The following is a 70114-nucleotide window of genomic DNA, read 5'->3' on the forward strand; positions in this document are numbered from 1 at the left end:
TTCACCCTCTAAGCCTTCTCACTGGTCCTCCTGCCTGAGCATCTCTGCCTGAGCATCTCTGGGTTCCAGGCATTGTGCTTTTGTGGACAGTTAGGGCAGCAGTCGTATCTTTTCCTGACGAGCCTTGGAAATGCGAGCTCTGTTCTTCACGGCTAGCAAGCTGTCTGCTTCAAAGGCCCCTCCGACTGTGTTGCAGACTGCTCAGTCTGGGTGAAGGTGGTTGTTTTGATCTCACCTGTAGTATGTGGCTTTCAAAGGATAGAGGGTTTGTAGACAGCAACCTCCCACAGTCCCCCACAGAAATCAAGAAGGAAGGTCTGGCGGTGAGGCACTCTGCTAGTCTGAGGCGGGGGGGGGCAACGTTTCTGGGAAAATGTTTGTGATTCAGCAGTCTCAGCCCAAGGATGGAAAAAGACTTGAAGCAGCCTGAGTGAGGATCCGGGGAGCACCAGCCTGAGTGAGGATCCAGGGAGCACCAGCCTGAGGGAGGATACAGGGAGCACCAGCCTGAGTGAGGATCCGGGGAGCACCAGCCTAAGGGAGGATCCGGGGAGCATCAGCCTAAGGGAGGATCCAGGGAGCATCAGCCTAAGGGAGGATCCAGGGAGCACCAGCCTGAGTGAGGATCCGGGGAGCACCAGCCTGAGGGAGGATCCGGGGAGCACCAGCCTAAGGGAGGATCCGGGGAGCACCAGCCTGAGGGAGGATCCGGGGAGCACCAGCCTGAGGGAGGATCCAGGGAGTACCAGCCTGAGGGAGGATCCGGGGAGCACCAGCCTGAGTGAGGATCCAGGGAGCACCAGCCTAAGGGAGGATCCAGGGAGCATCAGCCTAAGGGAGGATCCAGGGAGCATCAGCCTAAGGGAGGATCCAGGGAGCACCAGCCTGAGTGAGGATCCAGGGAGCACCAGCCTGAGTGAGGATCCGGGGAGCACCAGCCTGAGGGAGGATCCGGGGAGCACCAGCCTAAGGGAGGATCCGGGGAGCACCAGCCTGAGGGAGGATCCGGGGAGCACCAGCCTGAGGGAGGATCCGGGGAGCACCAGCCTGAGGGAGGATCTGGGGAGCACCAAGCATATTTAGTGGACTGAGACTACCGAAATTCCGAGTAAGCCGGCTGCCCCTGGGCCATCCGTTGTCTTGTACTCATGCCTATTTCTCAGCTGCTGAAGAGGCTCCCACTTCCTGTGTGAAGAACGAGGGTGCAAGGGGGTGGCTGAGAGGTGTCATGACCCCCCACAGACGTGGTCTCCCAGCTTGAGATGGGGGGATACTGGAGGAGGCGGGGAAGCGCCTCCCTTCCAGATCTTTCTGAGATGAACTTTTTGCCCTTCCCTGATTCCCTTTGTCCGCCAAGGCCCCATCATCCCCTCCCCTACATTAAGGTTTTCTGTTTACAGGTGTGCTGCCCTGTGCCCCGGGGAGAGCCCATGAGGGCAGAGCCCGAGAGGCATCAGTGCAAAGTGCAAGGGTGGCCACGAGAATCTCCACATTCCTGCCAGGGCTGAGAGCTTCACAGAGACTCCATTTGGCTCTTTCTTGCAGCCAGCTAGGCCCTGGCTGTAGAGGGGCTGCTGATCTCTCTTAGGCTGCAGATCATCCCATCCAAATGTGAGCATTCGAACCATGACTCACTCCTGCCCGAGGTTTATGACTCTCCTGGGGTCCATTCCACAGCTCACTCCTCAGTCAAAGCCTGATTTGGGAGCAGCTGAGACCATGCCCAGGCCCCAGAAGGAAAGAAACCTACATCTCCCCAAGGGCCACCAGCCAGGGACAATGGATCCTCTGTCAGCCAGTAGCGAGTATTACAAAAACCTAAAGACATTATCCTGGCCCTGGTGAGACGTTTAGGAAATAAAACAGATTTTAAAAACACACATATACATGGAAAAAATGAAGTAGGAACACTGCTGGTGGTGAGGGACTCCAAGGTGACCTCACCCCCATCTGGCCCCGACAGAAAAGAGAGAATAATGTGTGGCCATTGTGAAAACCCCAGGGAATGGGCAGCCCTTTGGAGAGGTGCTTACCTCAATCAGGTTGAGGTCAAGCCCAGGAGACCCTCAAAAGGCAGTTGCAATGGCCCATCTTCATTGTCAACATGACAGCATTTAGAACCTCTGGTGAGGCACACTCTTACTGTGGAGATGTCTCCAGAAAGGTTTAACTGAGGCAGGAAGGGCCATCCTGAATATGGACAGCACTACTCCAAGGGCTGGGAGCCGGGCCTGGATAAAAAGGAGACAGCAATAAAGAAGACTTGTCTCTCTGCTTCATGGCGGTAGGCAGAGTGTGACTCTCTGCCTCATACTCCTGCTGCCGTGCCTTCGGTGCCGTCACAGACTGCACCCTGGAATTGTGAGCCTAGATGAGCCTTTCCTTCCTTAAACCGATTTCATCAGACATTTTGTCACAGCAAGGAGGGACGTTAATGAATACAATAACCTTATTTGGAAATAGCTTCTCTAAAGATGCAGTTAATTCGGGATCTCCAGACAATCCTTGAGCTAGGGAGCCCCAGTATCCAATGTGTGGGGATCCCTGGGGGGAAGAGATGGGGATTTAAAACACGGGGTCATGTGACAACAGAGCAGGAACTACAGTAACGCACCCACCAGTCAAGGGATGCCAGGACCCACTGGAGACTAGAAGATGCAGAAGCCACACACACCTAGACTTCAGACCTCTGGCCCAGAACTGCATGGGAGCATTCCTGACTATGCTGTTTCATGTCAAAGTAGCACGAGTCCTCAGCTGTCTCCAAGTTTGTCAGCTCCATGGTTGGCTATCCCCATGCTTGACGCCATTAGTCACCTGGAGAAGCTGAGCCCCCAGGGTTGACGTGGGGTGGGGATTGCAGAAGCCAGATTCAACAAGAACGTGGAAGGTTTTCTCATTGGCAAGAGGTTCTCTCGCCAGCCATGTCTTCTAGAAAACCACCAGAGCCTCATCCATGTTTCAGGCTGCAGACACAGACTTATGGAGAGGCTAAATATGGTGTCAGGAGGTGAGTGGGCCAGACCAGGTGATGCCCTAAAAGAGATAAACATGGGCGGAGTCCTGGGGAGACCTACTGAGAACATGGTCAGAGTCACCTCTGAGCAAGCACTGATCAGGCCGGACCTGGACAATAAGGAACCCTGCCCCAGGCAGAACAGGCTATGTTTGCAAAGGCCTTGTGCAGATCAGCTTGGCTAGCTCCAGGGACATTCTTGTTTATTTTTATTTTTTTGTGTGTGTGTTTTGAAACAGGGTCTCTATATGTGGTTCTGGAACTCAGTCTGTAGACCAGGTGGACTCAGACTCCTAGAGATCAGCCTGATTCTGCCTCCCCAGTGCTGAGACTGAAGTGTACATTACCACGTCCAGCCTTCCAGAGATTTTCTCCAGGCCACAACGACTGGATAACAGGAAGGCCTGGGGGCTCCAAATCTCTCAGGAATACCTTTGTAGAGGTGAACAGTGGCCCCGAGGAGTTTGGGCTTCCTGTAACAGCTCCCCCAGGCTGGGGAATCTTCCTGGGAGCTGTGTGACAATTGGTAAGCAATGTCTGACAAGCATGGACAGGGTAGTGGGGACAGGAATGCCATGTGTTAGTCATCTTTCATGGAGAACGTCTCATTCTCCCCAAGCCCCGAGTGTTTTCTACCTCCTAACCCTGTGGCATATGTATGTGATGGACGTTTAAAAGTATTTGCCGTTTGTCTGGTTGTCTATTCTGCTGGTGTCTTAGAGACCAGTGACCACACGGTAGGTGAGGAGAGAGGGGAGAGGGAGTAGAGGTGTGCAAACATGTGACTGCTACATGACCGGTCCTTGCAGGAAGGTCAAATGTCTCACAGATCCAAGCACCGGGATAAATCACTTTATATGCATGACACCAGGCACTGGGGTTGCCATGAATCTGCCTTTCCTTTGGAGGTGGGACTTGAGACAGGGTTTTATGTAGCCTACACTGGCCTCAAAGTTCCTATGTAGCCAGGACTGACCTTAAGCTCAACCTTAACTACTTTTCTATTGTGTGGTAAGACACCATGACCAAGACAACCTCTGGAAGAGAGAGTTCATCTGGGGTTTATGGTTCCAGAGGGTTGGAGTCCACAATGATGGAGCAGATGTGGCAGAGTTCAAGTGTCTGGGGCAGCATCTGAGAGTTCACATCTGAGCCGCAAGCAGGAAGTAGTGAATGCTCTAAGGATGGCAGGAGGCTTTTCAAACCTGGAAGCCCACCCCAGTGACACACTTCCTCCAGCAAGGCCACACCTCCTCCATCAAGGCCACACCTCCTCCAACAAGGCCACACCTCCTCCAACAAGGCCACACCTCCTCCAACAAGGCCACACCTCCTAACCCTTCCCAAACAGTTCTACCATCTGGGGACCAAACATTCAAACACATGAGTCTGTAGCGGGCCATCCTCATTCAAACCACTATTGTCTCCTCCTGCCTCCATCTCCTGGGTGCTGGTGTAACAGAAGTACGTCACTACATCCAGCTTTTTGTTTTTTTTTTTTTAGAAGGAGTCTAATGCCTAGGGTGGCCTAAAGCTAACCATTCAGCCCAAGGTGGCCTCAAACCTGGGGTGATGTTCCTGTCTTAGTCTTTTGAGCCAGCCAGTCCTTCCCTATACTCCAGGGAGGGGACTAAGTTCAGGTCCCTGTCCCTGAGCTCTGTCCTCAGTCCTACTTTTTCTCTTTTAGACCCATGAACTTTTCCCTGGAGACCTTGCTGGGCTCCTTCCAAAGAGGTCTCAGAGCTCCCACCTCCCAGAGCGTCCTATTAGTTTCTGTTGCTGTGACAAAACTCCTTGACAAAAAGTAACTTAGGGAAGAAAGGGTTTATTTCAGCTCACAGTCCCAGGTAGCAGTCTATCACGGCAGGGAAGTCAAGGGAGAGGGGACTGAAGCAGCTGTCCCATCACATCCACATTCAACCCTAGGAAGAAATTAATCCACACGTACCTATGCTCAGCCCGTCTTCTCCTTACTTTATCCTCAAACCCAGGGAATGGTGCTGCCCACAGTGGGCAGATCTTCCCACTTCGGTTAATGTCATCAATACAGTCCCCCAACAGAAGCGCCATTAGCCAACCTGATCTAGACAGTCCCTCCCTGAGACTCTTCCCAGGTGATGCTAGAATGGGCCAAGTTGACAATTAAAAAGAACCACTGGAACTCAACTGTCGGGATCAAGGTCAGAGAGTTCAAAACTGTCCTTAGTAAGTCTCAAGATCATTAAGGCTTGGCCACAGTAGGATGTTTGATCTTGGCCTTGGGGTCTTATCTAAATAACAACAGACTTGGCCTGAGGTGTGGTTACTCCTGACCCTCAAGGCCAGATAAGGAGGAATTGAGTCTAAGGTGTGGTTACCGGATGCTTGGAGAATTGAGGGAGAAAGTCTGTTCTGTGTGCAGGATACCATGTTCCCCCCTTTGGTTGGGACATTTAAGAACGGTGAAGAATAAACTTGGGGAGTTCAGTATTCACTGGATTGCCCTCCTGACTCTGTCTTGTGTCTTTCTGTCTCTTTCTTAGCGTCGTTACCCACTGTTTCTCAATCTACACTCACTCCCCCTCTTTCAGGTAGAATCAGGCAAGCCAACTGGATCCAATTGAAGCCACACAAGACAGGCCACAGCACTCAACCTCTTGTCGACTTGATACACAACCATACCATAGCATTTTAAGCCATAGCTTTCCACCTCTTGTCCTTCCTGTTTCGTGGTCTTTTCCCCCCCAGTATAAAATAGAGTCCAACTTTTAAAATCCCAACAATAACAATCGCAGTTCTTTGAAAGCCCCCAGTTTCTTTACTGTGAGCTCTTATAAACATAAGTAGGTTGTATTCTCCAACCGTATAATGGTACAGAGAAAACATCCTTATTCCAGAAGGGGAGTGCTGTGGTATAAATGAGAATGGCCCCCCACAGGCTTATAGATTTATATGTTTGGTCACCAGGGAGTGGTTGAAAAGATTAGGAGGTGTGGCCTTGTTGGAGGAAATGTGTCACTGGGAGTGGGCCCCCATCCCCACCCCTCCTCTCCTCTCCTCGCTCCCTGCAGATCTGGGTTTAGGAACTCTCGGCTACCACTCCAGAACCTCATTTACGCGTGTGACACAATGCTTCCTACCATGATAATAACAGACTAGACATCTGGGACTGTAAGCCAGCCCCAAGGAAGTGCTTTCTTTTATAAGAGCTGTCGTGGTCGCGGAGCCTCTTCACAGCCACGGAACAGTGACTAAAGCAATCGAACAGTGACTAAGACAGGAAGTGTTAGCGTTAGCGGTGAGCAGTCCCATTAAAGCAAAACGAAAATCCCAGCAAGGAAGCCCTGACCCCTGAAGCTCCATAGCCAGCTTCTTGGAATTGTTACAACCTTCTGGGCTGAAGAGGACTCGGATAGCCCCACCCCAGCTCTGACGCTGCACACCCAGCGACTCTTTTAGGTACCGGTCATTGCTACTCCACGCCTGCGGCTCTTCTTAGCAGACAGCTCATAATCCTGGCAGCTTCAGTGCCCTGGGGTCCCCATCAGAGCTGAAGCTCCACCTTCACAGCTTCTTGGGGGCCTCTTTTCGAGGACCCCAACCCTACCAGACAGTACCTGGCCTTGGCTGAGCCCCATAGATGCCCCCCATCTTCCATCTTTGCCATGTGGACAATGCTTATGATGCTGACAAGTTCTGCTGACAGCTTGAGGTTTATCCCCCATCCTCTTGAACCACAGTCACATCGCCTTCTGGGTGATGGCCCTGAGAAAATGTCTTCACGCTGTCCCAGTGAAGTACGGGGGGCACCTCCACTAATTACTGCTGCCTCTTCAACACTGCCCCAAATGCCATTCTGCCTTGAAATTTCCCCTGGCAAACAAATCTGTTGATCGTCTTCAAACCCCACTGAAGCTCTCATGACACATGAAAAATGCAGCTAGATTCTCGGCCAAAATGTCACCCAAATGCCTCCTCGCCTAATTCCCCCACAGAGTCCTTCCTTGTTCCTCTGAAACTTTATGAGCTGACCTTCCAGGATTGTCGGCGTTTTTCTGGGTATTCTCCTCCTTCAAGCTCCCATGTGAACACCCCATGAAGGTCTGTTCACAACATGCAGCTTTTCCAGCCCAGAGCTCCAAGCTCTCCCACTCCTTCCCCCTAAATCCTGAGGGCTTAAAACACAGGACCCTCCGTGTTTCTGTCACTGTTAAGCCCCTCCCCCAACAAAAGCAACTTAAGAGAGGAAAGGGTTGATTTTTAGCTCATGGCTTCATGTGACAGCCCATCATTGTAGAGAAGCCAAGGCGGGACTTAAAACAGGTAGTCACCTGACATCAATACACAAGAGCAGAGAGGAATGGATGAGTGTGTGCCCAGCTTGTTTTCCACGTTTCTACGCAGTCCAGGACTGAGACTCAGGGGATTGTGCCACCCGCAGTGGGCAGGTCTTTCCACCTCAACGTGCATAACCAAGACAGTCTCTCCTCTACACATGCCCATAGGCCAAGCCAATCTAGACAGTACATTGAGACTTTCCTCCCAAGTATTCTAGATGGTGTCAAGCTGATGAATGAAAACTAGCCATCACACAGCAGAACGGGAGGAGGTTAAGTCCCAGTCCCCTGGACAAGTGCCCGTAGCTAGTGGTACAAAGGCCCTCCTTCATGTCTCAGAATATGCAGAGTTTCAGCTTTCTTCTCAGAAGGGAAAGTTCCCCACAGATCCTGCCCGCCAGTGCACACATGTGGGATCGATTTCCTTGCCTGCTTGTTGGCCAGGGTTCCTCTGGTTTCTGTGAATTCTTTACTCCTCTCCAAGCGAAACAGTCACAGGGTGGTGTCCCAGGGGACTTCCTCCAAACTTGCCCCGGTGAAACCTGATGCTGTGAAAAGGCCAGAAGCTCTGTCTCCCTGGAAGTCTCCATCTCTCTCCCCTGCACAACATCCCAGAAAGGGACACAGAGTCCACGTGTTTCTGGATCCTTCCCTGCCGTCACCACCTTTCTGGGTGAGGAGGCCTGGGGTGAACAGCACCATTACCTTGTAGTGAGTTTCATTGGGTCAGGAGGCCCAGGAACATGTTCCCCACAGTATGGAGGTGCTTGCAGCCTTCAGATAGCAAGAGTTTCTTATCAGGTTCAGGATGCTGCCAACAAGAAGACACTCAACGTTACCAGCTGGCTGCTATTGCCTCCAGGGTGCATTTGCATGGTGTGTGGTTCATGCTGTGGAGATCCAATAGACAAGGGCTGGGATGCTTCTGTGGTCACCCGACGTGGGACACCTGGACTAAGGAGGTGTTCTCCTGGCCTGTGCACTCCCCAAGCAACCCTCACTGAAAACCCTTGGACTCTGGGAATGGCCACACTGGAGCACAGACTAGCAAGTAGTCTCTGGGGAAAGGACTTTCCCAGGGCCACTGTCTGCCTTGGACCCCTCCCCCTTCCTCTCCTTAACTTCCTCCTCTATTCCTCCATGGGCAGCCTGGTGTACCTTAAAGACAAGAACGAGTGGAGAGAGATTACATGGCATTCCTGCCATCATTACGGCAGAGGCGAGAGTGAAGTCACCAGACAAGCATCAGTCAGAGATAAAATGCATATCAAAACGGGTGGAGAGGGACAAGGAAGAGAGGAGGGACAAAAGGAGGGAGGGGGACTCTTCATTGCAGGCCCTTTGAGTGTGGCTCACAAGGGCCTAGACGTTCTGTAGAAACTTCCGGAGAAGGGCTTTGCAGTCTGTGCGTGTGGGGCAGCAGTGTGGCCAGCTGATCACGGGGATGAGGGAAGGAGGCCACCCAGCAGGTGGGAGCTGCCAGCCAGGCACTGAAAGGAAATCTGCCCCAGATCTTTCTCTGACACCAGTAGCTGGGAAGGCCCACGTGTTCCTGCTTCTGTCCACCCCAGTGCTAGGAGCATTCCCAAACCAGGGGCTGAGGCCCGAGGTGGCTCAGTGGGTAAGGCCCTTGCTGCCAAGCCTGACAGCCTGAGTTTGGTCCCTGGGGCCCACATGGCGGAAGGAGAGAACTGACTATACAAGTTGCCCTCTGAGCTCCATACCTATAGAAACTGGCACTAGTCAGTTTGTGCTGACTCCAGGCAAACCCCTTCCCAGTGGGATTACTGGCCCCTCACCCTTTGACCTTTGCCGTTCACCAGCTTTATTTATCTATCTATCTATCTATCTATCTATCTATCTATTATCTGTCTATCTATCTATCATCTCTCTATCTATCAATCTGTCTGTTGATCTATCTATCATCTATCATCTATCTATTTATCTGTCTGTCTGTCTATCTATCTATCATCTCTCTCTTCTATCTTTCTATTAATCTGTCTGTCTATCTATCTATCTTCTATCTATCATCTATCTATTTATCTGTCTGTCTATCTATCATCAATCTATCTATGTATCTATGTATGTATCTATCTACCTATCTATCTTCTATCTATCTATCTGTGTATCATCTATTTATTTTTAATCCCCTTCCTCTTTCCTGGTCCCTCTCCCAGCAACACCTGGTCACTGGAAAGTTTCTTGGTCTCTCCTGCAACAATAACTCCTCCAGAGGCCTTTTTCTGAGTGCTTGTCGTCTTCTGTGTCTAGTGCATGCTGGGAGATGGGGGTGGGGGGCTTGTGTCTTGCTGGCCCTGTTTCCCCAGCAGCCATTCTGCCAGTGTCTCGATGCTTTGACTTCCTACCTTTACAGGCTATTACGTAAGACCATTGTGGGTAACATGAATAGTTCTCCCAGTTGACATCCTTGGAAAGTGAGGGAGTGGCCCGAGGACACCCACAGGAGCTCTCTGGAGCTGCTTCTTCCCCTGCAAAAGGGGACGGGAGAAGAGGGTTCCCAGAGGTGATTCACTAGGGGTATAGAACACGGGTACAAAGACAACACCCAAGGGGGGGTGCACAGCTGGACAGCCTCCGAGAAATGTGTGTGTTCTTTTTTTTTTTTTACCATGAACCAAGATCCCAGGATGTTTCTTTCACATCGGCTTGTCCAGCTTCCCGTTTGCCTGCCGCCTGAAGATACGGAGTTGCTGTGGGCAAAGGAGGCCCCGTGAACACCTCCGGTTGCGTCCTTGGTCCCTCCACTACCCTAATCTTGTGAAGGAGGCCCCTGGGGCCTCCTGCTTTGGAAACTAAAATACCCTTGGTTCTGTCACCATCAGCATACATCTAACACTCTGCTGGCTGGGCCCAAGGGAGCCAGCAGTGGGGGGGGGGGCAGAGACACCAGACTGGCGGCCTCCAGGGAAGAAGCGATTGTGTGTCATGCTCACCCTCAGCAATACAACTCCTACGCAAAAGAAGAGCCTCTTCACACTCAGCTCCGGATGGGCGGGTGGGGGCTTGGCCTCTAGGCGGCAAAGGATTTGATCACATTTGTGACTCCTCTTATCCTGACTTCACCTGGTACCTCGGAAGTTCCCCCAAAAGCTAAGACCCGTCAACCTTGATTGTCAAATCCCACAGAAGTCCCTAACATCATGGCACGCTGTGTCCTGAGCCCACCTGCCTGTCCTCCATCTGCCAGCTCATGAGGTCACGCTTTGAGATGTGACAACTGCCTGCCCCATGCCCCCCCCCACCACTCCCCGCCCCCCCCCCCCGCCTGCATTGTCTGGCCTAACAGTCTGGGTCCTGGGGCCTACCAGGTAGGCCAATCATGTCAGACGTGGTGCCCACACTGGCCTCCTGTGACACTCAGTTGGGTGGTGAGGACTGCTTTTATCTCCCAGGAGGTTCAGCCATCCGTTGACTATTAATTTATTCCTTCATTCACTCAACAAATATTTACCCAGTCCTTGCCCTGAGTAAGGACAGAACAGAAATGAATTACGCACACACAATCTCAATGCTCTCCGTGGTGCCAGAGGGGAGATAAGAAAATCTGGGCTAGCAACTCATTGCGGGGCTAGCTGTTCCTTCCAGCGGCTGGGGCCTGCTCCCAACAAAACCCCGATTTCCCCACTGTCCTTTGTTCTCAGCCCGCTGTGGTGTGTGAGAGGTGGGCATGGGATAGACAGTGCTACATGGTTTGTTAGTAGATAAACTAAACAGGGACAGAGGAGGGCCGGCGGCCTCGCTGCGGCCTATCAAGGAGAGGGGAAGGTGACCTGATTTCGTTTTGGTACCTTTGTAGGGATGACCCCCTGAACCTAGTTAGGACAGGCGTTACCTGATGGGGGAAGTCCTATGTATATGTCAATAAAGCACTGTTGGCCAATAGGGAACCAAGATAGGTGGGACTAGGAATCCAAGAGGACTCTGGGTAGGAGAAACACAGGAGAAACACAGAGAGTCAAGATGTAACGCCATGGGGTAGGAAGCCCGGAAACTTCTCTGGTAAGAGAAATATTTAGATTAATAATTATGGAGTAAATACTTAAGTCAGAGCTAGCCAGTAAGAAACAAGCAAGGCCAACAACTTCATAGTTGATATAGCCTCCTGTGTGTTTATTTGGGATTGATGCCGCTCTGGAACCAGGCTGGCGGGAAGGCTTTCTCTTTACATTTACCAGTGCAAATTGCCAAGGAATTCTTCCGTCTGCCATTGGCCTGGGAAGATGTCCTAAGAGTGGAGATTCGTATCTGGGCAGATCCAGATAGAAGAGAGTAGAGCATGCGTGGTTGTTGATCAACCTGCTGGCCAGCTGGCCAGGGTTAGGTGACGACATGATGAGTGCCCAGCAGGCTCGAGTTTTTCCACTGAGCATGTCTTCCTTCCAACCTACCTTCACCTCTTGCACCCCATGCTTCTGAACTATACGTAGGCCTAAGTGATTTTACCCCTAAGTGGGAAAAAATAACACCAACTAGTTAGCTGGATGTGGCCCTTGGGAGGGACTAAGGCAGGAGGATTTTGAGTTTGAAGGGCTATATTGGGAGATCTTGACAAAAATAATAATAATATAAAAGAAAAAGAAAAGAAGAGATCAGTTGTCCAGATAGCTCAGCTTTGAGACACTAGTCTTTGTAAGGACAAGGAAAGATAATAAGAAAATAATTCTCTGAGATGTGCTCAGGGCTACTCTCAGCTTCGCAAAAAAATTGACTTCAAGTTCAAACTGTTCCCAAGCCACTGCGTGACCCTGGGCCAGATAGCTGCTGTTCCTCGAGCAGCGCGGCCATTAGATATTTATCCTGTACATTTGTTACTTCTGTGTACTGGCTACATTTCTCACGGCTTTGACACAGTGCTGGACCAAGACAACTTAAGGAAGGATGGTCTCATCTGGAGCCAGTGCTCTGCCTGACAGTCCATCATGGTGGGAAGCCACAGCTGCAGGGTCTCATTGCATCCAAATCCAAGAAGCAGAGAAGGATGAGCGCTGACTCTCAGCTCCATTTCTCCTTCTTTCTCAGCCTAGGACCGCAGCCTAGGGGATGGTGCCGCCCATGTGTCTTACCCTCCTCAGTTACCCCAGCTTAGAAACTACCTCAAAGATGTGTCTGGTGACTTGTCAGGCACTATCAGGTTGACAGTCGAGTGAGTCAGAGAGAAGTACCACAGCCAGGAGACTTGAACAGGAACCAGAGTCGGCAGCCGGTGACCCGGGATCGTGGGTGCCTGCCACAGGACTCCAAACCCTGAAATGACTGCACCAATGTTCCCGGCACATCTAGCTAGCACTGCTTCACCTCTGTTTTTTTATTTTTTTTCTTCCTGCTTTGATCCCAAGCAGAGGTGGGCAAGACTCTGCATCAAATAAAGTACTTGAGTGCTGCTGTGGCATTCGTTCTGGGGGCCCAGCCTGTGAGATGGCACCGCCCACGTTCTGGAGTTTCCTCCCTTCTCGGCTGTCCCGTTTAGAAACTGCTAGGGAAAAGACATGGGAAGCCACGCAAGTGACGCAGATCCACACAGCGCTTCTGGGAGAGGAAACTGTTACCTGAGAAGAGCTCCTTTGTGGGAGGAAGTCTGCGCCCCACGGAAAGATGGGGTTCTGGAAGGTCAGCAAGGAGCCAGACCTCCCAACAGTTGTGGGCAGGATGGTCTTCAAGCCAAGCTCAGGCAGACATCAGCACGTTCAACTCCTACCCTCTCTCTCCAGCACACAGAAACAAGAGGCAGAGGCACCGGGGTCATTTTACCCTCGCTCTTCAAAGGGAAATCTGTGTGGCTTTTCTGGCCCATCTTGAAAGATGCCTTCTGTCAGGCATGCTCTCGGAGTAAGATCCAAACTCCCTCCTGTGTCTTCCAAACCCAACAAAACCAGAGCCAGTTTTAGGCTCCCAACTCCCGACACTTTGCATGGCTCCTTCCGGTTCCTCGAAGACATTCTGCCCACACTACTACCCCGCCTCACCCTCAAAGCGCCCTCTGACTCAGTGGCCTCTGCACACACACACCCTGCTTCCCTCAGGACTATGTGCTCAGAAAGGCCTCCCCCACCTACAGCGGTCCTCGCGGACACCACAGCTTTCTCTCTACTGGCAGCTGCCCCTCCCGAAGGTCTCACACTGTCTGCTGCTTGCTTTCCAGTTTCTTCCCTTAGAAAAAGATCCCAACAGAGAGCTGCTTTGGTCTTGTTCATCATCTGAGCTGGGGGGGGGGGCTGGGCCACCATGGGTGTGTCCACCAGGAAAGCAGAAACAAGAGCTTTTTATAATGAACGAATATGCGAGGGTTTATAGAGACTGGCTGGCCAGTTCTGGAAGATGGCTAGGGGCATCTGTTCAAGGACTATCTCTGGACTCCTGTGGATTCCTTGGTCCACAGGGCAGGCCGCTAGGAGGAAGGTGGAGAAGCAGGGGACGCGGGAGCAACCTCAGTCGAGACCCAGGACAACAGAACTGTGATTATTGTCCCTGAGTGTGGGGCTGAAGAGCTGAAGTGGTCACAGCTGGCTGGCAGTCAGTTTACAGACGAGGGTGCCTGTGTTGGTGGGGTGCACATTGCTTTCAAACCACTGGAGTCAGACACACAATAGATTGGTTACAAAAAACGGCCACCACCTCCCCTTCCTTCTACGTCTTGCAAGAGTGTCCCTGGTGGCCCATTGAACTTTAAACACACCAGGAAGAGAATTCCGAGAAATGCAGTTGCGCCAGCCAAGGGAACACACTCCCCAGCCATCATGACAGGTCTGCAGCAGCCTGGACTGATGGAGTGAGGAGCAGCTCTGGGCTCCTCTGTGAGTACCAGAGACAGGTACATCAGCCTCTGGGTTGTCTAGTTTCTACCGCCGCGTCCCAGTCCGCCATCTGCAGGCCTGTGGGACTGTCCCCTCTATCGGGAGCCCTAGCCTCATCCACCTTAAAGATTCCAGCTTCACACAACACCTCCCTGGAGTCAGTTCACGTCAAGGCTGAGTCGAGCTGGTGTCTGCACACACTTCTCAACATCCCTCTCTGGGAGAAATATTATCCCACTTGGACACCCCCACGATCAAAATATGCACTTCTTATTTTCTCACAGGAAATTATCAATTTTAGGTTTTCCTTAAATTTTTTTTGCATTCATTTACTTAGGAGGGGCACGAATGGAGGGGTCAGAGGTCAAATTCCGAGCTTTGGGGATCAAACACAGGTCCTTGGACTTCTGTCACAGTGCCTTTATTCACTGAGCCATCCTACCTGCTCAGGGTTTTCTTCTGTTAATACTGTATCTCGGTAATCTTTCCCAGTAGAAATACACAGGTCCACTTTATTCCAGTGATGGCATGGGGTTCCACACGGACAGATCTTAGGTAACTAAAAGTTTCCATTTCCACCTAACAGATCCTTCTTACACATCCCTGGCTTGTGTCCCTACATCTTCCCTGCACGGCTCACTTCTGGTGCTCCACGGCACCCAATAGGAACATCCCCTCCTCCAGGAAGCCCACCCTATCCATTAAAAGTTAAGTTTTAATATGGTTTGACTCTTAGTCCCTCAAAGATCCATAAACCAAAACCTTAGTCTGCATTTTGTGGTGCTCTTGAAAGACGGTGGCATCTCCAGGAATGGGTCCAGTCGAAGTGAGGTCACTGAAGGTAAGCTCTTGTGTGGGGTACTGAGGTTCAGTCCTTCCTTCTGCTTTCCCAGTGATCTCCCTAGCAACTCCCTGTCACAATGCCCTGCTTCAACACAGGCCCTGAAACAACTGTGGCAAGTGACCATGTACTGACATCCCTGAAACCGTGAGTTGACTGTTGATTGTTCTCAGCCATTTTGTCACAGCAATAGGTGACTCACACAGTCTGTTCTCTCCCCTTTGACTTCCAGGCACACACTGCATCCTGGTTGTGTACCACTGTGATGCTGACAAATGTCTACTCATTCCAGATAGGGAGCCCCCAACAGACCAAATAAAGAGACCCCTAAGCCCAACTTGGAGAACCAATGGATTTTATTGGGGTTACCTACAGGAGTATGCATGAGGAGTAGAAATGACTCACAGACAGCTGCATGACTGAAGGTCACCCCAGCATGGGTGACAGCTCATGAAAACTGGGACCCTGGAACTTCCTGTACAACCTGTAGACACAGGGAGCCCAGCTGGTCTCAACTTCTTCCAGGCAGCTTGACCCATCTGAGCCTCCCCTAGGCATCTCAGCTTGTCCAAGAGTGCCTCCCTGCAGCCCCTGATGTTGTGTAAGCTTGGGGAAGAAAGAACCTGCTATTAGTCAGTTTCAGGAAGTTCCTGAAACTGTTCAGTTGTTTATTTCCTGTGTCCTAAGGAACTTCCCTACATGACGGCATGATTCACCCTTCCTTTGAACATCTTGGGCCTTAATGTGTTGCCTCCACTCTAAGAGATTGATGTGTCCGCCGTTCCTGTGTCCCAGCCCCGTTTACATTAGTCAACACACAGTAGGAACTCATGGCTTTGTGAGTTCCGTGAACACCTGATTTCGTGACTGGCTCTCAGGGGCTCCCAGTGTTGCCTCCCTCATTTTACTCATCTGTCCTCAGTTCCCAGACTTATCGCTACTGTCCCGATGACTCCAGCTTCACCAGTGTCACTCCTGGTAGCACTCTCCCCTTCTGGAAGCCCTTTCCCATCATTCACACTCAGCCCCACTCCCCGTCCCCGTCCCCCGCCCCCGCTCTGTCAAGAAAGCTTTTGCTGAAATACATCTCATCCATCCCCACTGCCGCCGCCTGTGTAGTCACTTCAGCATACTTTTCCAAGCTCCATTGCCCGCTAATTGTTTCCCATCTGTTGGCTTTGTGTCCCCGGGCAAGACTGTGTGTTCTTAGAGAGTGTAGCCGCCTCTGTGATACCACAGAATCCCACAATGCAGGGTTTATGGAAGCTGTTCCATAGTTCAATAGAGCAATTGGTTCCTCCATTGATTGGGTCAGATTCTAAAACTGATCACTACTGGATGTTGTCCCTGGGGCGGCAAAGAAGTGCAGAAAATTGACAGTCCTGTTGTCACAGCAACAGGTCTTTCCGAAACACCACACACTTTCAGTCCCCCACACCCTAGCCACCAAGGTCCTGGCTGACAGCCTTCCCTTCAGAAGATGTCCACATTATACATCTTTCATTCTTAACTCCTGGAGTCACCCACCCCAGGGGGAGAAGAAACAAGAGTACCCAGAGTGCATGGAACGAATTTCACTCTGAACCTGGAGTCTAGACATATTTTGATATGAGTCCCGCTCCATGGGCCTTTATTCCTCCAAAAGGCACGCAGTGGTCTCTCCACCCCACCCTGGTGATAGTGATGTCACAGCTGGTGTGGCTGAAAGGAAACATTGAACTGGGTTGAGAACTGGCCGTGAAAAGGGAAGAGAGAAAGATGGAGCCAGTGATATGTGTTTACTTCAGACAACCCAACCCAGAGGGGAACATTGATTTAGACTGCCGGCTGTGAATGAGTCAGCCAGCCCGAAGGAGGAGATGTACCAGTTGAAGACACAAAATCACCTCCTGGGTCCGCACATCTGTCTCATTAACACACAGTTCCCCGTGGCTTAGAGATGCTGCCTGCTGACAGGTAGCAGGCCCTGAGAGGATTCACTGCTCACCCCCAAGAGGAAGCACAGCTTGGGGGCAAGCCAAGCAGGGCTGATCTTCCACTCCTTCCCTGTCTGGTGGAGACAGACGATGCAAAAGCACACCAATACAAGATGGGCCCGCGTGTTCTATAAGCCCGTGTGTGACCACAGTGTTTGTGCACAGTGTTTGGCTGAAGTCTTATCTGGGGTGGGGGTGAAGAAGGGAAGCGCTTCCTCGCTGACGCCAGAGTTCTGTCTGATAAATGGAAACTTTGCAGAGGAGGATAGTGTGGAGGCAGGCATTCACGAGAGAGGATATCAGCTCTAAGATGGACAGAAACAGCAAGCAGGGTGTGGAGTGATTGGAAGTGACTAATTGAGGCAGTCTGAATCCATTTCTTCTCTAGGTATGAGGAAGACAAGCCTCACTCATCAGTAGAGACATGTGGGCAGAGTGATCTTTCTAGAAGGGAGTTGGCTTAGGAAAGGTCCCACAGTGGGACCAGCGCTAGAGTCATGGGGTCCAGCTAGATCAGTCATTGCTGCAATCTCCCAGGCTAAAGAGGACAGGATCAGGGCAGAGGCCATGTGGAGGGACTGGAGGGCAGACAGGAGCTTGGTCACTCAGTAGCTTTGAACTCTGGTCGTGGACGGCATGTCAGCTGTTGCCAGAACCAGAGAAGCAAGACTGTTAAGGGCATCGGGGGGCCACCCACTGCTTCAGATCAGGAACAGAGGACAAGTGTATGTATTCAAGAGAGAAGCCAGACACTCACGCTACACCTGCAGAACATTCCGGAAGCCCTGTGCAGCTGGAAGTTGGCAGCAGTGGGAAAGTAAAGGGTGGTGGTGGTGCTTATGAAGATGGTCCAGGGGCAGGTGACTCCTGAGACAAAAGCAGATGGGATAAAACATGGGGTTGGTCCCATGAACGACCCTGAAAAAAGAAGGAGAATCAGCAATGAGCCCTGGGAAAAACAGATGGTGATGTGTGGATCCCACTTTGGATAGGCGACCGACTAGAGGCAGCGATCTGCTGCCCCTGAACACAGAACACCATTTCTTGGTTCTAACACACTGGCTGATGGGTTCTAACCCTAGCCCTTTTACCTTCCTAAGTTATGTCAAGAGGTCGTCAGACTGACCTGGGGGTGTGATCATTATTTCTAAACCAGTTTAGGATTTAGGGCTGAAGATGTGATCCAAGACCCACCAATGAGAGTCAACTGTAAGACTTTCGTTAAAACCATTGGAAACACAAGTGTCTGCTTCCTGCTGGGGTTGTGATATTGAAGGGACACCAGTATGGAGCTTTCTAGATACCAATTTGTCACCTCTCAGGGAGGCTGGCCGGCAAAGGAAAAGCAACAGCAGAAGAAAGAGAGAGTACACACTGTCCAGCCTGCGGATCCTGCTGTGCCTAGGGATTTTATTTACTTGAGCCAACGGATCTTGCTTTTAAACTTAAGCCAGTTTGATTTGAGTCCTGTCGTTTGCAACCAAAGAAGTGCTGCCCCTCGCGTGGCTATGTAGCTAATGAGAGGCTTCTGGTGACAAAGGAGCATCAGGGAGAAGGCTAGCATCTAGTCCTGCACTTCCACACCACACAAATTACCAGAGCAGGTCAGCGGTTATAACAACAACAACAACAAAAAAAGAACCCAAAACTAGAAATTGACAAGTTGGCTGCGTCTCAGTACCTGTCCGTGTGAAAACACAACGATTTCCTTTATACTGCAAGGGGTGAGTTGAGTCATGCTGGTGAGGACGGGTTTGGCACAGCAACTTCATGCCCCTGCCAAGGGCGATGGTTATGATGGGAGCTGATTTATTTGAGGCCGCATGTGTTAACATCATCCCAGCAAGAGAAATGCAGACATGCTTTTCTGCTGCGTGCTGTTCCAAAGAGGCCCCTTGCTTGGCCATGAAGACGAAAAGCCAGGATGTTAAATATCATATGAGTCCTGAGGTTGACCAAATGTGGGTTCTGAAGAGGGTGAGTCCATTCCTCACAAAATGGACATAGTAAAGGGATGGCTTTGTATCAAGTGGATCCGGGTTGTGCAAAGAAGAAATTTCTAGAAAGACCCAGAAAAGGGATTCCAAGTGCTCAGGCAGCCTGGGCAATGAAGAAACCAGTGTGGGTGAAGAGCTGTGCTGGCTACAGACCGAGGACTTCCGTTCTCTCTGCTCTCATTACCCACTTGCTGTCTTGTCCTCACAGGGTTTTGTGGTACTCGGTGTAGTCCATCTCATCTTTCCATCTGCCCATCCATCCACCTACCTTTCCACCCATCCCAAGAACACTTATTGCACCAGAATGTAGGGGGCGCTAAATCTGGAAGGAAGCATTTCCCAAATAGAATGGGAAGAGCCCACCCTTGCAGAGAAAGCTCTTACACCGTGGAACCAGTTAGAAATGGCTTTGAATGCTGGCCCTCCATCCCAGAGGCTCTCTGCTGAGGGGCAGAAGGGAGGCCCTGCAAGCCCAATACCAGGAAAGATGGGACCATGGGGGGGGGGACGGTGATGAAATGAATGAACCTCCTGGGATAAATCAAATCAGCCCCCATTGTATTCTAATACAGCCACGTGATAGCGCAGACGGGCACTTTAAGAGAAAATGAGGAGAGAAAATACTTAAGATGGAGACTAGTTCATCCATTAGCTTATTTTTTTTTCCTGCCAACCAAGAGGGGACTGTCATTACTTAATATTAGTGATAGGCCAGCTGAGAGAACACCTGCTTTATGCAGACGGTTGAAGATGGCTGCTGTGGCCAGAGGGAGCTGTCTCGGGGCCTCCATCAGGCAGTGACATGATCAGATTTGCGCTCTGGAAAGGTCACAGTGGCTGCACGTTCAGAGGACGGATGAAAGAAAGGAGACCGGCTGTAATGGAGCTGGTGGAAAAGTACACACGATTAAAGCAGGGCACCTGAAGTGGAGAGGTAAATCCCTGGGGGGGGCAGAGTCTGGGGCTGGCCCCTGCCACCGGTAGGATTTGAGAAACGCGTATAGAATTGAATTGTGTAGGAGAGGAAGCTAATGAAGTCTGCATGAAACAAAACCAGCGTCTCTTGCCATTCTCTGCTTTGGAATGAACCCGAGAGCTGGAGGCAGAGCTGGGAAGCTTTCTGAGGTCAGAACCCCTTGAGATTGTGAGCAACAATTTAGGTGGATAGAATACAAAGCTGCTGTTTCCTGTGTCTGCCTGTCTGAGGAGATCTGTGCAAGCAAGCCACTCTGTGGGCGGAGGGATGTTTGCTGCTCATCTGGGCGAAGAGATTGACCACCTGCCTTTTAGAAGGTCAAAACTCCATGGTGTCCATGGGGACTCGCTAAACCCCTTTCCTATGAGGGAGCCTTACAGCCACATCTGGATTCCCAAACCATGAAACAAGAATCCCCATGTGCTTGGATGGTGTTCAGTTCCCACAACTGCGCCTTCCTCTTTGGGAGTGCAAACCCAACCAGTGCTTTCAGACGGCCTGGACTGCTGCAGGAACACATTCCCATCATGCTCACTGTGTGGAGGATTAAGGGCTTTCCCAGGCACATCTCCTTTAAATTTCTTCCCTAATGTTTGTGTGAGTCTCACAGTGCTGCAAACCCATCTTGTCCAGCCACTAGCCTGCTCTTGAGAATCTGCCTGCTCTTGCTGTCAGCCTGCCTTCACAATGAAAGTCCATGTTTATGGCCCCCTTCAGCACTGATTAGGTTGACATGTAGACAATAGAACACTTGTACCCAAAAGGGACTTTGTGGACCCTTTGGCAAAACATTAGAGAGTGGGTCTGAAGCCCAAGAAACAGGACACCAAGGCTCTGGAAGCTTAGGGAGGATTTCGGACTCCTACCCCAGGCCAAGAATGAGGCACAGTGAAAGCTTTTAAAATATAAAACCATCAACGTAGATTGCAGTCTCAGGGTAACACATATTTGGCCATGGGGGAATGCTTAAAAAAAATCTGAAGCTACTTGACAGAAAAATAAAACAGCTAAGAACGTTGGAATATAATGATTTCACACACACACACACACACACACACACACACACACACACACACACACGTTCTTGCTCCTCTGCAATGCCGAGCTGAACCGACAGCTCTTAACACCAGTTCCTGCCCAGAACCTGGCGCCTCCATGAGGCCAGGGCTTAGCTTCTGGGCTGCTTTCTGGCTCCTGTACCAGCACCTGTGTTCTTCTGTCTCCTTGTTGCTGAGCTCTGGAGTTGCTTGAGGTGCCTGTTTGGAGAATAAGAGACTTCTTGTTCTAGTACTCATATGTGCGAACACTGTTCATCTCTCAAAGAGATGCAAGCTTGGTTGGTTTCCTAAATGTCCTACAGTAAATATTTAAGATTCACCAGGAAGGGTCGTCACCATGGGCTGAAGTACAACGCCAGGAATTTCTCTGCTAAGCTTCCTGAATGCAGAAAATGAATAAATTACCATTCTATATATTATTTGTCCGAGATCTGACAGTTTACAAAGTGCTTGCATTTGATCTTCACAATAACCCGTGAGAGGTGGGCAGGGCACCGATTGCAAAAATTATTAAAACTGGATGTATACATATATTTAAAATACATACGCTAAAAGAAGGCTCTAAAGGCTTGAGAGATGCTGGGTGGGAGGTCAGACCATTTGGGAACTTAATTTCAGGTCTCCACTATTCGTGCATGTATTTGAAAACCATTTATTCAGTGCTTGTTACAAGCCAGAAGAGATGGCAGTGGGCACAAAGATGACTAAAACACAGCCGTCCAGCGTAGGAGCTTCTAGCCAGAAGTAAACAAGCCCCTGCTCTGCAAGGCGGTGTGTGTGTGTGTGTGTGTGTGTGTGTGTGTGTGTGTGTGTGTGTGCGCGCGCGCGCGCGCGCGTGCGTGTGGGGGGGTGCTCTGGAGAATGGAGGAAAGACTAGGTCCACAGCTCTAAGGCTCTAATCCAATGTTCTTGCTTGAGCCGGCTTGGTGGTTGTTTACTAACGCTGTGTGCACTGGGAGGAGGAGGCGGGGGGGGGGGGGATTTGCCACGTGACTGGGGTCAGCTCTCACTGGAGGGGTCGGCGGCTGCTGGTTGGCAAGGGAACTCTTCCTTCATTGCACAGATATTTCTCTCCTGGTCTACACAGGGCTCCTCTGTTTTCTCTTCACGAGATGAATCCGGGGCCTATGGCTTTGGAGCCACCGAGGGCAGGGCTCTACGGCCTCTAGCGTGGTCTGGGCTGTTTGTCATCGCCCGAACAGTCCCTGCTGATTGATGGCAGCTGTGGGCACCTGGGCCCACATCCTCCTCGCCATCAACGCGCACCTCTGCTCCCCTGGGCCTGGATTCTTCTTCCATGCCTTCATTGTGTTATGTACCCCAAAGATGCTTTTCACACAAATGCTTAAGTTGCACACCAACGCGTGAACATTTCCACACGAATGCTTACTTGCACCCAAACGCGCCCTTAAGAGGAAAGGCATCCAGAGCTCCCATGCCCAGCCTCTCTCGAACCACGGGCTCGGCTTGGGCCTGAGTCCCAGAGACATAAGCAACCCCCAAGTGGGACCAAGGTGTCCCCAATGCAGTCCCAAGGCTGTGGGCGATGCACCCCATGAGTCCCCGCTGCAGACACAGGTCTGTCACCCAGGCTTGCCGGCGACCCTGTCCTCGTAGGTCGCTCGGCTCTAGAGATGCGGCTGGAGCAGCCCTGGGTGGGGGTGGTGGGGGGCTCGGCGACAGTAGCAGTGAGTTGGATGCGGGGTTCCAGAGACCGGGAGGCGACCCGAACGCCCTGCTCGATGGAAGGCAGGCATAGCCACAACACCAAGTTCTTTTGGGGGCAGTGAGAGTGAGGGAGAGGGGCGGTCTCCAAGTTTGCAGAAAACGTACCCTGACAAGCACAACATTGCAGTGTCCCCCACAGAGTGTGGCACCCAAGACCCAAAGGTGAGGGAGTCGAAAACGCCCCCCGGACTGTCCTCAGCAAGGCCTGGAGCTCAAGCTTTGGTTCTTTTTTTTCCCGGTTCCTTTTTCTCGCCTGGTTGTTTTTTTTGATACTTTTTTTTTTCAGCTTAAAAAAAAAAAAAAAAAAGGAAGCAAAGCCATCTCAACAGCGCCAGCCGCCTGCAGTGGAGCGTGCCTGGCCTGCAGAGGCACTCCCACATTTCCTCCGCCCCCGCGCAGGCCAAGGCTCTACAGGAGCCACCTTCTCTGTTTGGCAGTCCTGCTAGAAGTTTACAATTGCCTGGACCCCAGCAGTGGTTCTCGGCTCCAGGGCCAAGTTTTCGAAGTCTGTCTTGGGCCAGGACGCCCGTCCCAGAGCCTGCTCACACTTAGGAAAAGGGAAACCGGGCACCCCGGGAAATACCCCAGAGAGGGCGGAGCGCTCCCACCCCTGGGGCAGGGCAACCAGGGAGATCCCTCTCCCGGAACGTTACAAACAAAGCTCATGAACATCGCAGGGGGGCACCCGCGAGGGACGGACAGGAAGAGGGCTGGGGAACGCCGGAGCCCGGGACCACAGCGCGGAAGCGGCCCTGGGGCAGGGTTGCAGCCTTATCCCGGGATGGAGGGTGCCGGCGAGGAGGAGTGAGGAGGCCGGGTGGGGGGCCAGGCCATGAGGTCCTAGTGGAGGCCTGCAGCCTGCTGGCCGTGGAGGACCAGGCCACCCGGGAAAGGAAGGGGTCGGGGTCGTTGGAAGGCTCAGTGGATTCGGAGGGAGCTGCAGACGCTCTCTTGTAGTTACTTCTGGGCTCAGGCCCTGTCTGTGTCTGGAGCAGGCCTTTTGTGAGGAGAGTTGACCAAAATTCGGAGTTAGAGCCACATGCCAGACACGCAGGCGCTAAGCCAGTGTTTCGAGGCCCAGAGCTTAGGGGAGGTCCTAAGAGAAGGAGTGGGTAGGGGTCTTTTCCACTCTCGCGCCTGATTGGCGGGCTAGACGCTTGTGGATCCACGTCTGTATTGGGGAGGGGTCTCCAGGACGTTCGATCGCGACGCAAGGATTGGGGGGATTCTAGTGCTTAGAGATCCGAGCCAGGGCTTGGGTAGGGGGAGACAGACAATTAGAAAGCCTAGGTGGTTATTTGGGGAGGGGTCTCTGCGCTTTGGCGGAGCGCAAAATTGCACTTTTTTTTTTTGGCCCGAGGCCTTTGTCTATGCAAGGGTGGACCAGCTAGGCCAGAGTGAGAGAAAGAAAATAAAAAAAAAAATCAAGGCTATAAGGGGGTGGGGGACCCTGAGAGGGGGGTCACAGAGGTGAGACATGGCCACCAGGCGTTTAACCGACGCTTTCTTGTTGTTGCGGAATAATTCCATCCAAAACCGGCAGCTGTTAGCCGAGCAAGTGAGTAGTCACACCACCTCCAGCCCTCTGCATTCACGTAGCATTGCTGCGGTGAGTCTCCTGGCGGCCTCTCCAGACACACACACCGTGTGCACTGCGGCTCTGCCTGTCTGTCTGTCTCTGTCTGTCTGTCTAAAAAGGAAAAAAAAGAAAGAAAGAAGAAAAAGAACAAGACGACGACGGTTAGCAGTGATACTTAGTGGTAGGGCTCCCAGGCCAGGGGTCACAGGGCACCTACAACCCCCAGGGGGACCACAGTATCAAGCCCTGCTCTCCCTAACTTCACCCTTCTCACTTCGTGGGCCTCCTAGTCCACCTCCCCCACCCTCCGTCGTCACAGCAGGACGGGCAGCTTCAATTTGCATATGTTTTAACCTCGAGGACTCAGAATCCAGGCCTTTCTCCAACCTTCTTTGTGTTTTGTTTTGTTTGGAGTTCTCCTGCCCTCCCCCCTCCCCCTTCTGCAATGGCCTCACTTTGGTTCTTTGGGTCAGGTGGTTAACCAAACCCTTGCAGTGAGAACTCTTCCCCCCACCCCTACCCAGGAAGGAGTTGTGGTTGTGTGTTTGGGGTGAGTGTGTGCGTTTGTGGGGTATGTGTTGTGAGGTGTGTGTTTATGGGGTGAGTGTGTTTGTGGGGTGTGTTTGTGGTGTGTGTGTTTGTGGGGTATGTGGTGTGTGTGTGGTGTGTGGTATGGTGTGGTGAGTGTGTGTGTTTGTGGTGTGTGGTGTGTGGTATGGTGTGTGTGTGTTTGTGGTGTGTGTTTGTGGTGTGGTGTGGTATGGTGTGTGTGTGGTGTGGTGTATGTGTGTTTGTGGTGTGTGTGGTGTGTGTGTGGTGTGGTGTGGTGGGTGTGGTGTGTGTTTGTGGTGTGGTGTGTGTGTGGTGTGGTATGGTGTGTGTGTGGTGTGGTGTATGTGTGTTTGTGGTGTGTGTGGTGTGGTGTATGTGTGTTTGTGGTGTGTGTGTGTGGTGTGGTGTGTGCGGTGTGGTGTGGTGTGTGTGTGTGGTGTGTGTGTGTGTGTGTGTGTGCATTTTCTTTTCCCACCATTTTTCTTCACATGGCCCCAGTCCTCGGTGTAGCCATGCACCCCACGAATAATTGCTTTGCCCTTTTCCCCTGGGCTCCTGTTGGTGCTCGGCGCTTCATTTTCCATTTCCCACACAGGAAATTAAGCTTTCCCCTCCATTAGAACTTTTTTAAAAAAAAGAACATGATGCGGATGTGAAAATTAACCCCCCAAAATAGCACAAGGCTCCTGATTCTATTGACCGGGAACTTCCCTTGGTCTAGCAGTAGTGGTTTTTTTTGTTGTTGTTGTTGTCGTTGTTCTTTTTCAAAGCAATGTTCCAGAAAGATAGCTGTATTTGGGTTTTGTTTTGTTTTGGGATGCAGGCTTTGCCTTCCTGAGCCTCAGTCTACTGCCCTCTGAGATAGGGGCAGGTCTGAATGGTCCAGCCAGACGAATATTGTTAGCTTTGTAATAACCTTAATTGGGAAGGGGAGGTTGGAATGGAGGCAGCCTCGGGACAGAGGGGAGTGAGCAGTCACCCCGAGACCTTAGGAGGTTGCTTTTGAAATACAGTTTGAAACCCTGCGCCTTTCCCACCTTTTAGATGTTGTATTGCCTTTTAATTTTTTCTTTTATCATTTATCGAAGTGCTAATGAAAAATTAAGCTCTGCGTCTTGATTGTCAACGTGTTACCAATACAATTTAAGTCACCGTGGAAATTATGCTTGGCCATATTACTTACAGAAAAGGGACTTGAAGCCCTGTGAGCTGTTTAAGGGTAAAAGGCTGTGTGGTTAAACAGCAGAGGTCATAAACTTGGTTACAAGGCCTAGAAAACTGGCCCCGAGGGTGTAGGGGTTTTTGTTTACTTTTTTTGTTTTTTGTTTTTTTTGGTTTTTCAAGACAGGGTTTCTTTATATTGTTTTGGAGGCTGTCCTGGAGCTCACTCTGTAGACCAGACTGGCCTCGAACTCACAGAGGTCCTCCTGCCTCTGCCTCCCAAGTGCTGGGATTAAAGGCGTGCATGCCGGGCTCTTTTGTTTACTTTTTTTTTTTTTGGTTTTTTGAGACAGGGTTTCTTTATATTGTTTTGGAGGCTGTCCTGGAGCTCACTCTGTAGACCAGACTGGCCTCGAACTCACAGAGGTCCTCCTGCCTCTGCCTCCCAAGTGCTGGGATTAAAGGCGTGCATGCCGGGCTCTTTTGTTTACTTTTTTTTTTTTTTTTTTTTTTTTTTTTTTTTTGGTTTTTTGAGACAGGGTTTCTCTGTAGCTTTGGAGGCTGTCCTGGAACTCACTTTGTAGACCAGGCTGGCCTTGAACTCACAGAGATCCGCCTGCCTCTGCCTCCCGAGTGCTGGGATTAATGTTTACATTTTTATTTAAAGGGTTTTTACACTTGTAAACCAAAAGACATAATATTACATAGAAAGAAATAGGAAAAAAAATGTCAGCATGGAAAGGGTTCATTCTAACACGGCTTTTGAAAAGGGTCTTCAGAAACAAACCTAGAATAGAGAGTGGAGATGGAATGAGTACAGCTGGCGGGTCTTCCGTTATGTTAATAAGAGTCTCCTGTTCTTTATGACTTAATTTTATGCTACCTCATGAGGAGGGGGAAAAAACCAGCCCAGCACTAAACCCGTGCTAAAGCTTTTACGGTCTCAATTTTAATTGATGTAAAAGATATTGTTTGATTTTTTTTTTAATTCTGTACATTCAGAGCACCCTGAACCTTTGGGTCACAGGAGAAAAAAAATTTAGCAATTAATTCAGAGTGTTTAAAAACATGATGTCTCAGGCAGCTTTTCAAAAACACGTTGCCCAGTCCAGCTGCTTTTTAAATGTTTTTCTGAATTAGACTATTTGAATATGTATCTGGTTGTATATCTAAATATGTGTGTAATAAGATAATTAAATTGCTTAGTTATATTATATGGTTTGGAAAAGCAGTTAATATAAAGAAATATGCAGATCTATTTAGCAAATTCAGACAGGTTTTTGAGAGTGATTTATAAATGCAGCACAATTTCATGTTGAAGTTAAGAACATTAAAAATATTTTCATATGTCATGCTATTGAAAATACTGAATGCTTTTATTAGCCTGTGCTTCGGCATTTTTCTTAGATGATTGAAAGGAGTCAAGTCCGTGGAAATGCCTGCGTGGTTAGTGCCGACTACTCCAAAAAACAGATCTTTGCAGTCCAACAAAAATACTTAGCCTAAGTTAGAATTTAAAAGGCAAAAACATATTTCTAATTTTCTGTTTTAATTGTGTTCATTTAAAAAATGCATGCTGTAAATCTGAGTTTAGAATGAACTGTTATATTTTCAGTTTGTTTATAAGTTTTTTCCACAAATTATTTCTGCACATAAAATAATAAAGAATGTCAAGATATTAACAGTAGCAATTACAATTTTTTATAACTTCTGGAAGTCAAGAAACTATTATAAATATTTTGAAGAAAAAGACATGCTTAAGACAATTTTTAAAAGCTACAGCATGGTTCATACAGTGCTTCTAGCACATAAAAATTTGGAAACCACATTTTGACTTGCAAATTTCAAATTCATGTGGTATCAAAATTATGAGTTCAGCTTTGAATGTGGACAAGATATTAGATGATAAAATTATCCAAATAATTATAATTAAATTTGCTAATTTTATTAAATATCTATGGACCTGTTTGGTATTGAAAGAGCACTTACTCTATATATTCTGCCCTCAAAAGAAGAGGAGGTGGCCGAGCTTTTTTAATTGTGAAGTCTGCCGCTGCACTTTTTAATTGTGAAGTCTGCCGAGCTTTTTTAATTGTGAAGTCTGCTGCTGCACTTTTTAATTGTGAAGTCTGCCGAGCTTTTTTAATTGTGAAGTCTGCCGATGCACTTGCATGCTGGGGACATTTTCAGCACGTTGCATTTTCTCAGTACATTTTTCAACTTGGAGAAATTACAAATAAAAACTTAAAAAGTATATATTTCTCTGAGTCAGATAAGACAAAAGAGACAAGTTGTAAATACATATTTAAACATTTAATTAAAAGGGAAGTAGCCAAACCTGAGAATTTAATTTTTAAAAATCATTACCTGGAATTTAAAATTTCTAATTAGAAGGGTAAACTGTAGACATTGATTTTTGTGTGTTTGTTGTCTCGTGTGTAATTAAAAGTAAATATCTAAAGTAATAGATTTTATTTAAAAATCTAACGCTGAGCTTCCACACCCTATTTTGAGGACAACACTAATCCAACAGAAATGGATTGCAAAGTGGCATGTGGATGTGCATATCTCATACAACTCAAAACAAACCACAAGGGAAGCCTTAACATTTAAAACAAGAAGCCCATACTTTTAAAATAGTGGTTTGGATAGAAAACTACAGGTTTGATGGTGATAGCAGAAGGCTATTTATGCATGTAGACTTACGGCTAGGTGCAGCTAAATGTGACGGCTAAATGTAACGGCTAACTGTGTCACAGATAAGGAAGGATTCAAGGAGAACTTGCAAGCCGCAAAACAAGCCAACAACAACAACAACAAAAAAAAAAATCCCAAGGACCAGACTGAACCTAAAGGCTTTTAACCCAGTGTCCCTATTTGTGGCACCGGCATGTTTCCTTGCTAGACTCTGCTGTGATGGGTAACAGCGTTCTGGCAGCTGTCATCTTTTACTTCTGAAATGTCTTCCTTTATCAATGCCAGCAGTTCGTCTGCACTCGAGGGTCTGTCCCCTGGTGTTGGCAGCATAGGATACTGATTGTTCCTGCATGTGGACCCCGCGGCTGCCTTATTCCCTGGAGGGTTTTTCTAGGCTCAGCTGTCCCGGGTCAGGCGCATAGTTAAAATTTTTTTTTTCCTGTGTATGAGGGCTGGTTTTTTCTGTATTCTTTTTAAAGTTCAGCACAACAGCTATACAAAATTCTACTCATTTATGTTTTTGTGTTCCTATTTATACAGTTAATTTTTAAAAACAGACTGGAGTTTGATTTTTGTGTTGAAGCCAAAGGCACATTTTCAGGTAATTTTCAGGAGCCGTGTCTGCCTTAGGTTTGGGGCATCCATCACGGTTTACCCTCGGCAGCATATGGTAAAGGAGAATGATAGATGGAAGTCTGGGAATTCAGTCTAAGCCCTGCTCTGCTGTGGATGTAATCTTTCTGGACATCTCTCGTCTCCTTGCTAAATTGAGGATTTTGAGTGAGGTGGTCTCTGGTGTGTCTCTGCAGCTCTGCCTTAATGCGTGTTTCCCCCGACAAAGCACACAACCTTACCTTTAAATTGAAAAGGAGAAACCCGTAGTCAACAGCAGCCGTGGCTGTCAGTTCAGTGCTACGGAGGAAAAATACATAGGAGTAGTTTCAATACTGTGCAAAAGTAACTTTTTTGACATCTTGTCTGCCAAGTACACGTTTTAAATCAGTGCCTCGTTTAGGCAATTGGCTTCAGGAACCTAGATTGATTTATAGAGTTTAATAATTAAAAAAAAATCTTGGAGTGACTGAAAGGGGGGAAGCTGAGTTAGTTAAGGTGCTGTGTTGCTCTTGTTTTCTTGGCTCTTGAGATGAATCTGAACCAGGGTGGGAGTGCTTGGTTAGTGTTGACTGCCTGATCTATACTCTGCTGGAAAAGCATGCACAATCTATAAATGGAAGCTAGAGTTAATTGCTCCTAGATTAGTTTGAAACTAGCACATTATTTTTAATAAAATGTGTGCTTTGTGGGGGGAGAGAACCTGAGGATGAACTGGTTATAGGAACCTGTGGTCCGTACTCAGGCTTGACTGTAGTATTAGTGAAGATTTATGAGCACTGTGTGCCTGGCAAGGCTGAGGCTTTTCCATGTGTGACCTTGTGTTGTCCTGGATGAAGTTGGGGCCCAGGGTTCAGATGGGCAGAGTGATGGGTAAGAGGAGTTAGGAACTGACCCTGTCACCCACCTCACCAATGTGGGATTGTGGGTAAAGTACTGGGACACAGTGGCCCTGGCTTCTTCCCAGTGGGTGTGGAAGGACTTAACTTGTTGAATTACATTTTTTTTCCTCTTGCAGTAGGCTAGCCTGTTTTTTTTTTTTTATTTCTTTTTACAGCCATCCACAGTCAATTTTTACTTGCTTATCGAAGGGCCTCCGTCTGCTGGAAAGTCCTAGTCTGTCTGTAGGCTCTACGTATGGAATCATTGTATATTTCTCTTTGGATGTGTTTGCTCTTCTGCATGTAAAGGCTCCATTTGAGCAGGGAGGCTGACTTGCCGGCGAGGGTGCTTTATTGGATGAAAGTGAAGCAAACTTGTATTTTGGCAGCAGCAGGAATAAAGTCAGCATCAGTCTAGCACAGACCTGTGCTGCCAGCTCGCTTTGCCCAGCCCTTCCAGACCCCTGAGCAAACACATGTGAGCTTCCACGTCTCCGTTTTATGTAGAAAGTTCTTTAGACTATGAATTCCAAATGCTACTTGCAATTTTTCAATGTTTGCCTGATTGCATGCCACAGGCAGGTCACAAGCCTTGGTTTTGACGATTTGAAGGTTTTAGAAGGTGGTGATGGGTAGTAAGGTATTTTCTTTGGACTGTATTATCGTCTTTCCTGATGGAGATTCTTATGTTTTTCACTTGGGTCTAAATGACTAAATTTCCTGGTAATTTCCTGGCACCAGTTTTGAAAACCCTGTTTTTTTAAGAAGTAGAATGAGGGTGGTCTTTGAAAAGGTGGTATTCTGAATTTAGTCCTGATGTGCAAATAATTCCAGGCGTGATTAATGACAACAGAGAGGCGTGAGGCTGGGCTGGGGAAAGGAAGGCTTGTACCTCAACCGCCCCACCCTCGTCGCCAGCAGATGCTGCGACTGTGACATTTTAAAGAGTAGTTTTGAGTATTTCTAAGTGTTGCTTTTAATCCTAGACTCTCACGATTGTAATTTCACCTCTCAGCGCCTCGTAATTGTAGGCATGAAAAGAAGAGGATGTGTGCGGCCAGCTAATAACTCAGCCGCACGGGCTCAGGTGGAAGGCGGCTTAGACGATGGCTTGCGGCGCCTCGTCCCTAGATGAAGCCCTAGGAGGACCCTCAAAGGGGCCTAGGCACCAGCCCTGCTGCGGGCTTCATGTCTTTTATCCGGGATATTGATAAAAGAGGTCCATGCTCTCTCTCTGGATCTGCAACGCTTTTTAAAAACATTTTGTTTTCTTTTTAAAGCAAAATGAGACGAAATGAGCTATTTCCATGCCATGGTCCCTTCGAGTCTCTCCCACAGCAGTGTCTGCGATACGCATCTTCTCTCCCTCGCACAGTGCTATAGTACTGAGGCTCTCGGCTTCAGGATGCTCTTCCCTTACATTTCTATGCAGACGAAATCTGTGATCACTTTGTAGATTTTGTTGCTGTTTTGCTGCTTTTTGTTTTGTTTTGTTTTTGCTTTTTTGTTTTTGTTGCTAGCACTGTATGATAATATTTTGGTATCAATAATCAAGTTTCATTTGTACTACTAATCTTTAAATAAGAAAATTATGTTTTTTAAATTTACTGCTAAACAAAAAAATCAACACAGTTGATGATTGAAATTCACCACTAATTATTTTCATGATCAATACTGTAGGAAAAAAAGGACCTTGTTGTTTAGATTATCTGTCATTAGTAACTGTCTCTTCAGACGATAGAGTTTCACGTTGATTTAAAAAAGAAGCTTTAATTTTCAACTGGAATTTAACCCTTGAGTGCCCATTGTCCCTTCCCCACACTGATTAAGTCCTTTTACTTTCTACTTTTTCTCCTTATTTGCAGTACCATGTAGCCGTGCCTGGCCAGCACGTGCTGGAGTGTCTCTCTCTTCCCACCGTGTCTCGTCACTGGGTGTGCCCACGGCTACCGTGGCTATGGGGTTGATTTGCACAGTCCTTAGAGAGAGTGGCTGCAATATTATTTGAGTGCAGCCATTAGTAGACAGTTTTGTGGATTGTTTACATTTTAATTTAGTTACATCTGCTGAGCTGATTGTCGTGTTAAAATATGCATTTGTATGACACAGCAACATTATATTTCAGCATTTATTTTATCTTCCCAAGGAAATTTAGAAGTGATACTGCAAGTAATAATTGATCTTTATTAAAAAGATTACCACTATACTTTTGTAAAACAAAACGAGTTATGTTTTTCTTGTCTGCAATTTGTTTTAACTTTTACAAGTATTTATAGATTCCTACCGTCTTTAACAAAAGAAGTACAGTAAATAAAAATAAAGCAGTAAATAAAAAATAAATACAGTGTTGGTATAGCCTTTTTCTAAGAAGAGGAGTCCAGGGCAACCTGGACTTCAAGTGTTGGGTTTTGTAGTCACTTGAGTAGGCTGATGCTGTCCCCTCACCTGACGGTCTTGTGTGTCTGTCTGCCCATGCCTTTCCGCTTTTCCTGCCTGGACGGCCCGACGGCAACGCCACAACCACAGGAGCTGGACGAGGTACTGTGCTTTGGGTGTTTTTGTTTTGGGTGATTTTGGTTTATCAAATACTGTTTCCTGCAGCCTTTGGCCACACACACGACACGAGTCCTGGCGCGCGTGTGGAGTTGGCTTGAAAAACTGTATGGCGTGCACTGCTTTATGCTTTGCCTGTGTTCACGCCCTGTGAGATGAACGGTGACTTAGAAGGATGCTGAGGAGCCATGGCTACTGTCTGGGAATGTTCTCAGTTTGGAAGCAGCCACAGGGGAGAGTTCCTTGACTGGGAAACAAGCAACCTACATGCAGGATGATGACCTGGGCTCCTGCTTTCTGAGAAAAGGTGACACGGTGGTTGAGGTGGAGCAGAGGAGACAGGCCGTCTAAAGGAAGCCTCAGACAGATAGATGGAGCCATGGGTGCTGCTGCCACCCAGCCAGTCCCTGGGGATGAAGTGAGGGCACTGTGTGTGTGGCCTCTGCTGCAGGGACCTCTGCTGCCCTTCACAACAGCGTTCGCTTGGCCTCTTTGTTTCTTGTTAGCATCTCATCAGGAAGGTGAAGAGAGTGTGGGTCCATAACACTTGATTTCGGTAGCCCTGCTAACGGCCGGAAGACGGGAGGAACGTTGCTGCTGACTGCGTTCATGGCTTTCTGTTTCAGTGATGAAGGGGCAGTGAGAGCTTTTCTGAGGGCAGGCTGGTTTGTTGTAATACGTAAGTCTGTACAGAAAGGCAGGTCGGGTCAGGATCACTTCTGCAGGTGCTAGCTCCTGGATTATGCTCTAGTTAATCATTGGAAGAGCCTAAACTCACAGTGAGTGGTGCTGACATACTACGCCACCTAAGCTTCCCTGTTTGGGAGCCAGTTAAGCAAAAGGCAGAACTCTTTAGTCCTCGTGACCATGAGAATCCCATCTCTGAAGGCTAGAGGGAATGAGCTTCCTGACCTGTGGTCACCTGGGAAGGACTCAGGGTACGGATGGTGATAGATGCCTGTTCTTAAGAAGAATAACCCACGTTTGTGGATTATGAAAAGATACGTGGGAATCTTTTCATAACAGTGTTCCTTCTGAGATTGGGAGGAAGAATGGGGTGAAAAGAAAGCGTTGATTTTGAGCACCAACTGTATTGTCCATGTGCATTTAACCACTGGCATGTGCCACTTCTGTCACAAGAAACATTATTAAACCACACTCCCAGCCTGAAGCCCAATGACTAGGTAGCCAAGGTTAGACCTTCCCAATAGCTGAGGTTAGACCTTTCCCATCCTGTCCAGGGTCCTCACTGCCAGCACCCAGCCTGGGCCGAGGAAGATGGAAGGAAGGTCTCTGCTCCTGCACGTTGAAGCTAGTGGGTGGGTCTCATGGGGACACCAGATGGAGACGGCTTTGCTGATGAAGCTCCTGCTAGGTTAAGCCTTGACACACGGACCCTGGTGGTGGGCACACGTAGGACATAAGGACACGCTCTCTCTCTGCCCAGGTCTCAGCTGAGGAAAGGGGTGTGGCTGTAGGAGGGCTAGTAAGTGGTTCCAGTACCTCAGGCCAGCACTCATGAGGAGCTTGCTGTAGTCTCTCCTGTCAGGGCAGCTTCTAGAGACTAGCCATGTGTGAGAGGGACTTGCAGGCCCTTGTGTGTTTCTGTGGGGGTTTTGACCATCACGTAGCCTAGGCTCGTCTCCAGCTTTTGGCAGTCCTGCTTCCTCGGTGGCCCAGGTACTGGGGTCACAGGCGCATACCGCCACATTTGGTCTCTGTTTGCATCTGGTGCTTAGCACCTGTGAGCAGGGCCTGGCGGAAGTGCGGTGTGCTGAGCCGTCTGCGTTTGTGCCCCTGGCTCTGCACGCTTCACTTGCCTTCCTTCTCACGAAGTGTAGCTTCCAGAATTATGTGTGCGACACACTTTATTTACTTCGTCCATTCAGCCCACCCATTTGCTGTTGACTCGTTCAGCTAATTATGATCGCGTGTTCCTCACCGTGAAGTGCCAGGTGCTGAACCAGGAGCTGGGCATGTTGTTGGGAAAGGTGTCCAGAGGCTCGCTTTACCAAGGGAGGCCGAGCTTCAAGGTAGTGTCTCCTGGGAGTAGTAAACATCTGCCACTTGGGCATCCTGGCCTGAAGCCATGGATCTGAGAGCTCCTAACCCTACATGTAGCCCTGCAAGCATACATGTTAGCCACTGTCCTCCTCTTCATTCTGCTCAGGGAATATGCAGAAGAGTTTTGGCCAAGAAGGGGGCCATTTTCCATCTACAGTGTTGGCCAGGACAGTATCTGTTCTCTTCTCTGTCTTTTGTGCCCAGGCTTTGCATTTTCTGCCTTGGACAGATAATTTTCCAGAAGATAGGAACTATTCAAAATTATAAGGTATCCCAAACTGCCTAGGCCTATGAGCTAGATAGACCTTGTGGCCTTGAGCAGATGTCCAGGCCCAAGGGTTTCGATGTCCACTGAAGGTAGCAGCCCTAGGGATGGATCGTCTCTTCAGTTGCAAGAAACCAAGCATTCTTGGTGCCCTGATGAAGGGCAGGAGTTGCTGGTTGTCTTTGTTTTTAGCTTGTGTATAATGAGGGAGGAGAGTCGGTGAATTAGCAAGGTTATCAAGACAGCATATAAGACTCGCAAGGCTGTGCTGTCTGCTGCGGTGCCGTTCAGAGAGCGTTTTCAGTGATTTCATGAACAGAGAGTATTACTTTTAATCTCATATTAAGGTAATTCAATTGAGCCATACGGTGGTGGCACACACCTTTATTCCCAGCGCTGGGGAGGCAGAGGCCGGCGGATCTCTGTGAGTTCGAGGCCAGCCTGGTCTACAAGGTGAGTTCCAGAACAGCCTGAGCTATTACACAGAGAAACCCTTGTCTGGAGAAACAAAACAAAAAGATAATTTGGCTGTGACTTGTAAATTCTTCCATGCACTTGCTTCCTCACTCCTCCTTGAGCCTGAGGATTTCTTAGGCCTTGTTGTCTGGCCTTGTGCCTTGGCTGCACGAAACAGAGTCCCATTGCAAGGGCTGCCAGGCTGTGGCTTGCAGTGTCCCTTCTGGCCTCTTGAATGCTGAGTGCTCATGTAGTCGGCCGCTGTGAGAGCTGCTCTTGTTCTACTGTTGAACTTGGCATAGATCTCTGTACTGCTCCTTGATCTCACTGCATTAGTCTGTGCGTGCAATGGGTGTTATGAGCATGTGAGGCTGTGATTTGGAGTAGCAGGGTTTATAAGACAGGGTGCATGTGTGTTTCCTCCGTGGGTCAGGGATTTGTCTTTGATTCCTGGTGTCCATGTGTAAAGTGGAGGCAGGTGACAGACACCACAGGAAGCCTGGGCACTGTAGTAGCCAAGGGTCAAAGATGAAAGAGTTCATTCCTAAATTAATTCTTGACTGGGCAGCTTATGTAACATTTTTTCTTACTTAAAAATATATAAAAATATTTTATTTTTTTTAACTTCAGAAATACAAGTTTATTTAAGAAAAGCCTTAACTCACATCAGGTTTTGGGAGTAGGGAGAATTGAAATTAGGCAAGGGTAGATGGAGAGCAGCGTGGCTGGTGAGGTCTGTGGGAAGAACAGCAGCCTGGGGACCAGCGTGTGCTCAGCTCGGCACAGCACACCAGCATGCTGGTAAGGGGAGGCAGGCTCAGGAAATTGAAAGGGTGATTATTTATTTTGCCCGTAAGATACATTTTCATGTTCCTGTTTGTTCCCATTTCAAGTAGTTGACGTTATCTTCAATTGTTTTCCTTTCTCAAAACACATGTTCCTTTTCAGTAGTACACACTGTGATACACATTACAAACCTGTACCGATAAGAGACATGGAATGTTTCTTCTCAGTAGGACAGGGTTTCTGTCACCATGAGCTATGGCCATAGACACTATCGGGGACAAATAATTGGCCGCAAGCGAGCCCGCAGTCCTGGTGCCGCGTGGGAGAGCTGCAGTGGCTGGCGCCTGTCCCTCCTGAGTGCTCCTGTTTGCCGGCTTCTCTAGGACTCATGGGACGGCATTCTGACGTTAGTCTTGGTGAACATGGGTTGGGGACATCTCTCTTGCAAAAGAAAGCTGCTTAGAGCAGTGCAGTCTGCTTCAGCTGGGTGTGCAGATGTGGTTTGCGGCCTTACATAAAATGATGCAAGGGAGAGTCCAGGAGAATTTAAAGACATCATCCTTCTGCATCATCCAGTTTAGCATGCATCTGCCTGATTTGTTCACAAGGCAATTCTTTCTCTGTTGAAACACGTATGGGGATGATGCAGGTTATTAGTCTGGCTCAATAGCTTAGGCACTGTGGCAATTTAAAGTTGGGCTTTATGTGGTACCCTGGATTTGAGTTCAGGGTTCACCCCTTTGTAGCAGTGAATCTGTCAGGATCTGCTAAAGAATAACAGGCCAGAGCTGAGGGGTCAGCAAGAGGCCTGGTGACTGTGGAGTGGGAATGTTTGCACAGTGGTCAGCAAGACAAGTCTCGTCAGACTGGCACTTGAGTGCTGGGACCTTCTTCAGTCCCTGTGTAGACGCTGCAGGGAGACGCGAAGTCCCAGATCTCCTTTGCTGTCTTGGTTTAGCAGCCCATTGCCCTGGTCGGTTTCCTTAGTGAGCTGCAGTTACATAGCATGGGTTCTTGAGAGTGAGCTCATGGGGAGGGTGGTGATTCTGGAATCAGCCGGCCCAGGTTTTAATCTGTCACGTTACCAGTAGCATGGTGCCTGAAGGCAGGCTTTTTAACTTTTCTGAGTTTCAGTTCTGTATTTATGATTGAAATAATGTTTCTCACCTCACCTAGTTTTTGTGGGGATTAAAATAATAAATACAAAGACTACCATTAGCGAAGTTTAAGGTGGTCAAGAACTGCCAGGGGCTGCAGTCAGCAGTGTGCTGCATGAAGGACACGCCATTAGCTCAGGCCAAGCCGTTAGCTCAGGCGCGGATGTTACTCCGGCCCACAGCGGTGCCGTGAACAAAGGGGGATGTGATCGAGGCCTTGGGTTCATTTCCGTCATCATGGCCCTCGCTGGATGCTGAGTCAGGTGGAGCCCAGGCTGCCGGAAGTATGTGGGGTGCTGAGAGTCTGAGTGTGAGCTCATTCTTGGGGATTATGGGCCTGTTCCATAAAGAGATTTTAAGGGTGTGTGAGTGTGTGAGAGAGAGACAGACAGAGAGAGAGAGAGAGAGAGTTTTCCCTTAATCTGTGAGAATTTTAGATTTGCTTCTTGTTGTTAGGTAAGCAAAGTTGAATTTGTTAGATGCGTGAAAAATAAATACACAGGTTTGCAAGGAAGGAAGGCGAGAGATGTTACTCATCCAGTCTGCAGTAACGTCGGGAAGTTCACACTGTGCTGTCTGTGAGGGCGTCTGTTGACCACTGTCTTGGCTACCATTTGGGTCCTTTAGTCAGCATTTAAAACTCTGTGCTTTGGAGGACCTCTCGATCCTTTCAGATCCATCCATTACCTCCAGGCGAAATAAATAAATAACCAGTCAGTCTGTGATTTCCCTCTCACTTTCTGGAATTTCAAATTTAAAAACAAAAACTATCTGTCATTTCAAAGTAAGGGAAGTACTGCCGTGGACACGCAGCCGGAGCAGAGAGACAGCTGGTGTGCAGAGGGTGGCGTTGAGACTGGAGGATGACTGTGGCCCTGGGGCAGCCTAGTTAACCCTTCTGAGCAGTTCTTAGACACGTGTGTTAGCATGCAGTTCCTGGGCTTGTGCATAAGGAAACGGGCCCAGCATGATCTCAACAGCAGACGCTTGAGTTCCCTTTCCAGCCCAGCACCCTCACAGCCCACTTCACCCTGGACATTTTCCTTGCTTCTCAGTAGCCACATCAAGTCAAAGGCTTGCCCACAGGGGTACCCAAGGATGTTAAGGAAAGATAGGAGTCGGGTTCAGACCCGAGTGTGTCAGGCAAGCGTGTCACACAGGCACGCCGTTTCCCCTGCAGGTCTGCTCAGGGACAGTAGGGGGTCCACGTCCATCCAGACTGACCTCTAATCATCTCTCAATGTCCATTATTCCCCATAGCTTGCTGATGACCGCATGGCACTGGTGTCAGGCATCAGCTTAGATCCAGAAGCAGCAATCGGTGTGACAAAGCGGTCACCTCCAAAATGGGTGGATGGTGTAGATGAAGTAAGTTAAACCATAGTTTCTAAGTGTTTTGTTTTGCTTTGTTTTTTTTTTTTAAGTTTGGATAACAGCATGGCTTAAAATATCTGCTGTATGAGTCAATTTGGTTCCAGTTAAAGTTTATCCTCACACTTTGAATTTATTCATTTATATACCACATAATAAAGTAAGAGTGTGTCTGTCTGTCTAGATGATTTGGACTTAGCTTAGCAGCAACTTCGTGAATTAAAGAAATGAAAAACTATGGAATAAGGAAGAGTGTGTGCTTGTTTGTTTTAGATTTGTTTATTTATTGGCTTTGTTTTTTTGGGCAGAGCTTCTCTGTATAACAGCCCGGGTGTCCTAGAAGGCACTCAGTAGACCATGTTGGCCTTGAACGCAGAGATCTACTGGCTTCTGCCTCCCAAGTCCTGGGATTAAAGTCATGTGACACCACCACCTGGCATAGTTTATTTCATGTGTATTAATGTTTTGCCTGTGTGTATGTCAGTGTACCAGGCATGTGCCTGTGCAGATCATAAAGGGGCATTGGATCGATCCCCTGACCTGGAGTAGAACAGATAATTGTAAGCCACCTTGTGGGTGCTGGGAACTAAAACCCAGTCTTCCTTCTCCCATGGCAACGAGTGCTCTCGCCACCGTGGTCTCTCCAGCTTGTTTTTTTTTGTAACTTGAATTTAAAAAGTTACTAGTGTGTCAGTAAGCAGCCAGACTCAACTAAACGCAGAGCCTGGTGTAGCTAATCTTCTTAAATGCAGAAGGATACCTGCCAGGCATGAGTGGGAATTTCGTGACTTCGCTTGTTTAGGTACAGTACGATGTTGGCCGCATTAAACAGAAGATGAAGGAGTTAGCCAGCCTTCATGACAAGCATTTGAACAGACCCACCTTGGATGACAGCAGTGAGGAAGAACACGCCATCGAGATAACCACACAAGAGATCACACAGGTGAGGACACCAGCCTGGCCTTGCAACAGCCACCTCCAGTGCCACAGAGCCCCTATTCTAACCCCAGCAGACGATGTCCTGGAGCCTGAAGCCATCATGGGGATTTGGAAAAGCTCAAGGTCTTTGAGTTGCCAGCATGTGTGTGTGTGGTTTTTTTGGATGCACAGGCACTGTTCTTCAGTTGTTGGTAGACCGTAGATTCAGCAGAGCAATGCATTTGATCATTTGATATTAAGACGTGTAATTGCTGTCACACACCAGAACTTGGATTTTATGTAAGACACAGTTCTGTAAGAAGACATCTTGGGAATTTTATTGGAAACACTGTTTAACCTTTCGGTGGTGTAACTGTTTGTGTGTTCAAGTCTCCTTCTTACTTTGACAATAGACGTCCAAATGTATGAAGCCTGTTCTGTAGCTGAGTCACTGTTAAATGTTTTTCCCTCAGTCCCTGACTCAGCTCTCCCATCTGTGAAGTGGGCATGCAAACCACACTGATACCTGCCTTGTGCTTCTCCTGTAGGAAGTCAGGCATATACAGTGAGCAGCAGAGTGTGAAGTGGGCAGATTAGGACACACCGTAGACGTTGTACAAACAGAGGGTGAAGTCTAGTTAGGCCTGTGTGTGTGTACATAAATCCTTTAGCCACCCCCCCCAGTACACACAAGCGCATGCGCACGCGCACACACACACACTCACACCTGCCCTGCCCGACCCTTCCGTTCCAGCCTGCAGAGCAGGGCGTCTCCTGGCAGAGGCCTTGGCTACGAGAGGCATCTTGATGTAAGCCAGGGGTCCTCTCAGCTCTTCCATAGGTGCCAGCGTGCCGTGCAGGCCCTGCCCAGCCGGGCGCGAAGGGCCTGTTCCGAGCAGGAAGAGCGGCTACTGCGGAACGTGGTGGCCTCCCTGGCACAGGCCCTGCAGGAGCTGTCCACCAGCTTCCGGCATGCACAGTCCAGCTACCTGAAACGTGAGTGCTGCCGGCCCTGCTTGAGGGACTCTCGAGTGAGAAACACTGTTTTCTGTCACCCTTGGGGCCTCTCCAGCCAGCTCTTGCCTATCACTGCTTACAGCTAGTGGGGAGACCTTGCTGAGGAGGGAAGGTCTGGCCCCTGGTGCGGTGGTGTAGACGGTTCTGTCCAGTGAAGAGCAGCCCGCCCTGGCTGTCCACAGACTCTGAAGGTCACAGCACGTTTAGAAAAGAAGGCTTTTGCGATGGGATGTTGAGCTTTGGAGTTCTGATGACACACGTGTTAGGAGCCAGGTCCTCCACACAGTGACATCTGCATGGCCCTTGGGGCTTGAGCCTAGGATGCAGATACTCTTGCGTCAGCTCCCCCTGCTACTGGGTTTTTCAGTATTGTCACTGCAGTGGATAAAACCCCACTTACTCCTGAGACCCTGCTCCCCCGAAGCTGCATATCTGTCAGTTCGTTCCCCGAGAGTCTGACCCGAGTGCTTACAGGAGATGCCCCAGGAGAGAAGACTGGTCTGTGTTAGCGTGTCTTCAGAGGAGTTAGAATAACTGTTCGTGTTGCTTAGAGACTCTCAGGTGGCTGTGTCCTGTCTGTCGTGGTGTCCGGTGAACTGGGCGTTTAGAGAGTGGCTGCCCCTAGTGTCCCGTGTACTTGCATGCATTTGCAGTGCATTTCCACAAGCCCCCCCCCCACCTCTGGAGGTGGGCTTCTTCAGACCTGTCTAGGGGGCTTCTCCTGCTGTTGGGTTTTACTCTAGATTGCCTTCTTAATGGTGGGACAGTAGCCACGCACATTCAAGTAGAGTGGGCTCCTGTCTGGTAGGCATGAAGAACCGAGAGGAAAGATCTCAGCATTTCTTCGACACATCAGTGCCACTGATGGATGATGGGGACGCTGCCGCTCTGTACGGTCAGGTATGTGGTGAGACCCGCATCCGCCCCTTCTTGTCCTCTGTCCCTCGCTCCACTGCAGTTGAGGGGGGTGGGGCTGTTGTCTCCTGTCTGTTGCATAGCCCTTGCCACAGGCAGAGTAGCCATGCTGTGCCTCCCGCCCAGCGGTCACAGGGAGGCCCGCGGGGTGTTTCCCCGAACCTGAGATGCACAAAGCCCTCCCTCCCGCTCACCCCTTGTCAACTGCTGTATTGCACACCATGCTGTTTGGGGGTTGGAACCTTTGCTTCCTGTCAAGGAAGTCAGTTACCTGTTGCCAAGTGCTTCATAAAGATATTTCCAGAATTTGTTTTCCCTAAGCGTTGTCTGAAGTGGCCTGCCGCAGCTTTCCTGACAGGGAGACTCTTGTTTGGACAGGGTTTCACGGATGACCAGCTGGTACTGGTCGAGCAGAGCACGCTGATGGTGGAGGAGAGGGAGCGTGAGATCCGTCAGATTGTGCAGTCCATTTCTGACCTCAGCGAAATCTTCAGGGACTTGGGAGCCATGATTGTGGAGCAGGTGTGTGTCCGGGGGGTCTTTCCCATCCTTCCCTGTGGCCCTTCCCTCCTGTCCTTCAGTTGGGAAAGCTTAAACTTGCGTTGTTTGCAGGTACTGTGGGCTGTTGTCATTCCCTGTGAAAATGCTGGTTGTCTTTTTAATCTGGAAGAAAAAGGAATAGAAATGCTGGTGTTTTCTGCTCTGCCCCCAAGATGTTCATGTGCAGGCCTTCTTTGGAGGCCTGGTGGAGTCTGACCAAGCCTGGCCTAATTCTGCCATTGTACAAGATTCCCTTCTGACAGTGGCAGATTGTTGCGTAATGACTGTTGAAACCACCAGCTTTTAAGTAGAATTAAATCGTTGTTCATTGTTACAATCTGATTAGGGCATTTTATTATCTTGCCAGCAGGGATTTGTTTGGGTCCTGGTCCCCTGAAACCACCTGCAGAGTAGAGCATTGAGGCACCATCAGAGCCGGCTGGTTAACTGCTGTGTCTCCCAGTGAATTGCCGACTCTTCTCCATGCTTCTTGTATGAACCAAGAGACTGTTTAGTAACCTGTCCTTGAGACCCAAGTTGGCATTTCAGACAGTGATTGGAGCAACCTGGCCGTGGTGGTAGAACCTAGCTGATAGTCTCCATCTACCAGATCCTAGTATTTAAGCAACCAGAAGTGGAAAGCCCTTTGCTTCCCAGAGCCCATCTCTATGAGACGGGTTTCTAAGCCCTAGCACATCTGAAGATGGCGTATCTGTGGACGCCAAATCAAAAGCAGAGCCATTGTGGTTCTTGCTGCAGCTGACACAGCACCCTATGCAGAGTGCCCTGACACTGCTCTGGGGGGAGTCCCTAGTTCTCAGGGTTTGCACTTGAGTCTCGCTAGCTGTAACTGTTGACTGTCTGTACTGTCTCTTATTGCTCAGGGTACAGTTCTTGACAGAATTGACTATAATGTTGAACAGTCCTGTGTCAAGACCGAAGATGGCTTGAAACAGCTTCACAAGGTACCCATGATCTCTGTGCTGGGTCTTCAGGGACTGCTGTCAAATCTTGGGGATTCCTAGGAGGTTCTCTTCTGTAACACGCCCTCAACCCAAGACACAAAGGGGGTAGAGATGGGAGCCTCGCGGGGCTTTCTGTCATGCAAGCCTCACCAAGAGGTCAGACAAGGCTGGGGTGGACCTGTGGGTCTGGGGCTTTCTTTTCCTGATTTCCATCTTTCTGAGCTCTGTTAGAGAAGTTGGGTGATTGCGCTCTCTTGGTATGGGCTGGGAGGCCATCTCTTGTTGCTGCTAACTTAGGGTGCTGGTGGAGGGCAGTCAACAAGGTTAAAAATCTAACTGTCCCTTCCTGCGTCACCTCTAGAGAAGTTTGTAGGAGTGAAGTGAGTTGTACTCTTGCTGATGAGAGACCTCTTTCATGGGGTTTGCATGTTTGTTAAATTTCTTTTTAAGAAGTCGGTGGAAATCATTTTAAAAATCTTATAATCAGTTAGGAGAATTGGGCTCATGAACACCCACCAGGTCGTGTGTATGGTTGGGCACATGCCTCCTGTGAAGGGGGGTGCAGCCTGCTCTTCTTAACAGATGAAATCAGTGCTGTCTGTTTCCTTGCCACTGATACCCATTGGTACTTCTGGGCGTGTGATGAGCACTTTCCCAAGTCCTGTTCTTCTGAAGGCAGACATCCCTCCATCTCATCATCGTGGTATCAGGATGCTGGGTCTGACCAGAAGCCCTTGGCCATCCATGTGCTGCTGCTTCACAGGCTAGGAACAAGTCTTGCTTAGTAGGTGTTTAGAGTAACAGAGGAGTCTTACAAGCCCAAGCTCCTAAGCTTCTCGCTGTCACGGGTTTGAGGTGCCGCTGAATTACCTGTCAGCCCTGGAGTTTCCTAGGTTACAACTAGGAAATGTGCTTTGAGTTGTGATGCAGACATGGGGAGGGAGTGGGTCTCGCACAGCTGTGCTTTTCTTTTGGTCTGGAGTTCTTGGGGGAGTTTCCCAGTGTGTGGTCTGTGTTGGCTCTGAGGAATGGCGCTGTCCTCAGCCCACACCATGGAAAGGCAACTGAGCCTTGGGAGTTGCTCCCGTTGGCCAACTCTCAAGGTGGTCAGTCTCCTGCCCGTTTCTGGGTGAGGAGGGGCTTCCCTGGGTGGTGGGTGTGTCCCCTAAGGATGCTAAGCCACCAGCCTCAGCAGCCTCTGAGCAGTGCTCCTTCTTTGGGGTCTGCGTCGGTCACCAGCCATGGGAAGGATGTGAGTGTTCTGTACCACACACATTGACGGGCAGGGGCTCCCCAGTGCCTCTGGGTGCTGCATGTAGGGGGAGGTGGTGCAGATGGGGCTTTGGAGCTCTTCTGTGTGCTGTCAGACCCGGGGTAAGGGTGTGCTTGTTCCTCAGGTGGCTCTTAAGCCAACGTAGATGAGTACATTGAGCATTTCTTCCTCAGACAATGAGGTGTTCTGTTTCCAGGTTCAGAGGAAATAGAGACAGGGCTTTGCTTTCGAGTCACCCTTTTCTATACAGGGAAGAAAGTCAATGTATATTCGTCCTGGGCGTGGGGACCTTCCTGAGAAGCCAGAGTAGGAAGTCGCAGGCCGAGGTGACCTTGGTGTTTCTTGGCCTCTGTCCTCACAGTACATGTGAGTCAGGGTCTTGGTGGTTCACACTAAGGGAGGGTCTAACTGAGTCTTGTCCTGCAGAACCAAGGCTGGCGTGAGGGCTGTGGGGAAATGACGCCTTCCCTCCTCTTTTGTAGGCAGAGCAGTACCAAAAGAAGAACCGGAAGATGCTTGTGATCTTGACACTGGTTGTCATCATCGTAGTGCTCACTGTGGTCCTCATCGGCGTAAAGTCTCGCTAGTGACTCCACATTCTGGAGAGTGCTACTGCATGGACTCCTGGGTATGAGGGCTTGAGTGGTACCACACCACTGTACTGCCTACAGAGCGTAGCCCAACAATGGGCAGTGGACCTCCTGTGGACGGCCCCTCTGGTGGACTGGAATGCAGGCTCAGCCCTGGGTTTCTGTCTGTCCAGAGTTTAAGGACTTGAAGCTGTTGCTGAGGAGACTGGCCTTTGAGCAGCTGTCATGTAAACATGTTTTCTAGGAAGTGAAAGGAGTGAAGGTTTACAGGCATTGCGGAGGCACCGGTGTGATGTGCATGTACTCATTTTTAGCACTCATGTCTGAGCAGCATGTTAAATAGTTTTTAGGAAATTTTTTTCAATCATCTGGTCTTTAAGAAGTTTGGTACCAAAAAATTTATGAGTAGAGGCGCAAAATGCCTCTTCATCTTCCCAGCTGAAAACAAACCAAGAAGTCCTTCAAGAATTTATAATCCGTTCCCCATTAACTTAATTTAGCTTTTCCATCACTGTTAACGATCAGAGTAACAAAGTGTGAAAAATAAGAAACCATCATTGATGTTAATTAACACATTTAGACGGGCCAGTTAAAGCAGCTTCATGCGTTTAAATCAATTGTAAGTAGTGTATCCCTCATTCAGAGTTTTGCACTGCATTTTCTACTGTAAACCAAGGGGGTTACTAAGCAAAGCCTCCTGAATCAGAAAGTTGGTCTTTGAACCTCATTACAGGAAAGCTTGACAGTGTCAAAAACTAGACTGAACCGGTGTGTCCCCAGCCATCCTTACTTGGCCCATTACTTACATTCTGCCTACGTAATGACTGTCCAAACCTGACTCCACTTAATGAACTGTAAATTTACACAGAGGCCATTTTAAATGGGCCGCCCCATTTAGGATTAGTGAATCTCAAATTATTAACCAAACATCACTCCATTTCAAAGTAAAATATCCTACCCATGATTTGATTTATCGACTCCTCCGTTGCCACTTAGCAATGCCCAGAAAGCAGGTATATTCCCGAGGACAGTGAGAGCCTCGACCAGGGAAGCCCTGTGTGTGCTCTGTGTATGTATACTCGAGCGTGCTGTGTGTAGATGTGCGTGCTCTGTGTGTGAGCGCGCATATCAGGTCGCCAAAGTAAGGCTCTGTTTACTACTTGATAACTATGGTGCTGGGATACTCTGCAGAAGTAGAGCGATACGGATGGCGATGGGGCTTTGAAGACAAGGGCGTGAGTGTCTCATTTGCCCTGTCCTCACTGACACTGCTGTAACTTTAGTGTGCTTTGTGTGATCATGATGGCTTTTTAAAATTGTTTATGCTTCTCTCCAATTATTTAAGAGTATGGCCCTGTTAAATGTGTTCCATTTTTATTTGTATATATGCAAATGTATGTATATATAGATTTCACTGAAGGGGTAACTCAAAACTCCAACTCCTGCAGATATACCCCAAGCTCAGCCTCCCTACCCAGGCTGTGGGATATTGGGGTCCAAAGGTTTACCAGATGCTTTGGTGACATTAGTGGGGACAATTGGGAAGGGGAGTCAGCACCCACCCCATTGCTTCAGAATCGGGAAACAGGATCCCACAGGCCTCCCCTCGTGACTTCTGAGGTTCGACAAGCTGCCCCTGGGTGGACTGTCAAGTTAAGGGACCTGCTTTAAGCAATCTGTGAAGGCCATGCCTCGTGATTGTGAGAGCCTCAAAGAAAAGTGACCTTTTAAGAAAGGATCACCATTTATTTATATTTATTTCCCTGAATAGGATTTTTTTGGGGGGGGGAGATTAGTTTTCCCCCAACCCCTCTGGGTATCCTAACAGATCTGGTTAGGAATTGTCCCAAGGGCCAGTGAGAAGAGGGACTGTTTCCTGTCTGAAGACAGTGTAGTTCTGGTCTGGGCCCAGCCACCCTGATGGTCACCCTGAGGGGGCACGGACAGGCCTGGGCTCCTCAGCTGGGTCCAGAGCCTTGTGCACCAGCTCATTGGAGACCCACTGCTCTTTTCCACTGTGCCTGCCCTGGGGAAAAGACTAGAAGCGTGTGAGGATACAAGAGAAGTTGGTGCCAGCGTCCTGGCAGGGACCTCAGGGTGATTGATTTTGGAAGAGGATTCTTCTGTCTGCTGACACGCACGTCTGTGGGCTCCTCCTGCCCTTCAGTCTGACCGTGGAGGTGACAATCACACTTCTCCCTGTGCCTGGGAAGTGCCCTGCGGAGGAAGCACAATTCCTGGACGCCACCTTCTTCCGCTGTCCTGGTGACGCCTGTAGAGTCGGATGGAAAGAGAGAGAAGCGTCGGTCCTTCGGGGCCTCTGATCTTGCCTAAGAGTAGCTGAGAACTGTTGTCTGTCTGTCTGTCTGTCTGTCTGTCTGTCTGTCTGTTGGGGGCGGAGCTTGGGTGCTGGCTGGGCCCTGTGAAGCAGTGTGTGTCTAATTTAGCGGATGTACCGCTTTCCCTGCTAATTGAGAGAGCATTATTTATTTGTTTTGACACAAGTGCTTGCAGGGTTTCATCCCAGCTAATGGCTTCTTAAAGGTAATAAAACCCGCCAACCTAATTGGCCAGATAAGACCTTTTTCCTTGTGCGCTTAAATAAAGCAATTAGTGAAGCGCTTCTATCCAAAATGACTTTTTTTTTGTCCTAACTAATTTACTGTTACTGGAAACTTTTTGTACAATAAAGCAATCTCACAGATTGAAAAGCATCCCGCATTCCTAGTATTAATTTTAATTATGGGGGTCATATTTTGTTCAAATGTGTTTCTGTTAGCAGAGGGTCTGGCCACGTCAGGGATCTTTGGGGCCATGGCTATTTATTTTGTGCCTGAGGCCTCTGCCTCAGTGTCTGAAAGTCAATTTGTCTATCTAATGGAGGCCCACAAAGGGACCAATCAATTTGCTACCCAGTATACAAAAGGAGAAGCCACATAAAGGCCGACGCTTATTTTTCTTTATGAAAACACACTTTATGTGAGCAGGTCCAGCCATCTTCACAGTGTGCCCAAAGTGGTTTGCGTGTGCCAGCCCCAGGACTTAGCATTGGCGAATGCCTTCCTCCAGTGTGGTCTGACAAGCTTGAGGGACAGTCTTTGCTGGGAATGTCTAGGTCTTCCTCCATGGGGAGAACACAGAGTGTCGTGTTCATTTGCATGCATACCTGGGAGAGAGGAGAGGTGACCTTAGACACATGGTGGAGGGCCAGAGTCGGTGGCTATCGATGCTGGTGAGTCCTGGCAGTTTGGGGGTCAGTCATGAGTGCTCCCCAGGGAGCCTGTTGAGCCACAGATGGTGTCCTGAGCTCTACCCTATGGTCCCTTCCTTCTCATCAACCAGAAGTCACTCACTCTCAAAGGACAGCCATCTTCCATAAGAGTGTTGAGTCCAGGGGTAGTGGCATGTAAGCCCTACATTCTGATGTGGGAAGGCCGGTAAATGGACCGACTGATAGACAGATGTAAGGTGAGGTATGGTTTTTTTGAGACAGGGCCTATGTAGCACAGGTGGCCCTTGAACTTGGACCCTGTCTTTGCCTCCCAGGTTCTGGGGTTCCAGGCAGACAAGTGCTTCCGTGCAGGGCTGTGGGTGGCTTCAGGATTGGAAGCCCCCCCCCACCTTTACCATGGAGTCCCTGGGGATCTGGATGCAGACCGGTCGCACAAAAGTGTGCACACACACTGGGCTGGAGAGATGGTTCAGAGGTTAAGAGCACTGACTGCTCTTCCAGAGGTCCTGAGTTCAGTTCCCAGCACCCACAAGGTGGTTCTCAACTGTCTGTAATGAGATCTGGTACCTCTTCTGGAGTGTGTGTATATATATATATATATATATATATATATATATATATATATATATATATATTCAGGCACAATAAATAATTTTTTTAAAAAAGTGTGCACACACAACTGGGCACTGCCGTTAACTGGACTGCTCTGAGACTTGGGCACTAGGTGGGCAGTTGGGTCTTAATCTTGACTGTCCAAGGTCTAGCCGTGTGTGAACTCACTCTGCTAATTGTAGCGAACTTCCTGTGTGAAGTGAGAGCAGACGTCATCTGTCTGCCGTTGTGGAGTCATAGCCGGCCTACCCATCTACCCAAAGATGCAGTGAACGCCATGGCAGAGCCTGCCTACTGGGAGCATCCTTGCTTTGATGGTCATGGTCCCTTCTGTCTCAGCCATACAGGGACCGTGTGGAGAAACCAGTTCATGGGGGACCGCCACGAGGTGGATTAGGGGACAGCAGCCTCTGGTTACACAGTAGGATTTAGCTTTCTTCGAAGGAAGGCAGCTCTGGCCCATCTGAGGTGCATTCGGGAGCCTGACTCTGCTTGGTGCCTCCAAGTGCGGCTCTCCATTGTGTACTGTGTTGATAGGCCCTTTGAAACCTCTGGGTTTTCTCTGAATTCTCCCGGCCGCCCACACAGCACCTTTAGCCTTGTGTCTGATGTTTTTGTTTAGTTGTTTTGAAACTGAAGGGAAGCAGACCCTGCAAGCTGATGGGGGTCAGAGCCGGCTAATGAAGGCACCGGTGAACATGAAGACAGCTTGTGTAGAAGTGCTTCCTATCGGGCTCAGAATCAGACTGGGGACCCCAGCCCCACACCACCCTCAGACAGGCTAAACTCCGACAGGCTGGGTTTTTTTTTTTTTTTTAACCACATCAAGGGGGACATTCCACAGAACCAAATGGCAGAGACTCGTGCACAATTATCTGGCCAATTGAGGCAAAAGAAAATAATCATTTGTCCAATTGTGCAAATGAGCTCCCTGGACCGTCCTGAACGCTGAGATAATTGTGTGGCCCTCCACTTTCATTCCGTAATCTGCCAAAAATGGACCATTTAAACAAAGCTCCATTTGATGGCGCACATTCAAATCAGGCTTCGTTAAAGCAGACCACTGGGTTTAGCATTTTCTGTTTGTCAACTATAATTTTATAATTGCTTGAAGCTAACCATCCAAATTCCACCATTAGTAATCACTGTTTCTCATTTACAGATGAGGTAGAGGCCATGGGCCCTGTTTGCATCATTTGGTCTCATTTTCCCAGGAAGTGCTGAGGGAATCAAATGCTTATTTGTTTTTTTTTTTTTTAACTTAGTGTTCTGACCCAGGGCATCAGACCTCTGTTTTTATCTGCTGTGGGGGACGAAGAACACCTCCCCCTTTTCCAGATGGGGAAACTGAGACCCATACCTAGATGTGGCATGGTCACAAGGCGGTATACTTCAGCACTGAAACTGTCAGCTTCCTAATGTCTAGACCAGCACGCCTTTCGCGTATTCCATTTTAATTGTTCATTTCTTTCCATAAAATTAAATGACCTTCTTCAAGAAAGATTTAATGGTCAAGATGTGATTTGGTAAAAAGCTTCCTCCAGGGTTTTTTTTTTTTCTTATTACAAAGATGATGCCAGGCTGCAGCTAGGAGAGATTTGCAGACAGTGGTGAGCCATTATCCCCAGTTCAGCTCTGTGTAATTGGTGCGAAGAGATTGCGGCTGATGAATCAGCCTGCTGCCGAACACAAGAACAACTGTGTGGTGACGCGCATAGTGCACCCACACGTGAGCTTGCAGTTGTTTACAAAAGGTATATATGTGTGCAGAAAATGCTCACGGAGATGAATAATGTCATTTTAAAGTTGTAAATAATGGTCTCAGCAAACCAGATTTTACAGTTGCCCGAGATTGTGGTACTTCATTTCAACAAATATGCAATGGCTAGAAATTGATTTTTTTAAAAAATCCAATTAAGCCTCAAGGTTGGTTATCCATTTAAGAGGTCGGATGAGTTAAACAGTGACAGTACCTTTGGTTCATGCTAATAATTAGATTTACACAGAACTCCAGCCCTCATGCCTGCCTTATGGAGGTGCATGTTTTCTGTTTGCACCCCAGTCCATTGTTGAGACAAACCAGCATAGCCGGGACACAGACTTTCTGAGTCCCCAGCTGGTTACCGACCAAATCACGCCTTCCCCTACGATTTCCAGAAGCCACCCCGAGGAGTGTGGGTCACCAGCACCTGACTTCCTCCTTTTCTACAACCCTGAGAGTCCTGGGAAATGGAAGTGGCCACTCATTTGGAGATTCGGTGCCATCCAGTTTCATGTGCTGCTGCGTTTAATGTAACAGATAAATCCTGGCTTAAAAGTGGTGCCTTATAGCACATTTGCTGAGCGTACCTGACACGGGGAGAAAACGGCTTCAAAATGCCCTTTTAGGGTGCTCTCGGGTAATGTTTTAAGTGTTACTATATTATGGAGATGTTGGAAAAGCCACGAGTCTGAGTAGAATGTCTTTTTCTGTGCTTGGGCTGGGGTGTCACCCAAGTTTTATAAATGGCCAAGACCCAGCATTTCACCCTGCACTATAATGTAAGACATTTCAGCAAGCTCCATCCATAACCAAACCAGCCTGAATTAAGAGACCTTCTAGAACTTTCCATCCATACTTATGAACCAGCCTGAAATAAGGGACCTTCCAAAACTTTCCACTTGTAACTATGAAACATTCTGAAACGAGGGACCTTCCAGAATGTTGCATGCATAACCATGAACCAGCCTTATATAAAGGCCCTTCCAGAATGTTCATTCCATAGCTATGATCCAGCCTTAAATAAAGACCCAGAATTTTCCATCCATAACTTTGAACCAGCCTGAAATAAGGGACCTTCCAGATTCAGTGAGAAGGAAATATTGAATTTGCTTCTCATTGCTCACTGCTCCAGACAACAAAAAAGAATTTCAGGTTGGCCCTTCGCCTCCCCCACCCCTCCCTCACACCACTCAATTTGCCCAAATCCTCAGCAGCAGATTTATGATTCTTTTTGAAAGGTCTGCGTCGGATAGCACAGATAGAGCATAATAAACACAGGGGTGTTTGGGAAGTAAATGTGGCGCAGGTTGAAATGACTCATTTCAATACACTGGAGAAATCCGCCTTCCAACAGGATCCTGCCGGGGAAGGTTTTTCCTCAGGAAAAGATTTGATCAGAATAAACATTCACCCCCATTTTGCTTTTCTGTAAGTCTCCATGTTCGCAGGTTGCGTTTGCTTAAGGGAACGTGGGACTGTGGTTGCTCTTAATCATCTCCCTCTTCCTGCAGCCTCCTCAGTCCCAAGGCTCTAGGTCTTCAATATGCCCTCGAAAACTTTTGCAACTACAAAAATAATTGTGCTGGTGTTCAGAGGTAAATAGGAATTTAGTTCCTGAGACATGAGGGTTATTGCTGCCTCGAGCTTGGAGGCTAATTCAGGGACGAGCTCAGCCCCTCATCTTCTCCGGAAGTCCCAAGACCTGGTGTCCAAAGGACCCGGGTTCAGCTTGTTAATAAATGGTTCTGCTGGTACATTTTTATTAACAGTTCTCCCTTATCCTGCTGATGGCAGAGAGGGAAGACAGTCGGAGAGATGAGATTGTACAACGTGTGCTTTTCAAGCGCAGGGCAAAAGATTGTGTGGCACCTTTTGTGTGAGATGCATGGAGAGATAGTAGCTATATTTTTCTCAAAGCAGAGGCAGGCGAGATAAACCAGAAACTAATAGAAATGGCTACCTGTGGGGGTAAAGAGGTGATTTGTGAGGGATGAATAGAAGCAGGGACAGCAGCGACCCCTTTTTGAGCATTCCTTTTTCCAGCTAGGATTTCTGAGCTGTGTAAATGTTTCGTGCATTCAGAAAAGAATATAACAAGAAGCAAGAGAGCAAGCCTCCACCTGAACACAGACATGAGCCTAAGTGCCCATCACAGATAAACCACACAGAAATGGACTCCTGACATGGCAGTGGCATGCTGCAAGAATAAAAGGAATACAGAAATGGCAGGGGTGTGGCCAGGCACGGAGCCTGGTGCTGTCTATGGTGGCCAAAGCAAATGAGCATCTATGGGAGGGTAGGGGCGTGGCAGGAGGAAGCCTGCAGAGGGATCAGGATGAAAGTCTACAAGTCCATGATGTCCTATGTTGGCCCATCTCAGCCCCCCCCCAAAAGGAGGCCAGAAGCAAGGACCCCGTGGCAAGCAGCCATGTGGGATCCAGTGTGCTCTCATTTAACCAACCAGTCCTAATGCCACCCCGGGAGCCACAGCATCCTGGAGAAGTGGCTGGCTAGGATTTGGGCAAGAAGAAACAGAGTGAGCTAATCATCTTACAATTCCAGAACAAAGAAACAACAAATGAACCGGTAAGAATGTGTGAGGAGGACGTATGAACCAGTGAAATGGGGCCGCTAATGGCCTGAGCCCCCGTGTTGAAGGCAGGCAGTGCTCTTTAGGACATGAAGGCAGGGCGCTGGGGCCCGAGGGCCTTGTGCCTGATACAATTCCCTACCTTGTTCCTTTTGGAGGCAGAAATTCTGCATTTTCATTCTGCATTGGGTCTGCATGATGCAGCCAGTCCTAGGGAGCGAGAAGGAGGCCACTGCTCAGAAATAGCTGGAAATAACAGCCCACAGGTTGAAGCCACAGGACCATCATTTGCACCTAGTATGGGACTAGCGTTGGATCACCACTCATACTAAAGACCCCGAGCACCAGGACATCCTAGCAGCCCCAAAGTGTCCCTCCAGGCCTGGCGTTAGGACAAGAGAAAGGTTCTAGTGGGGAGATAGTCTCTGCCCCTCACTGTGGATGGAAACAAAGGTCTGCTTTGGTGCCTGGGTTCAGAACACCAAATTAACAAAACAACACCGCAGTTAGTTTCTTTTGTCCCTCCTGAGGAAAGGGCCAACAATGCGGGCCAGGGCGAGGGAAGTGGCCACTGTGGCCCAGTTGGTAGAGCACTTGCCTAGCGTGCATGAGGCCCTGAGTTTATTCCCAGCCAGTAAGGGCATACACCAGCAATCCTAGCACTGGGGGGCTTTGGGGAGGGGTGGAGAGGCAGAAGAATCAAGGTCAAGGTCAACCTCAGGTACACGAGTTCAAGAACATCCTAGAATATGAGTCCCTGTCTGGGGGAAAAAAAAACTGTAAGAATAAATGACAGAAGGTGGTTATGAATGGCAGAATTTGGTTTGTGAAGCAGACATTGGCTTTTAATTCTATCATTTATAAAGGGGAACTGTCCTCTTTCTGTGAAGAGATCCCTCAGACCCCACTTAAGCCAAACATAAGTGACACTTAGATCCTGTGCCTCCTCGTGAGGGACAGTGGAAAGCATAATAAAGATTTTTGCCAAACATTTTTAACCCAAATCTAATCGTGAGGAAGCAGACAAGGGCAAACTTGGGGGCCATTTACGTGACATGTCCTCGTTGTGAGAGGCAGAGGCGGGGATTATCCTGGATTTAGGGAGACTAGAGAACCTGACAGCCAAATGGAACACCTGATCCTTGCTTGGATTCTGGATGTTAAAGGCAAAAGCCGCAGAGGCTGTCTGAGGACAACAAGGAAGGCTGCTGGAGGGTAGGGTGTCGGCTCTGCAGGGGTCTAAATGGGCTCTTGCTGGGATGGTGTGGTCCATCCAGTGCCCTCGGTCCCAAGACAGTCTGAGGGTCATAGGAGAAGGATGTGCAATTTGTTTGAAAAATGCAGAAAAAAAATACATGCTCACCTACGTGTACACATGACTATGTGTAGATTATAAACATACATGGTCTTGCTGAAGGACACAAGCATGTTCTCATTGTACTAGTTTTTTGACTTTCCTTAGTGAAGTTTTTTTTAATGTTCTAGAGAAATGTGTTTTCCACAGCAGTGAGCTCCTCTTTCTTCAGGGGGACTCTTGTGTGAGCAAAAGTGAACCTTCTGGAACCACCGGTTACCTCAGCCAAGGCCTTTCCTCATCCTGAGGAACTCGGAGAGGGCCACGAGAACATCTGGCCTTTGCTGAGCTGGGCTCACATCTAGGTTGGTGGCTTCAGGAGGGTGGGTGTCGCCAGACCAGACCTGGCTCCACTTCCTTTATGCTGACCCTGTAAATGACTGTCAGCCAGCAACGGTGACTGTTTCCCGTGAGTCCTGAGTGAGGCTCTTCCAGTTGGTGTACAAGGGTTGAGTGTGCGTCTTAGGCATGTGCTGGGTCCAGTCTGTGAGCTCAGACGTCCTAAGTGAACTGTGTCCTTTACCATCCCGGGCACCCTGTGAATGGTTACTACCTGAAGCGGGATCAGACTGCCAGCAAACTTCAGCTCATCCCTCAAGCCAAAGGTCTATTCCGGTCCACAGGACCTTTTCGCTACCTCAGCCCTCTCCCATCGATGTCTCTGGGTTCCATTGCTGTGACCCCTCCCTCCCATCCACACCCTTAGGCACCTGTCACACACTGCTATTCTTTTTGGAGCCAGCAGGGCCTAGGACTGTTCAAGATGGATGTTTGCTAGGTAAATGTTGGACTGAGAAGGCTGAGGCAGAAGGATTGCAAGGTCAAGGCCAACCTTAGGTTAGAGATGAGCTTAAGACCTAGTGACATGTCAAGACCCTGTCTCAAAGTGACACATGAAGAGATCTAGGGATGTGACTCAGTGGCAGAGTGTTTGCCTAACACAGTGAGGGCCTTGGGACTCAGTCGCCAGCACCAGATACGCGAATGCAGACGTGACAGGTGAAGGAACGAAGATGCCAGAAACCACGAGGCTTGCATTCTCACGCTAGAAGATACGCTAGCACCGAGAGAACTTGTGGGTCAGTGAGTCTAAACGGCCCTAGGCGCCACATAAGCGTTTCAGAACCATGTCCTAGAGTGTGACTGAATAACTCCTGACAACTTTACTCTGCTTTCCTTCCAGAAGCTTCTCAACTCTTCTGTTGTTTCTGAGCTGCAGCTGAATGTCCCTGTTGGGTGTGGAACAAGTTTCAAGTCATCAGAATTGTAAGTTGCAAAATGTTGGGTTGCAAGATTTGGCCATTTGTTTTAAATTTTAATTAAAAAAAAAAAGAAAATTAGGTAGAGGTTGAATTTTTCCTTGACAACAAGGTGTATCCTGAGGCGTGGGGTAACACCTTTGTATAAATCTTTGTAAACAAAGCGCCCCCATCTTGCTTATGTTAATGTCTATGAAGTCTGCTGTGGGGGAAAGTGGTTTCCTAAGACTTGCATCTGTCACATGCACGTGTCATCTTGAAGAAACCGGTAGACTTCCAACGTGGAATGTGCTGTTTGGTTTGGATTCCTTCAGTTCAGGGGGTGGCATAAAACCAGGAATAGAGAATACTTGCTCATATGAGACATCTGACGTTCTGCCTTGCTGTGTGTGTAGTAAATGTTCAGTAAATGCTCAACTCAAGCCCTCTCACACATCAGTGTGGTCACAGAGGTCATTCATTCATTGGGGGGGGGGGGGGTCTGAAAGTGTTTCAGGTGACCTATGAGTAGCCTCTCTCCTCCAGCTCCCTGTCACAAGGCCGCCAGGCCCTACTGTCTGAAGTGTGAGTGTGTGTGTGTGTGTAGGTCAAAGGTTGACTTTAGGTGTCTTTCCTTTGTGAGTTTCCATCTTTGTGTTTGTTTCTTGGGCAGATTTTTCTCTTTACAGCTGATTTACTTTCCGTTTGTGTATACGCTTGAGTGTGACCCAGTACTCGTGGAGGTGTAAGACAACCCACCCGAGTTGGTCCTCTCCTTGCCATGAGGGACCTGGGAATTGAACTCAGGTCTTTAGGTTGGTGACAAGAGCCATCTCTCACTGAACCTGAAGTTAACCAATTGGGTAAGACTAGCTATTCAGCGAGCTCCAGGAATCCTCCAGCCTCTACCTCCCCAGTGCTGGGGTCACAGCCCATCTTTTTACATGAGTGCTGGGCGTTCGGACTCGGACCCTCATGGTCCTGTATGGGAAATAATTTAGGCACCAACCCATCTCCCCAACCCCAAGTGCTTCTTGGCTCTCTGTGGGCTGTAGAATCCATAGAGTGAGTAGACCCCCTGCTCACTTCCAGTGCCAATCAATTCCTGCTCTTATCCAGACTTCCATTTTGCGCCCCGTCATCATGCCCATCCCCCCACCCAACCTGCCCCCCCCCCCATGTCATTCCTGCAGGGGACAGCTTGCTGTGAACTGCCTTGATCCTGTTGCCCTCCAGGTAGATCTCAAGTCGTCTCCACCCCCTCCTGAGTGCCTGGTGCCTCTCCCTGTATTTGCAAACACCGTAAAATCAAGATAGATCTTCGAGGAACACTTAGTACCCTTTACAAATGTGTGAAAACATTCAGTTGCTGTAAAAAAATCTTTTTCAAGAAAATAAGATCCAATTAGTGTTGCCTTCTGTGTCAGGAAAGCCAGTGAGTGTTTCAAAGGAATTCCCTCTGCTGGTTCAGCTACTGGTTTGTGGCACTCCTTCCTGCCTGTCTTCAGGGCTGGCCTGCTCTGGCCTGTGTGTTGCCACAGAACCCTTCCACCTGAGGGAATGGACACCACAGATGGCTTGTGGGTAGTTAGAAAAGGTGAGTGGTGCCTTCAGGGCCAGCCGTATGGAACGCCATGCTGTGAGTCTGGCTTTGCTGTCTCTGTGTCTATCTCTATCTCTGTCTCTCTCTCTTTGGGTGTGTGTATGGTTGTGGATGTAGGTATGAGTAAATATCTCTCAGTAAATGGATAACTTATGGATGTTGGTTTTGCTCCTTCTAGATCCAGAGTTAGAACTCAGGTCCTCGGTCCTCCTTTTCTCTCTGAGCCAGATTGCTTTGCTACGTGTAAAGGCTGATGATAAAGAAGAAATTAAGACTAAGGCTGATATGTAAGCCTGGAGGTCATTGAGGGGTACCAGCACCGTGTCTGGGGCAGTCAAGACCTGGGCAGCGTTGGGTAGCAGCGGCTGGCTCCTTTCAGGTGACCTCCCATAACCTCTCCCCACATGGCCAACTTTTCCTCCCCAACACAGGTGACCAAGTGTAGGCTGCAAGGGCAGCTTGCTCGCACTGCTGCACGGTGACCTTTCTGGCAAGGGTTAGGCTGAGAAAAGAGGGACCTGAATGCCTACTTGTCCGGCCCAGGAGCCACCGCAGCCCCTGGCAAGGGAGGCTTCATCGTGTCCAGGAAACCTACTGGAAGGCGGGCCTCGGTGGGAGCTGGAGCGGTTCCAGGGGCTCGCACGCCACTCGCCCCCAACGGTGGCCCGGAAGGCGCAGTGCGGGCCCGCGCCCCGCCTCCGCCGGCGCCCCCTCGCGCCCCGGGTGGGCCCTGCAGGGCGGCGCGGCCCGGCAGCGGCGGCGAAGGCGGGGCGCCGAGGCCGGGCGGGCCGGGGCGGCGCCGAGCCGGGCCGGAGCTGGGCGCAGGGTGCTGGGCGGCCCGGCCTGGGGGGCTCGGGGCAGGGTGGGGGAGATGGCGAGCGTGGGGTTGCAGTTCCAGGCGAGCGCCGGGGACGCGGACCCCCAGAGCCGGCCCCTGCTGTTGCTGGGCCAGCTGCAACACCTGCACCGCGTGCCCTGGAGCCACGTCCGCGGGAAGCTGCAGCCCCGGGTCACCGAGGAGGTGAGCGGGCCGCGGCCGCCATGCGCTTGCCAAGCCCAGGCCCCGCGACACAGGCCCCGCCTCGCCCGCGCGCCCCGCCGGGCCCTGGGCGCAGGCCCCGCGACAGGCCAGGCCGACTGTCCCGAAGGCCTGTGTCCCCGGCCTAGCCAGGCCGAGCCACCTGCACTCCGTACCGCCGGGCTGGCCTTCCAGAAAACCCAGTGGCAGCCTTTCGTGTGGCCTCTGGCCTGGAGACCCGCTTCTGTGGAGAGTGGCCAAGGCCCAGGAGCCGGGCTTCTGAGCGTTTGAAGCAGAGGGTCCCCCAGACAGGCCTTGCCAGCCCAAGGCGCAGTACCACGAGGGTGGAAGGGAGCCAGACACACACACACACACACACACACACACACACACACACGCACGCACACACACATGCACGCACACACACATGCACGCACACTCGAGGCACAGTCCCATGAGGGTGGAAGGGAGCCAGCCAGCCAGCCAGCCAGACACACACACACACACACACACACACACACACACACACACACACAAGAGGCACAGTCCCACGAGGATGGAAGGGAGACAGACAGACAGACAGACAGACAGACACACACACACACACGGCTTCTAGGCAAGCAGGCGTGGCCAAGGAGGGCATCTCCAGGCACAACACACGTTTTTGAAGCCCGGTCTTGTCTCGTGTCTCCTTTCTAATCTAGCTCTGGCAGGCGGCTCTGGCCACGCTCAACCCCAACCCCACGGACAGCTGCCCCCTCCACCTGAACTGTGCCACGGTGGCAGCCCTGCCTTCCAGGGTGAGCCGGCACAACAGCCCTTCGGCTGCCCACTTCATCACCAGGCTTGTGCGAACCTGCCTGCCTCCTGGAACCCACCGGTGCATCCTGGTGAGTGCTGAGCAAGGGTCCCCGCTGTGCTGGCCCTTCAGGGTACTCCGAGGGCCAGTGGCCCACCTCAGGCCAGAGCGTGCACGTGACCTCCCATTCCTAACTCTTCAGCCACAGAGTGCTTTATACCAGATCCATCTGCTTGACAAGTCAGAGGGACCAGCTTAGGTTGGTCGAGGCCTGGGCTTGACAGTCTGCGCCTGCTCTTCTGTCTGGGAAAGGGCGGACACCGTCTGGTGGTAGACATTTTTTCTCTCGTGTAGCCTCAGGTTACGGTGGATCACAGGCCCTCTCTGGGTTTGCCCACAGTCGAGCTGGTGTGTGGGTGGGCCAGTCCTGGTGGCCATCCCTCCGCAGCCTCCGCCCCACCCTGCTTCTCTCTCACTACAGATGGTGTGTGAACAGCCTGAGGTTTTTGCCTCCGCCTGTGCCCTGGCCCGGGCCTTCCCACTCTTCACACACCGCTCAGGGGCGTCCCGGCGCACAGAGAAGAAGACCGTCATGGTGGAGTTCTTCCTGGTGGGACAAGACAATGGCCCGGTGGAAGTGTCCACCTTGCAAGTGGGTGTCTGGAGGGCAGGTGGAGAGCTCTTCCCCTCCCTTCCCCCAGAGAAGAGCTACAGTGCTTTTCATTGGCTCCCAAAACAGCGGTGGGGGGGTTCTCTCTCCTACAGGATGCTGTGTGGTGTGTTGGTTCCATTAGTGTTTGTGGAAGTGCCCGCTCAGCACCTGGGGCAGTTGTGTTTTGAGTCCACGATGCTTTTACCCTTGGTTGGGGAGCGCTTTAGGGCGTGTTGTCTCACTGAAGCCTGAGTAAACTAGGGCGGGCTGGAAATGGGTCAGTCAGAGGAGGCGCCTGGCCTGAGGCTGTCTTCCCACCCAGCCGCCCCCAATCCTACTGCTTTCTCTTCACTTCACCTAACAGTCAGAGGCCATCTAGTCCCTCCACTTTGCTCTCAGGAAGGCTGTCACCTGGAGCCCCAAGCAAGCCCCTACTCGGAGCCTTTGTCCTGACAGGGTTAGGAAGGCAGGCTCCACCTCCGCCATCTTGAATCTGCTTTCTGTATCCTTGAAAACTGTCTAGTCACTTTGCTTGTTTTAACCTCCTTTCTCTGCCCACCCACCTGGCCTGGTTTTGGCCCCTCCTCTGTCTCTGAGGGGCACAGGCCGACTGACTTTCAAGCCCCTGACTCCCAGCTGCCTTCCCCAACCTGCCCTTCATCCTCCTGCGTTCCCTTCCCCTCTGGCCTCACCGTCTCTACTCTGGGAGGCGTCAGCTGCCCTTGGACTTCACCTGTCTAGGGAGTTCCTTCTGAGCTGCAGGCCCACCTCCTAGACCCCAGCCTGGAAGCCTGAGCGTAGCCCTCCCTGCTCCCTGTACACCCGGCCACCCCCACCCGCTCTGCACTACCCGGCGTGCTCATGTTTGGACACTGTGGCGGTCTGCTGCCTCTTCCCCTTTCCTCAGCAGGGCGTCCCCTCAGCCCCCATTCCTAGAGCTCTGGGTCCTGCAGACCTTAACTTGTTGCTTCCCCCTAGCTTTCCTGGCATTGCCCCGCAGTCATCTGAGAGTCTGCCTGACGCGTAGCAGGCCTCTCTCTCATGAGGAGCAAACAGCTGCTGCTTCTCCTGTCGTGTGAAAACTAAGGCTTCTATTCTCTTCACCCTCACTCATTGCTTTGTGGAGCTCTGTGCCTGTGGAGGGTCTGCAGGGTCACGCCTCCCCCCCCCTCGAGGCCGGCTCTCGACCCAACACACATCCCACGCAGGCCGCCGACTGCGACTGCTGACGGGTGGCAGGGGCCTCACCGGCACAGCTCATATTTGAGCTGTCAGCTCCCAGGTCTCGGAGCCTTCGAGGTTTAATTACCTGGGACAGGCGGTGACTGTCATCGTGGTGATCAGACAGCGGGGGCGGTGGCCGGCTGGCAGAATCGACCTGCGCCTGCCCTCCTGACACACAAGTCCGGGGGAGGTGGTAATGAACCCTCAAGCTGCCGCCCTGCGCCCCCACAAGCCCCCGAGCATCCGTTTCTTCTGGCCAGCACACAGGCACTGACGTACATGAGATTAAAGGAAAGTATAGGTGTGCTAGTCAGCTAAGGAAGGCCCTGTGGCAGACATGCGTGGGCAGGCAGGGGCCTAGGGCGGCGGTGCCTCTGCCAAGACACGGGACCACCCTGCTCTGGATACAGCTAGCATCTTCAGTCACTACTGGAGTTGTCCTTAGTGGCACAGGGCCACGGGTCTGCTGGGCTCCGTGGTCCAGGTTCCTGTCTTCTCCTGGGTCTCTCAGACTCGTGAGTTCCCTAAGACAGCTTGGTCCCGTACCTTCCACAGCCATGCCCCAGTAGGCTGTTCAGTGACAAGGAAGACGGGTGGTGGACCTCTGTACCTCCAAGGGACTCATGGAAGGCACCCCTCAACCCCCTGGGGTCATGTGTATGGGATCTCCAAAGCTCCTGCTCCCACCTCCTCCCCATGCCTATGAGGAGCCTGAAGCATTTCCCTAGGGTCTTATGAGTTTCAAGTCTTTGGTCTCTGAGGGAACTAGACGAGGAAAGGACATTCCTTCCCACCCTGTCCCTGGGCCCCAGTGATGAGCGCTTTCTTTTCTCCTAGTGTCTGACCAGCGCCACGGAAGGTGTGCGCCTAGCTGCACGCATTGTGGATACACCATGCAATGAGATGAACACAGACATCTTCCTTGAGGTTCGTGGCCCTCTGCTTGAAGAGGGGCCAAGCTGAGGTGTGTGTGTGGGGGGGGTGTCTAGACCACAAGGAGAGGCCAAGGATGCCTCAAGTTTGTACTTTCTGTGGCCCAGATATCCCAGGGCCATTTCCATCAAATTCTGGAGTCCTTGCTCCAAAAGACCAGCATCCTCAGCTGAGACTGTGGGCTGCCCATCTGTAGGATAGGGACCACCAGTTACAAGAAACTAAATATGCAGGGTCCCCCTTCTCCCCACCCCCAGGCTTGATCATGAGAGGAGCAGCCACTGGCCTCTGAGGTGGTTCCTCTCCCACCGCACAGCCATGGGTAGACTCATCTTTGGTGTGAAGCCCAGCCTTGCTTTGAGTTAAGCCTTCTTCATGTGTCTCCTGTTGTTTTTTCCATGGATATGTCCAGGAGATTAGCCAAGTTGGAAAGGAGCTGGGGATCATCCCCACCATCATCCGGGATGAGCAGCTGAAGACCAAAGGATTTGGAGGTGTGTAGACCTGCCCTCCCACAGCTCTCCCGCTCCAGGAGAGACTGGGGGCACCAGGTGGTAGGGCTGGCAGTGGGGGCATTTGGTATAGGGCCCTCCATTTCGTCCTGCTTGGGACCTGAAGGGAATCAGCCTTGGTTCCAGTTGAAGACTGGATTGGGAGGCAGAGGCAGCCTTACAGGCTCTGATGTTGATCCTGGGAACCACTAGACCCATGTCCTAACCCTGCTGTGGCCTCCTCCTGCCTTCTGCACCCCTGCTCAGAGCCAGCGCAGCAGGGCCTTCTGTTCCTCGAATACACAAATTCATGACCGTTTATGGCATCCCAGAGATAGCGGTCTCCATACAGAGCATCTCTCCTGTGACATGCACGCAGTGGGGCTGTCCTGACCTACATGTCTCTCAAAGCCACCTCTCTCTCTGACTCAAGCAGGCCCCTTTCTTTGGGAAGTTGGGAGTGTGTAAGCAGAAAATGAGCGAGGGAAGTGGTTTTCCAGAGACCATGGGAGCCGACTGGAGAAGGGAGGCTCAGGGCAGGGGGACCCACGTGGGCGGGAGAGGCCTTGACGGGCATCCAAGAATCAGCTCACTCTGTAGTCCTCCTGTTCGTTTCCTCCTGGGTATGATACGGTATTTTTTTCCCTCAGCGAGTTTCTCCCCGAACAATACTTTGCAGTCTTAGATGTCGGAGTGGATCTGCATTCCCTCATCCCATACTAGCAGGGCAGGGGGAGGGAGATCCATCCACGGTTGCTCAGCAAGAGTGTGGACCAGCACCAGAGTCTACAGGGCCCCTGGAAGTCTCCACTGGCGAGCCTGTACCTCACACTCTCCCTTTCCCTGCCCAGGAATCTACGGGGTTGGCAAAGCTGCCCTCCATCCGCCTGCTCTGGCCGTCCTCAGCCACACCCCTGATGGGGCCACACAGACCATCGCCTGGGTGGGCAAGGGCATCGTCTATGACACTGGTGGCCTCAGCATCAAAGGGAAGGTGAGATGTGGGTTTTGGGGTGCAGTTCAGACCAGTGTGTTCAGGTACCTAGTGCACTAGGTATCAGGGGTGGGCGGCTGTTTTATTTCAAATCCTTCCTCTTCAATCCAACACAATTATTTCCAGGACTACTCAGGGAATGGAACTAATAATACAAGTTTAAAAATAACCCCAATAGCAAACACTCTCTTTTATTGAATTCCACACATATTATCTTGCCAGTTGAAAAATTTGAAAAGAAAAATATTCTAGTCCAAATAAAGAGAGCGGCAGCATATTAACACTTCAAATATCATTAATGTATTTTAATAGGGAAAAAAACCCACAAAACCAGCTTCCATCTCAGTCTCTGCTAATTGCTAATGGACTGTGGCATTAAGGAAGTTTGTCTAGGTCTCTCATCCTGTGAATTTGACTTCATCCAACCTGCACGTATCTGTGTTGGATACACATGAGAACCAGGGCTGTTTGTCTGTCCATGCTCAGAACCCCAGAGCAGGGACCGACTGAGGAGTTTCTGTTATCCCGGGCAATGGATAACAGAGGCTCCTTAAAAAAAAGTCGTAGTTCACATTCTAGAACTTGCAGCGCTGGCCATGTGCTCAGATCTCTGAAACCCATTTTAACCGCCTTCACATATCTGTGCATCAAAATGTCTCAAACACCACACTCCAACGGGGGAACAGTGGACGCTGGGGTCAGTCGGCTCTTCTCATCTGCTGAGCTTCTGGGCTACAACTGAGGCACAGATATCCCTGCGCTGCTGTCAGCTCAGTAGTCTTGCCCCTGTAGCCTTCGCAAGTGGGTGGTTAGCTGAGTCTGGCTAGGGCCAGTGGCCTTTTTTCTCTACCCACAAAGAGCAGGCTCTTAAAGGTAGTCGTGAAACCATAAAGTTGGGTGAGTGTGGTAGACCGTGTTGGTGTTGTTAAAACAACGTGACCACAGAAATTGCTCAGACTTCAAGCAGCTGAAGATCTGGGGAGGAATGTTTAGTTCCCAGTGTTGAGTAGAAGCAGGGTAGCTGTTTTATTGCTGTTGGAAAGCCCCCCCCCAGACCCTGCACTTGGCCCTACACCTGGCCGTGCACCCAACATAGCAACCCTGAGTGCTGCCCACTGCAGTTACCTTCTCTGGTGGGGTGGACACCTGCTTACTCTTGCTGTGGACTCGTTAGTACGTCAGAGCCCGGACCGTGGCTTCTCCAGACCAGGTCCCTCTGATGTAGCTGTAACTCCTGTGGCTCAGGAGGAACACTAGGTGGAGGTCCTTTCACTTGGCTGCTGTTGCATAGCTTCCAGGAGGCCATAGATTCCAGGTAACAGAAAAAGCTGCCAAAACACGGGGGTCCAGGCCAGCCTCCAAAACTGAGACACCAGCTTTGTCCTGTGGTCAACCTAGCCTGCAAACAAGCATGTGGTAGACACAGTGACTGTGGTGGCACACTGGCTGTTCTTAACCAACCCACTTGTTCCCTGCCCTTGGAAACATTTCACCCCAATTCAGGGCGAGCCGGGGGCACTTTCTGAGTCTTACTGAGCACCTGGTACGGGACTAAACGATGGGGCTCCAAAGGGTTGACGCGGCATCTCAGGCCTGGCCGACATTGGCTTCCACAGCCCCACTCAAGGGCAGCCAGAAAACTCAGCGCATCAAGAGGGAGTGTGGACACATGCAGGGTCTCCAGATCAAACTGTGGGGATGCTCACACCACCCACCCTGGGTCTGTTTGCAAATAGTTCAGTGGCAGAATGGAATCAGTGGAGTGTCAGGTCCTAGAGGGCCTCAGACCTTCCTCCTGCCCCCTCCCCAGTGCTGATCCCAAGCGAGTTTGCTTGGTAACGCCGGTCATGGCCTCTAGGTCCTGTGCAGGAAATTAAAATTGATTATTAAAATCAAGATCCATTTGAAAATAATACACCATGAATAGTAAAATATGTTGGAGATTATATGGTTTTCAAGTGAGAAATGGTTCCACGTGTGGCACTGAACGATGTGTCTGTCCCTCCTTCATGGGGATTTAACAGGACGGTTAGGACCCTGTGCCGGGAGCCTGCTGCCACACCGTCTCCGTGGGAATGCATCCCAACAGTCTGGCTGCACACATTTTATAATGGCAACAAGGAAGAGTCATGTCCCACGGCTCTGAACACTCTTCAGTAGTCTAACCAAACTCGGCAAGTGATAATTTTGAATGATTGATCTGATATGGGGGCCAAAGCATGAAGTGAGCGGTCTTGAGCTCTGGAAGTATGTTGTGTACACGACAGGTAGATCTTTTGGAGGCGGTCAGCACACAGAGCTATGCATAAGCGGTACATTTTTGTGTGCTTCCTGCTACCAGAAACCGCACATTCCTGATGTGCCCATTAGCTCTTCAGAGGGGCCCTTGAGCACGGGGAGGCTGTCAAGGGGCGTGCCCGAGTTTTCTCAGTTCTGCCCTGTGCTGGAGAGCTCCTGGCAGTGCTGTGCTGAGTGCTGCCCCCGTGTCTCCCAGTGAGGCTTGCCCTGTTATTACCATGTCCATGCCTCATCTGAAAACTATCTCTTGCTGCTGCCTCAGGCGGTGGCTGGCTGGGCCTGTCACTCTCATGGGTGCCCTGTGCTCTGTCTGACTGACCTGGAAGAGGCAGCAGAGGTGTGTGTCAGCATGCAATAGGGACAGTGACTCACATGCAGGTGAGACTTTTGCCCTTTTTTTAAAAACTTATTTTTGTATTCCAATCCCAGTTCCCCCTCCCTCCTTCCCTCCCACTTCCTCCTTTCCCTCCCTCCTCCCATCTGCTCCAAGGAGAGGGGAAGGCCTCCCCTAGGAAGTCTACTAAATCTGTCCCATCATCTAGTTGAGGCAGGACCAAGGCACCTCTCCACCCCCCACACCCCTGTGTCTAGCCTGGGCACGGTATCTCTCCATATAGAATGGGCTCCACTAAGTCAGTTTGTATATTATTGTTAGGTCTTGGACTCACTGCCAGTGGCCTCATATATTGTCCCAGTCACACCATTGTCACCTATATTAAGGGAGTCTAGTTCAGTCTTATTCAGGTTCCCCATTTGTCAGGCCTGTGTCAGTGATCTCGCACTAGCTCGGGTCAGCTGATTCTGTGGGTTTCCCCATCATGGTCTTGACTCCTTTGTTCATATTTTTGCTCCTCCCTCACTTTGATTGTACTCCAGGAGCTTGGCCCAATGGTTAGTTGTGAATTTCTGCATCTGCTTCCATCTGTTCTGGAATAGGGTTCAAGCTTCTCTCTGGTTATGGATTATAGGCTGGGTATCTTTTGCTTTATGTCTGGTATCCACTTATGAATAATACTGTATTTGTCTTTCTGGTTTTGGGTTACCTCACTTAGAATGATTTTTTTCTAGTTCTGTCCATTTGCCTATGAATTTTAGGATTTCATTGTTTCTTACCACTGAGTAGTTCCCCATTGTGTAAATGTACCACATTTTCTTGATTCGTTCTTGAGTTGAGGGGCAGAATCTAGCCTGTTTCCAAGATCTGGCTATTACAAATAATGTTGCTATGAACATAGTTGAGCAAATGTCCTGGTGGTGTGAATGTGCCTCCTTTGGGTGTATGCCCAAAAGTGGTATTGCAGGGTCTTGAGGTAGGTTAATCCCTAATTTTCTGAGAAATTGCCATACTGATTTCTACAGTGGCTGTACAAGTTTGTACATTTAACCTGCTCCCCTGAATCTTAATCTGTGCATCTACAGATCAGTGTAAGATGGCATCTCAGAGTGGTTTTGATTTGCATTTCTCTGATGACTAAGGATGTTGAGCATTTCCTTAAGTGTCTTTCTGCCTGAGATTGTTCTGTTGAGAATTCTTTATTTAGATCTGTACCCCATTTTTAATTGGATTATTTGGTAGTTTAATGTCTAGTTTCTTGAATTCTTTGTATATTTTGGAGGTCAGCCCTCTGTCAGATGTGGGGTTGGTGAATATCTTTTCCCATTCTGTAGGGAGCTGTTTTGTCTTGTTGACTGTGTCCTTTGCCTTACAAAGCTTCTCAGTTTCAGGAGATCCCATTTATTAATTGTTGTTCTCAGTGTCTGTGCTACTGGTGCTGTGTTCAGGAAGTGGTCTCCTGTGCCTATGTGTTCAAATGTATTTCCCACGTTCTCTTCTATTAGGTTCAGTATGGATGGATTTATGTTGAGGTTTTTGATCCATTAGGACTTGAGTTTTGTGCATGGTGATAGACATGGATCTATTTGCATTCTTCTACATGTTGACAGCCAGTTATGCCAGCACCATTTGTTGAATATACTTTCCTCTTTCCATTTTATATTTTTAGCTTCTTTGTCAAAAATTAGGTGTTCATAGGTGTGGGGTTGATATTGGGGTCTTCGATTCGATTCCATTGGTCCACCTGTCTGTTTTTTATGATAATACCAAGCTGTTTTCAGAACAACAGCTCTATAGTAGAACTTGAAGTCAGGAATGGTGATGCCCCCAGTTGATCCTTTATTGTACAGGATACATTTGGCTATCCTGAGGTTTTTGTTTTGTTTTTCCATATGAAGTTGAGTATTGTTCTTTCAAGGTATGTGAAGTATTGTGCTGAGATTTTGATGGAGATTGCATTGAATCTGTAGATTACTTTTGGTAGGATTGCCATTTTTTACTATGTTGATCCTACCTATCCAAGAGCAGGGGAAATCTCTCTATTTTCTGATATCTTCTTTAATTTCTTTCTTTAAAGTCTTGAAGTTCTTGTCATATAGGTGTTTCATTTGTTTGGTTAGGGTTACCGAAGATATTTTATGTTATTTGTGGCTATTGTAAAGGGTGATGTTTCTCTGATTTCCTTCTCAGCCTGTTTGTTATCTGTATATAGGAGGGCCACTAATTTTTTTTTTAGTCAACCTTGTATCCTGCCACTTTGCTGAAGATGTTTATCAGCTGTTGGAGTTCCCTGGTAGCATTTTTGGGGATAGCATTATGCAAACTATCATATCATCAGCAAATAGTGACAGTTTGACTTCTTCTTTTCCAATTTGTGTCCCTTTGATCTCCTCTTGTCTTATTTCTATAGCTGGAACTTCAAGTACCATGTTGAATAGGTATGGAGAGAGTGGCAGCCTTGTTTTGTTCCTGATTTCAACAGGACTGTTTTGAATTTCTCTCCATTTAGTTTGATGTTGGTTGTTGAGTTACTGTGTATCTTTTTTTTTATTATGTTTATGTATGTTCCTTGTATCCATAGTCTCTCTAAGACCTTCATCATGAAGGGGTGTTGAATTTTGTTGAAAGCTTTTTAAGCATCTAGTGAGATGATCATGTGTTTTTTTTCTTCCAGTTTGTTTATATGATGGATTTTACATAGACAGATTTTGATATGGTGAACCATCCCTGCATCTCTGGGATGAATCCTACTTGGTCATGGTGGATGATTTTTCTGATGTACTTTTGAATTCTGCTTGCCAGTATTTTATTGAGTATTTTTGCATGTATGCTCATGAGGGAAATTGGTCTGTAATTCTCTTTCTTAGTTGTGTCTTTGTGTGGTAGGCTTCTCATAAAAAGAGTTTGGCTGGCTGGAGAGATGGCTCAAAGGTAAGAGCACTGACTGCTCTTCCAGAGGTCTTGAGTTCAATTCCCAGCAACCATATGGTGGCTCACAACCATTTATAATGAGATTTGGTGCCCTTTTCTGGCCTGCAGGAATACATGGAGGCAGAATGTTGCGCACATAATAAACAAATCTTTAAAAAAAAGAGTTTGGCAATATTCCTTCTGTTTCTATTGTGTGGAATAATTTGAGGAGTATTAGTATTAGCTCTTCTTTGAATTTCTGATAGAATTCTGCACTGAATCCATCTGGGCCTGTTTTTTTTTTTTTTTTCGAGACAGGGTTTCTCTGTGGCTTTGGAGGCTGTCCTGGAACTAGCTCTTGTAGACCAGGCTGGCCTCGAACTCACAGAGATCCACCTGCCTCTGCCTCCCAAGTGCTGGGATTAAAGGCATGAGCCACCAACGCCCGCTGTTTATCTGTTCTTGATTTAATTTTGGTATGTGGTACCTATCTAGAAAATTGTCCATCTCCTTAAAGTTTTCCAATTTTGTGGCATACAGGTTTTTGAAGTATGACCTGATGATTCTCTAGATTTCCTGGGTATCTGTTGTTATGTCTCCCTTTTCATTTCTGATTTTGTTAATTTGGATATTTTCTCTCTGCCTTTTGGTTGGTTTAGATAAAGGCTTGTCTGTTTTGTTGAATTTATCAAAGAATACCTCTTTGTCTCATTGATTCTCTGCATTGTTTTCTTTGTTTCTGTTTTATTGATTTCAGCCCTTAATTTGACTATTTCTTGCCATCTATTCCTTTTGGGCGAGTTTGCTTCTTTTTGTTCTTGTGCTTTCAGTCCTGTTAATTTACTAGTGTGGGATTTTTCCAGCTTCTTTATGTAGACATTTAGTGCTATGAACTTTCCTCTCAGAACTGCCTTCATTGTGTCCCATAAGTTTGGGTATGCTGTGAGGTCATTTTCAGTAATTTTTTTAATTTAAACTTAAATTAGAAACAAGGTTGC

General features: G+C 49.4%; 2 protein-coding genes across 6 annotated transcripts in view; both read left to right on the forward strand.

Moving 5' to 3' along the window:
• Window positions 1-23435: 23435 nt before the first annotated feature.
• Stx16 (syntaxin 16) lies at window positions 23436-47786 on the forward strand. 4 transcript variants are annotated; one of them, XM_005074477.4, is made up of 9 exons: window positions 23437-24329; window positions 32729-32740; window positions 38744-38851; window positions 39657-39797; window positions 40603-40768; window positions 41598-41689; window positions 42083-42226; window positions 43129-43209; window positions 44965-47786. In XM_005074477.4, the coding sequence occupies exons 1-9, from the start codon at window positions 24198-24200 to the stop codon at window positions 45067-45069; spliced, it is 981 nt and encodes a 326-aa protein (XP_005074534.1). In that variant the 5' UTR covers window positions 23437-24197; the 3' UTR covers window positions 45070-47786. The 4 variants fall into 4 exon arrangements, with proteins under 4 accessions (XP_005074535.1, XP_005074534.1, XP_005074536.1 ...); XM_005074479.4 differs by having other exon boundaries at window positions 23437-24278; XM_005074478.4 differs by lacking the exon at window positions 32729-32740 and having other exon boundaries at window positions 23436-24329.
• A 10525-nt stretch (window positions 47787-58311) lies between these two features.
• Window positions 58312-70114, forward strand: part of Npepl1 (aminopeptidase like 1) — a 21191-nt gene continuing 9388 nt past the window's right edge. Inside the window, exons 1-6 of one of the 2 annotated variants that reach the window (XM_040732848.1) lie at window positions 58312-58484; window positions 59186-59371; window positions 59762-59932; window positions 61994-62083; window positions 62502-62583; window positions 63432-63574. In XM_040732848.1, coding sequence (XP_040588782.1) covers window positions 58335-58484; window positions 59186-59371; window positions 59762-59932; window positions 61994-62083; window positions 62502-62583; window positions 63432-63574 — 822 coding nt within the window. In that variant the 5' untranslated portion in view covers window positions 58312-58334. The remainder of the gene's footprint in view (window positions 58485-59185; window positions 59372-59761; window positions 59933-61993; window positions 62084-62501; window positions 62584-63431; window positions 63575-70114) is intronic. The other variant, XM_005074482.4, reaches the window with a different exon arrangement.

This window comes from Mesocricetus auratus, unplaced genomic scaffold (genome assembly GCF_017639785.1).
Source record: "Mesocricetus auratus isolate SY011 unplaced genomic scaffold, BCM_Maur_2.0 Super-Scaffold_100028, whole genome shotgun sequence".
Taxonomy (NCBI): Eukaryota; Metazoa; Chordata; class Mammalia; order Rodentia; family Cricetidae; genus Mesocricetus; species Mesocricetus auratus.

Bases quoted from the DNA above. Each gene is read 5' to 3' on its own strand.
- Stx16 (XM_005074477.4), top strand. From the start codon at position 24,198: ATGGCCACCAGGCGTTTAACCGACGCTTTCTTGTTGTTGCGGAATAAT. The intron at 39,798-40,602 runs GTGAGGACACCA...GGGTCCTCTCAG, and splicing joins CCACACAAGAGATCACACAG to CTCTTCCATAGGTGCCAGCG. The intron at 43,210-44,964 runs GTACCCATGATC...CCTCTTTTGTAG, and splicing joins GCTTGAAACAGCTTCACAAG to GCAGAGCAGTACCAAAAGAA.